The 72089-nt window shown below is 32.3% G+C and overlaps 4 protein-coding genes across 4 annotated transcripts in view; 3 read left to right on the plus strand and 1 right to left on the minus strand.

Annotated features, from left to right (window-relative positions):
* Positions 1–3623, plus strand: part of LOC132746698 (radial spoke head protein 3 homolog B-like) — a 5086-nt gene extending 1463 nt beyond the window's left edge. The window contains exons 2-5 of the mRNA XM_060735914.1: positions 1682–1815; positions 2402–2492; positions 2907–3194; positions 3395–3623. Coding sequence (XP_060591897.1) covers positions 1706–1815; positions 2402–2492; positions 2907–3194; positions 3395–3607 — 702 coding nt within the window. The 5' untranslated portion in view covers positions 1682–1705 and the 3' untranslated portion in view covers positions 3608–3623. The remainder of the gene's footprint in view (positions 1–1681; positions 1816–2401; positions 2493–2906; positions 3195–3394) is intronic.
* Positions 3624–3690: 67 nt separating this feature from the next.
* Positions 3691–7461, plus strand: LOC132746700 (radial spoke head protein 3 homolog B-like). The gene is made up of 3 exons (XM_060735917.1): positions 3691–3721; positions 5586–5848; positions 6454–7461. The coding sequence occupies exons 1-3, from the start codon at positions 3691–3693 to the stop codon at positions 6541–6543; spliced, it is 384 nt and encodes a 127-aa protein (XP_060591900.1). The 3' UTR covers positions 6544–7461.
* An 8260-nt stretch (positions 7462–15721) lies between these two features.
* Positions 15722–27197, plus strand: LOC132746697 (uncharacterized). Its single transcript, XM_060735913.1, has 6 exons — positions 15722–15819; positions 16396–16562; positions 16903–17017; positions 17781–17803; positions 26539–26677; positions 26900–27197. Exons 1-6 carry the CDS (start codon positions 15722–15724, stop codon positions 27000–27002), a joined length of 645 nt encoding a protein of 214 aa, XP_060591896.1. The 3' UTR covers positions 27003–27197.
* A 3866-nt stretch (positions 27198–31063) lies between these two features.
* LOC132746699 (sialate O-acetylesterase-like) lies at positions 31064–40223 on the minus strand. Its single transcript, XM_060735916.1, has 11 exons — positions 39811–40223; positions 38530–38703; positions 38186–38349; positions 37643–37778; positions 37195–37363; positions 36795–36889; positions 34761–34891; positions 33294–33448; positions 32675–32873; positions 32053–32189; positions 31064–31331 (listed from the first exon to the last, which is right to left on the minus strand). The coding sequence occupies exons 1-11, from the start codon at positions 39854–39856 to the stop codon at positions 31193–31195; spliced, it is 1545 nt and encodes a 514-aa protein (XP_060591899.1). The 5' UTR covers positions 39857–40223; the 3' UTR covers positions 31064–31192.
* Positions 40224–72089: the final 31866 nt, after the last annotated feature.

Below are 72089 nucleotides of genomic sequence, written 5' to 3' on the forward strand. Positions count from 1 at the left end.
AAAACAACTGACTTCAAAAATAATATCTGGACAAGATGGCTTGATAATGTCTTTTAATTAATCTGATTAATCTGTGAGTTATATAAAACATCCATTAAACCTCTCCTGTGTAAAATATGCTGTTTTGTTTACATTCTCTCTGCAGGTTAACACTGCATTCTATTTTTTGCTCATGGTTTATAACAGACAGTTTTACATCACTGATTAGTCACACCCACAAATACTCGCTGTTGCCCCTTTAATAAAGCTCTGAGTTTAATTAACATTGCTTTGTAACTCAGTAAAATGCGGGGGGGGGTATATGTCTCAGTTAAAAACTGTTCACTGTAAGCGAAGAAAATATGTAAGCGGCTGGATAGCTCAGTCAGTAGAGCCGCAGAACTGTATTCAGAGGGTCCTAGGTTTGAGTTCTGGTCAAGCTGCACATTTCCCAAACTGTTAAGATCCAATTAAAATCTCATTTTTAAAAGTATATAAAATTAGTTGCTACCTACGTCACCAAAAGCCCTTATGATTTAATAAAAGGCATAAAAATTTTCAATATATAAGCAAAATCTGTCTTTGACTTTATTATGAGTAATTTAGCTGTTGATTAGATACCAATGAATTGATAGTATTCAACCTATAACTGAAGTATTTTGAGTGTTTTCTCATCCGCCATTTTAGTTTATCTGTAATTAGAGTTGTTGTCTTTAAGTTATTTAAATATGATGATTTATCAAAATGGTTATCAGAGATTCACTTTTTATGTGAATCATTGTTACTTCACTTTTTATCAATGATTATTATATTTATTCATCACATTTCTACTGGAAGTGCAATTAAGGACAGCAGACTGTCGCATTTTCTAGCAACAGCAAGTCTGCAATGTGCAGGCACTCTTATTACATATTTTTCATAAGCATCTGGAAATCTATTGATAGCTCAAATATAGAGCCAGTCCTAGATTTTCAAACATGTTACAATTAGACAAGTGTTCTTTTATTGATTTTAATAAGATTTCAATTTAACTTAAACACATACGTTTTATCTAAGAGCGCTACAGCCCTCTCGGACTTTCCACATATTAATATTATCTGCCATTCTAGCTGATTTTATCTTAGGATTTTTAAGTAGAACAGAACATCATTTTACCCATTTCTGCAGAAAGACTAGATAGTCTGTTCAAATTTGTAAGTCTAAATTTTAAAAACAATTATTTTCCAAATGTTCTTGTTTCCTTAAAGCAGCATGCCTCCAGATTCATGTTAAATTTCATGAAGATTTTGATTATGTATTTGACAGTAAAATATTGTGAGGTGAACAAATAAAGTTATTTACATATTGCAATTGGCACTAACAATCCATGCAAATAACCAAGAAGAGGTCAAAATGTGCAAAAAAGCCCTTACTGCGTTAGTAACGAAGTAGAAATATGGTGATGAAATACTGCAAAATCAGTCTTATTAATCCCAAAAAAACATGTAAACTTTAACATTGATCTTAATTGTTTTTACCTTTCTTGAAATATTAGTACATTTTTCTCAATTTTCATTTCCTTGAAATATTTTGGCTCATCTGGAGGCGTGCAGCTTTAAAAAATGCGCTGTAAGTGCATCAAGTATCTATCAATCTATCTATCTATAGATATGGCAGATTAATAATGCTGATAATATTTAAAAAAAATATCTTTTTATTTTAGGCTTGGTAACATCATCAATTAAACATGGCAGCTCTAGCACCACCTAAGCAACCAGGGACATACACATTTGCCAGTCAGCCTCGGGCTGTCCCTCAAAGAAAAAAGTACAGAGACCCTTTAGGACAACAAGATCCGTAAGTCCTTAGATTGAAACATTAAACATGTGTTTATTTATAGATTGAATGCATTAATTGTTGATGAAAATTATGTAATATACATTTGGCACAATGTGTATCGTAACTTTTAGTGTATCACATATGGCTCTTTTAAGAATATCACCTTCTTATGATCTTTAAGTTGAATGCATAGAATAATGAAAATCAAATTAATTATATTTCTTCTAATAAACATAATCATCTTTGTTGTACATGTATATGTTTGTCATTTTTTCTGTCTTCTTTAATTTTATTTTTATGTTATATTTTGTTTTATGTGGATGTAATGTACTACCGGTATTTAGTAAGCAAGTGTGAATCTAATTTGATCTGACTTTATCAAATTGTTTAAAATGAAAAACAAAATTCTAAATTACTAATACATGTAGTTCATAAATGATTCCAGTGGGGTTTTTTTTCCAGTCTTTTGTAAAAGGGTATGAGGGGCCTTATTTTGAAAATTGCACAGTAAAAACACTGGGTTCTACATGTACAATGTTTATGAATTAGGCATAGATATTAAAATGTCATAGTTAAAGCAATGTCTTTATTTATACTATTTCAGTGAAGCCCACAATGCTCCACAATATGGAAACATTATGTATGATAGACGTATAGTCAGAGGTAATACATATGCTCAACATACACTGCCAGCTGTAAGTACCTTTACTTTAATAACATGCCCAGTTTATGTTTGTAACATCTCTTTTCATTGGATACTGAAGTGACTATTTTATCTACTACCTGGAGCAACATGAAATATATCTGTACACGTTTGTTTCTGGCAATAGTAGAAATGTAACAGACTGTGTGTAATTAGACTGATGGGATATAAGTCAACTAGAACAATGTTAAGGCTTTGAACAGTATGAATATTAGATTATGTAGTGTAGCATTAGGGCTATGTCTTTACTTTAATCTGTCACATATAATTTAGTTAGTTTGTAAATTTCAGTAACTGTTATGTAATTAAGGCTTTCCCTGTCACCAAAGTGAAAAGATTTGTCACAGTACAATTGAAAATAATTTCAAACAAAATATATTCATGCAAATATGTTTGTTGGTTACAGCATGCTCAGCCAGATCCCATTGAAATACAAAGACAGCAAGAGAATAGACGACGTGCCATCGCTAGAAAACGTGCGAAGGAACAGCTTCGACCACGATCTCCCGAGCCTGTAGAAGGGCGTAAACATATAGATGTACAAACAGAATTATACCTGGAAGAGTTGAGTGACCGTGTAGAAGAAGCGGATGTAGAAATTCAAACTGATGCATTCCTTGACCGACCTCCATCACCCATGTTTGTTCCTGCTAAGACAGGCAAAGATATTGCAACTCAAATACTGGATGGAGATGTAAGTAAACATGAATTGATAATTCTGATAACCATTATCGATTGATATAAGAAATAAAATTTGATGTGCTTTGTGATAAAAAAATATAAGGTTTATTTTATTTCTAAAATTACATATTTTTAAGATTTTTTTTTATTAGTTCTAAAAATTCCTGTAAATTATACTGCCTTGGTAAAGCATACATTGTTTTCATTCTTCAGCTTTTCGATTTCGATATAGAAGTGAAACCAATTCTCGAGGTTCTTGTTGGTAAAACTGTTGAGCAGTCTTTACTTGAGGTAATGGAGGAGGAAGAACTTGCAAATCTACGATCTCAGCAACGAGCCTTTGAGGAATTGCGCAATGCTGAGTTTGTGGAACAACAGAGATTAGAGGAACAAGAACGTAGACATAGAGAAGAAAAGGTAAATTAAAAAGGAAACCAAATCAGTATTTTGTATATCTCAAGAATTACGGAACATCGGTGGTTCTACTCAGGTGCTCATTCATGCCTGAAATGGAAGGGCGCCCAAGGTCTTCCTCAACAAGTAAATCTGGAACGTTACCATGCAACCTATACTGTTTTAATGTGATGTAAAACCCAATCAAACAAACATCTCAAGAAATTTTCAAATACATCATAGATAGGAGAATTGTTTGAAATCTCCATAGATATGTCTTTGTTGTAGGAAGTATAATGGTTGCAAACAATTCAATTCTTATATACAGAATAACTTTTCTTACAGATTGACTTTAATGAAGGGGGTGCCATTACTTTGTGCATGAATTATAAACTAATTTGATTGTCAGATTGAAGAATGGGAGTTGGAGATTTAAACATTTCAATGAAAAATTAACCATATTGAATCAAATTTCTACAGTTATAATAGATGGAATTATGCCTGAAACGTCTTGTACAAGTACATTATTTCTATTTAAGGAATAACCTAGTAAAACTTACAAGTAAATTGTTTCTAACATAATCTGTGACCTCCCTTTGATAAAAAATTTCATATCCTAAGTATGCCTGTACTTTCTCAGTGAATGTTTGTGAGGAACAGACTTGCCTTTCCTATTTGTACAGTGTGAAACTAGCCTTCACAGTGTTATTGATAACCATAATTTTTCTTCATGCTGTGAGTTTGGACACAAAAAGGAGTGACTTTGTACAAATTACAGAAACAGTCAGTTACAATGTAAATAATGGCTTGATAATTTTTCCAAACTGCCATACATTTGTCTTAAATTGTTCTCCTATTGTGCTCCTATCACATATTTTACTCATATTTCTAACACGACCCCCATTTTTCCCTATTGAACATAGAAGAACCGAAAGTATGTGTTATTATGCAATAAAATCACTGTTGAAGTTCTATATTTAGACATGTAATGTAATCATTATATACATGTGACGTAAGCACTAAAATGTGATGCGCTGAAATAAGTAAGGAAACAAATCAGTCGCAATTTAGCTTAATATCAGGTATGGCAGCATTTATTTGTTAATGTCATGTTAGAATCAAAATAATATATCCAAATCTTAATCAGTGATTTTATGGCTTGATAAAATCATTTTCGTTTGGATGCACATCATTATATCACTCAGGCTACACTCTCGTGATATAATTCCTCGCATCCGAACTCCAAACAGTGATGTTATTGAGAGATAAAATCACAGTTTGGGATATATTATTTCTTAAATAAAGGGTACCTTTTTTCCCCCAAACGTATTAAATATGAATGGGTTTAATTTTTTAAAAAGGAAAAGGAGGATGAGACCAAAAAACAACGTGAGTGTTTTAGGGAAAAAAGGAAAAAAGGGGAAACCCCCAGAGAAGATTGCCGCCAGGGGGTTCGCTCAGAAATTACCCCTTTCAGATTTTTTTACCCACAGTGTTTTGGGAAAACTCTCGGGCAACGGGGGTACTTCATGAAACCTTTTTTGAAAAAAAAGGTTAAATTTCTGGTATTTTATAAACCCAAAAATATTTCTTACCATTTATGAAAAAAAAACCATTCCAAAAAAAAAACCAAATCATTTAGGTGTTTTTCACCAAATAAAAGTTATATACATTATATTAAATATTAAGCTGCAGTTATCAAAAAAGATTGAATGAAAACATATCCAAAAAGAGAAAGAAGCATACAAATTCTTTTAACAAATATAATTTTGTGTCAGTTATAAAACATTTTAGATTTTGTTTTTAGTTATAATATTTTATTATTTAATGAGCCGTCTGTGATATTTATGTCTGACAAACTTCCGAAATATTTTATTACAATTGTGTCATCAGTTTTATATAAAATGCTAAAGTGTTGATTTATGTATACATGTATGTGTGTTTTAACCTGAATAAATATCTATCTATCTATCTAAAATACATTAATATCTGTTATTGATTACGTTTGCAGATATTGAGCAAGGTTTCTTGCCATGGTTAATGGATCGTGTCACAGAACGACTAGAGAAATCAGAACAAGGGCGTATGGTGCTTGACGGTCTGTTGAGAGAAGTGGTCAGCAAACGTAGAGAGTTATACGAGAGATTAGAGCAGTCAAACCAACCAGCTGATGGTGGTGATGATCAAAAACAAGACAGAAAATCTCCACAAGCTGCCCCACAGGTTACCATAGACGCCGCCCCTCCACAACCAGCCCCTGCTTCTACTACAGAGGTAAATTATATTTAGTTATTTACAAGATTTTTTTAAGAACTGAAAATACACATTTAAACTGCTGTAAATTCTAATCTAGCCTTGCTTTCATTTTTAACTGCTTCTAAATTTCCCCATGATTTGGCAAGTGTAATGAAGTATTATTGATGACTGAATTATGAAGAGAAAATGGCCATATGTCAACCTTGTGTGCTATTAACAAATTCAGGCATTTTGCACTAACATTATAAGAGCTGTGTCTTTGTACAAGGTCATTTATCAGTGGTTTTCTTGTTATAAGAGCAGTGTATATCTTAAGTAGTTGAATGTTTGTTGTGGAGAAAATGTAGGTGTGTCGAAATACTTGTATGGGTTAAGAAAAAGAATCAAACACCGGTTGTTGCAGCAGACAATATCTAGTTCTAGGATAACTATTTACTGGAAACTCGTCAGGGCCTTGTTACACCCAGGAACTGTTGCCATGGAGCCAGAAATTCTGGTAGATGTACCGGCAGCAGATACAGGATCCATATTATATGACATCATATACATATATATATATTTCAATGACCTTATTTTCACTGGTAAATAGATTATAATGTATAATAAATGATGACATTTTACAGGCTGAAGAAGAAAAGCCAGCAGAACAAGCCAAAGATGAAGACGATGAACCTCAACAACAAGGAGAGGAAGATGGAGGTGGAGAAGATTAGACCAAATTAATAATTCTTGGACAGTTTAATGAATAATTAGTAAAGATTAAAAAAAACAATATTGAACACATTTAAGATTTACTCAAAGTACGTATGTATCCTTCAATAAACAAGACAAAATTGAACTACCTTCTATTGTGTTTTCTTTTCCTAATGACAAGTGCTATGGTCTTAAAAAAGTTTGTTATGTTGTATTTTGACAATAGTGGTGATATAAGACAAGCTTTAAACATTCTGTACTTACATTGCTGTGGTTACTATTCAAGATTAAGAATGATTTCAAGATCTGGTGCATAATACAAATATACTATAATAGTATTCATTTTCATAAAATTTTGTCTCATTATAAGCTGTAATGTGATATACTTGCAATTTGCTTAAAGGTGCATGTATTTTATAATTATATTTTCCATGCCTGATTTGGTCTATTATTTACCTGCTATAAGGCAACTTTTCTTTTAGAAATTACATGTAGATATTGTCTAGCCAAGTTTCAGCTAATGATAAAAATACATTGAAGTTTTTATTTAAATATATGGCTAATTTTTAAATACATGCTTCTTTAACATGTTGATAGATAATTTTGTACAGACTCCAAGTTTGTTTGGGTTATATAGAATTTACTTCTACTGTAGATATATATATCTTCTTGTTTATCTTGTTATGTTTTTCTCTATGACCTACATTTATCATTATTTATATAGCATAAGGCTTTAAATGTAAAACATATAGTAAATCTGCCATACTCGATGCACATAGTGTGTTCCTTGAGTTCTTTACATTTTGGTAAAATTTTGATTGCTCTTTTCAATTCTAGCCTAATTGTCAAATTGAATTCAACTAAAAAAGTTTACACAAAATTTGAAAGTTAAGAACGAAAAGTTTAAATTTCAGAATAAAAATAAAATTGGTTTAGAAGTGTTTTTTGTTATTATTTTCTTTCCCCTATCACAGATATTTGATTGCCATGCACTTGGTGAAGATTTATCAGCTGTAAAATTGTTATTAGAATAGCAGATTGAGAATTATGGAAATTGATCTCATAGAGCCCTGTTTATAACAAGAGTAAAATATTTTTGTTCTTACCATGTGAAAGTTTTATAATGGATTTGTTGTGCTCTGCTGATCTGTGTCCATTAGTGGATTCACGATGAAAGTACAAAATTTGAGCTAACTGCCAGCGCAATCAGGTTCATACAGTACCACAGGAAATCAAAGCACTGAATGTACTGATGGGGAGGCTATGAGAGAATGTTTCAGACTTATAGTTTCTTTTCTTTTTGCTTAAAATATGCTACCAAAATAAAAAGATATGCACATTGCGCTATTTATCCTTAATGTTGTGTTCAACCATTCATATATATGGTTAATGTGGTTGACTATTCATTTATTTTGTTAATATTCCAGAACATGTCATTGAGGTCTACATTTGGACTGTTAATCATGCAAATTTTGAAAAACCTAATAATAAATGACTTACCAGCAAGTATGACGACTGTTCATTATCAGATAACAATAACATTTTACAACTGACGGTTCCTTATCAAAATATTCTAGGATTGTTCATCATAAATATACTTTATGTCATTTTAATATTATTGAATGATAATAACAACTGCAAGTGATGCAACATTTTTATTGAACATAAAAATTATACACGTTTAGATGTACCACAATTGAGATCAATAAGATACTGTCTTGTGATGAGTATTAATATTCATGCTCTACGGACAAAAGGTTGTCTTCTCCAGAAGCAAATCTCGAATAAAATCACGTTTCAGAAAATTATTCCAATTTCATTACTGACGGCGTCGGATAATATTAAAGCTAAATATTTCTTGAAAAAATACATATCTGCAAAGCTTATTCAAAACTGAATCAACCTAAGTGAAAAATGATCAGGAAGTTATATTCTTTTTTTACCGCCAACACTCAACCAACTTATGGTAGTTAATTGTATTTTTAAACCTCACTAGCTTGAAATATATACTGCGGAAAATCTGTTGTTAACAGGGTGTGCGGTTATTACGTAGGGTTTTCCCTGTCGACCATTTCCCGCAAATAGATGAGAACATCGAAGCCGTCAGTGCTATGAATGGTGTTATAAATGGCGTGTTTTTGGAAGTTTTTGTTGAAACTTCTCCAAATCCCTCCAGAGGCGTGCACGTCGCGGAGAAGGCACACGGAAGGTCATAGCTAGTCAAGTCATCATAAGTACCAGAGGTGATTGGTTGACCTGTCGTGAAGTACTCTGGAGGTTTGGCGCTAATAGATGCCGTTTTTGTTGTCGTCAGTCAGAAAGTTGATGCCTTGACGGTATTGTCGTCTCCTTTACCACCAAAGAACGAAGCATGGGCTTCCAGGAAGAATCTGCTTGAAAAAGACGTCCCAGATGCTATAATCTCGAACATATGGTTATTCCGGCGCCGAGTATAAATAAACTTAAAACACACACACTTTTGTTGAAAACAAAACAAAAAAAACAACAACACATTTTCTGTAGTAATTTTTCAAGTGTTGTAAAATGAATAAGAAATTCCTCTTAGCCGCCGATTATTTTTAGAACACAAACATAAAAGTTCTTTTTTTTTATTTTTCAAAAAAACATTAGTCACTTCAGCGCGCGCAAATATCGTTTTCAAATTAAAGTTTCGTAAGATATGTTAATGACTTCCCGATGCTCGACTGTAAGTAATTTGTATATGTATGCGGTTTTTTGTTGTTTTTTTGTTGTTTTTTAATTAAAGCTTCTTATTCTATAATATTTTTTATGTATCTCATAATCTGTATTGAAAATTTGAATTTTATTACACGTGGACTATCAAATTATGACAATGTATGCCCTAGAATTGAATAAACTTTCTAATTACACAATACGGGGTCATACTGATCTTTGCGTCTTTCTCTGAAATAATTATTTCCTTGTTAAAACATATTTGACCACATATTTCTGTCAATTAACTGTTCACTTTACTTCCGATTTTTGTTGTACGGAAACACATGTTTCTATTTGTGTTTTCTAATCAATTCGAATCTATAATAAGTTTAATAGGATCACCACCGGGTAAACGACTACTAGGTACTTTGGTCATGTTTTTTACCCCAAATATTTGAATGTTTCTATTGGGATTAAAATGAGCATAGTTAACTAAACAACTGGTTGTATAAATCCCTGACCTGTCTAATTCTAATTATGAGATTAGTGAATATATATGACTTTCACTACAAAATATTCCTAAACAAAAGAGCACATGTTTAAATTTATTCCTATACAAATAAAAGGTCAGAGTAGGGATCTGTCAATTGCCAAAGATACCTTTATGTTAAAAGTTTGATTAATGAATTATGTAACATGAAAATATAAGTATTGCTTTTTTTATTTTGCTAATGTAAAATGTAATATTGTGCTGGAATTTTGTCGGAGGGTCCTTATATATATAGGGGTTTAATTTGTAGTTAAATAGTTTTTTTTTCGGCGATAATGGTTCAAGAATATAATGTTTTCAAACTATATGTTCATCACCATCAGTGAATTTTTAGTTAAATGTCTGCAAAATATTTACTAACAGCTATATGATATAGCGGTTTATGAGCGTTTTCCGCGTACAGCCTCCTGGGGTGTACTAATAAGTTAGTTTTCCTTAGTTATCACGACAGCATGATCCATGTCTCTGATGTAAGCGACAGTTTACAATTATTTGTCGTTAAAAAATATTAAGGACTATTAATGGTTTATAACAACAAAAGAAGATGCATGATATTGAGAATACGGTGTTGCAACGTTCTAGTTAATGACCCGTCATAAACAGTTGGTCGCTGCGTAGTAATTGGAAAATTGTTATCAAAAATAATAAAGAATATTTGCCACTAAATTAAAGCATTTACTTATAAATTTTCATTTATGCTTTTTGTTAAAAAAAATATTGATAAAGTTATTATTTTGAAGGGTTTTCATACCAGAACTATTTATTACAGACGTACGTATGTCTAAACCTGATTACCGCGGCAGTATGACGTTGCAACGTTCTAGTTAATGACCCGTCATAAACAGTTGGTCGCTGCGTAGTAATTGGAAAATTGTTATCAAAAATAATAAAGAATATTTGCCACTAAATTAAAGCATTTACTTATAAATTTTCATTTATGCTTTTTGTTAAAAAAATATTGATAAAGTTATTATTTTGAAGGGTTTTCATACCAGAACTATTTATTACAGACGTACGTATGCCTAAACCTGATTACCGCGGCAGTATGACGTCACGGAGTAGTGATTTAAACAAAAATCAAGAATTTTTCAGAGAATTATTATCTTTACAAATTGCAGATATGAAATTAAAGAATGAAAATATTTTCATATTGTAAATGTCTGTGATGAGTGATGAGTCAGCTTAGAAAAAATCAAGGTACTATTTTTTGACCTGATTACCGCGGCAGTAAGATTTGACGGACAGTTATTAACATTGGGTCGGCATAGCCTCCCCAAAAATTGTTGAATGATGTGCATCAAAGCCAAATTGTTCTTTACTGTTTGCTTCTAATTTATATTAAATGATGTTTTTGGCCCCTTATACCATTTTGGTCATTCCATCATATATTCAAGAAATAGATATCAATTTTGAGTGCACTTTTATAGAATAATGCACAGTTTGTGTTCAAATGCTTGGGAATATAAAGCAGGAGGGCCAAATAAAAGCCCTGGATTGATTAATTACAAATCATTTGAACAAAAAACACATGCTAATATAGAAGAGAATAGATACAATATGCTGAAATACATAGAGTTAAGAAGTAATTTTCCTGGCATCATTGGTTTATTAGCATATAGTCGCCACCTTGTCCGTCTTTCCATCTGTCCTTCCCGTCTGTCTGTTGTCTTGTCCGGAGCATCACTTGAAAACCCTTGGAGATAATTTGTTTAAACCTCATACAGTGGTAGAGGTCATTGAGGGGGAGTGCAGTGTCAAAGAACCATAACTCTATTTTTCCCGGTTTTTGAATTATCTCCCCTTATAGAAAAATCTTGTCCGGGACATAACTCTAAAACTATAAGAGATATCAACATGAAACTTTGTAGGTAAATAGATGTCTATGGGTAGATGTGCAGTGCACAGAACCATAACTCTTTTTTGCCTAATTTTGGAGTTATTGCCCTTTGTTAATTTTAACACTTCCAACTTTATCCGAAACATAACTCTAAAACTTTAAGAGATATCAAGGTGAAACATTGTAGGTAGATAGATCTCATTGAGTAGAAGTGCAGTGCAAAAGAACCATAACTCTGTTAAGCCTCATTTTTGAATTATCTCCCCTTTTAGAAAAATCTTGTCCAGGACATAGCTGTAAAAGTATAAGAGATATCAACATGAAACTTTGTAGGTAGATATATCTCAATAGGTAGATGTGCAGTGCATAAGAGTCATACATCTGCCTTGCCTAATTTTGGAGTTATTGCCCTTTGTTTATTTTTACTTTTTGAACTAGAGCATCCGTGGCCGAGTGGTTAAGGTCGTTGGCTTCAAACCACTTGCCCCTCACCGCTGTTGGTTCGAATCCCGACAGGGACTTTGGATTCTTTCATGTGAGGAAGCTATCCAGCTAGCTTACGAAACATCGATGGTTCTACTCAGGTGCCCGTTCGTGCCTGAAATAATGCACGGAAGGGCACCTGGAGTCTTCCTCCACCAGTTATAAGCTGCAACGTCGCAATATGACCTATACTGTGTCAATGTGACATAAAACCCAAAAACAAACTTTTTGAACTTTGTCTGAGACATTACTCTAAAATTATATGAGATATCAACATGAAACTTTGTTGGTAGATAGATCTCATTGAGTAAAAGTGCGGTACAAAAAAAACATAACTCTGTTTTGCCCAATTTTTGAATTATCTCCCCTTTTAACAGGATCTTGTCCGGGAAATAACTCGATATCAACATGAAACTTTGTAGGTAGATGAATCTCAATGGGTAGATATGCAGTGCACAAGAACTTGAACTCTGCCTTGCCAAATTGTGTAGTTATTGCCCTTTGTTCATTTTTACATTTTGAAATTTGTCCGGGACATAACTCGGAAACCATAAGAGGTATCAACAAGAAACTTTGTAGGTTGATAGAATTCATTGATTAGAAGTGTAGTGCAAAGAACAGTAACTCTGCCTTGCCTAATTTTGGAATTATTGCACTTCCAGGGACATAACTCTGAAACTACAAGAGGTGTACTTTCCTGTGTCCAAAACCTATTCGGGGAGCATCACCCGGCTCAAACCGGGCTCTTGTTGACATCCTAATTTTCTGACATATGATGTGTAAGCATTTCTTTTTTATGCTGTGCATATATTGTGAAATAATGCACTTGGCTTCTTGAATTATCAAATGATACTTGGTAATTGGACAATATTTTCAGTGTTTTGTTGAAGAATTATAGATAACACCGTGCATATCCAGTAACGCAGGAGTGTGTGATTATCGTAAAAATAACACCGAATATGTGCAATGATATTGCCAAAACGAATAACACAGTAAGTAAATGAACCAAAATATTTTATTCTAAATCAAATTTAAAGAAATGATTTAGCGCATACGGTTGCTACTACATTATACTCAGTCATCAGTGACGTTTATTGATTAAATATACAGCATTACAATTTTTTCAGGAATTTGTTTACTTTACTTAGATCATTTGTGAGAAAGACAACCTGATTACCGTTTTGAAGGTGTCTTTTGTGTTTCGTCAAATAAATATGTACATTTAACATTTAAAAAACTTTATTTTTTCATATTCTGTATACCCAAGACATTTGTCAAACTACCAGTGTCATATAACAATAGAAGGAAGCTGGTAAAATAGGATTTAGCTACTTTTAATGGGATAACCTCCATTACTTCAGTGCTTCATTCATGATTTCGGCGTTACCTCGTAAGAATGGTCTCAATTACGTTTACCTGCTAAATTTAATGCAATATGACACTAGTACATTGGGAAATGTCTCCGGTACACTGAATATAAAAATCATAAAGTTATATGTGTACGTTATTGTAATTAAAGATATCCAAGACACTAAAAATTGCCATCAATACGCTAGTCAGGTCGTCATTTTCACAAATGATCTTGAAAAATAAACATTATCATGGAAATATATTTGTTGAGGTTTAAAGTATAATGTCTCAGAAACCGTATGCGGTAACTTATTTCTCTCAATTTGGTGTACAATAAAAAATATTTGTCCATTTACTTATCGAGGTACTCGTTTTAGCTACTATAAATTGCACAATTCTGCGTTACTTTTGCACAATTTCTGCATTATTTGCACATCCCTGCGTTACTGGATATACACAGTGGATAAACTGGGAAAAAATCATTTGCTTTCAAAAAGCTTTCCCAACAATTTAAATGTTGCTGTGTACAAGTTTGGTCTAGAGAATTGTCATTCTTACCTCGAATATTCAAAGTATAGTAGAGCTACCTACTCCTACTACTGAATGAATTCACTTGGAACTTGAAACATCACTTCACAATCATAACTGGAGGTCACTTTCCAAGGCCCATAACTACAGCATGAATTTTGACTGAAGTAACGGCCCGTTTTAAACTTTTTGGTTTAGGCCAATCCTTAAAACTATTAAAGGTATTCACTTGAAACTTAATGTATCACTTTTGGATCATAATTTAAGGTCACCATCAAAGGCCCATAATGATAACTCTAGCTTTGATTTTGACAGAATTATAACCCATTTTAAACTTAGAAAATTTTTTGGTCAAGTTTTTCATGTATCATCAATCTGTTAAAGGTGTGCATATGAAACTTAAGGTAGTACACCCCTAATGCACTATCTCCACTTTGAAGAGTATTCAAATAGGCTAGAATCACTGTAAAGTGTATTGAAACTGAGGGGCGTGGGTTCAATCCCCAGAAGCGGCAACTTTTTTTTTCTTTCTTTTTTTCTTTTTAACATTTTTTATTAATCTCTCAGATCCCTTATGGAAGAAAAAAGTGTTTCATTTTAATTATATAATTTTTGTAGGTATTTATCTACTAAATAATGCCAAATTTAATAGCAAATATGATAACAGATATTTTCAAAGGTTAATTAAATAAAAACTACACGGTAAAAGTATTTTATATTTTGCAAGACTAACCAATATACATTTAAGAAAATTTAGGCAAACTTTGAAAACAGCCCCTCATTGTGGAAAATTTTAGGAATATTTTAAAAAAGGCTTTTTACACATGGAAATGGTCAAATAAGCGTTAAAGTGGGTGGGGTAGGGTTACATTTTTATACATATTAAAAACATTTCGTTTAAAAACAATTATTTTGCTTGTTTAATTTGTTACCTAAATGTCGTTATTTGTTTCTCAACAATGAGCAATAGGAAAACATTTTTCATAATGATGATATTATAGATTATTTACAGTTTCCTCATTTCTGAAAAAAGCCCTTCTAATGGCAAAGTTTTAGTTCAGAAAAATGTCCATAACTCATAAACCACACGGTAAATTTTGTTTAAATTTTGCATACAGGTGACATTTAAGGCATATAACTGTTCTATGTTGTCAATTTTATAGTTCCTTATAGTGCCCATTAGGGGTGTACTACCTTAATACATATCTTTGGGATCATACTTAGATGTAAATTTCAAAGGCCCATAACTCTGACATAGTTTTGACTGAATTATGCCCCTATGTGAATAAAAACAAATTGTTTAAGTTTAGAAAATGCAATCTTTCAAAAACATTACTGATTATAATGACTTGAAGCTTGATACATGCTTTTTGAATTACAATATAAAGTTACTACACAAAACCCATACCTCTAGAGTGGATTTTGAATGAGATATTTAGGCTCTAAATTGTGAATTTTACAAATTCTTTCGTCAATATCCAAGACTTATAACTTAAATTGTCATGTACATTACATGTATTCTAATGTATTTTTGTGAATGAAATATTTTTCCTTGATAACTCTTACATTATCCAGTGAGGTCCTTGTTTTACTAACAAAAGCACTGAAAATAAGCAAGCGTTCTGTCCTGATACTACCTAAAATATATAGAAAGCCCAAACAATATCACTTTTTAAGGAGTCGAGTATTTATTCAGTCATCAGAGATGGCAGGCAATATGAATTAAGATGGATTTTCAGTGTACATATTTCATGACAGTAACACAATAAATGAGATGGTCAATAATGAAAATCTTGTACAGGGTAGATTCCGCCTCAATTGTAGTGTAACGCTTACATTAGCTTTAACGCAAATAACGTTACGTCATGTAGTGTAATATCGTTTTTATTAAATCGCATTATTACACTCATGTGCCACGGTTTATCGGATAAATTTGCTGCAATAAAAATGTTTTAAAAGAGTAATCCCCTTTTTATACATTTTTTCTCTCAAAAGTATTGGTTTCAGTGGAATAACTTTTGAAGAATATCAATGACTATGTTTGGCATGTGTTGTATGCCATGTTATGTTATGATTTTGATTTTCTCTGAAATCAATTCATTATAGGCAATGTTTTTTCCAATTTTTATGCAAACAAGTAACTTAAAATATCTTCTCTTGCTTATATTTCACATTTGACGGAAAAAAATCATCTTTTGTGCTATTAAAAACAATACATTTGTTATCTATTTTAAAGGCACATTTTGGCCGTGAAACCTTTACAAATTGACATCGAGCGTTTATATTGTTCCGCCTTAGCGGAGCTCTTGTTCTTTAAAGAAATATGCTTAAGGAGTTTTCGGATTAACTTTATCCAGAAACACCATGAGATACCTGATATCTGAATAAATAAATTATAGTAGGCCCCTACTTCTGTTTTAGTTTATAAAATTACTGTTTATTTCTCAGTAAAAGAAGTTTGGTGGTTGATTTTGAGTTGATTTATGCCAACGATACATCAGCTGCTTCAACTAAGATAACCGAGATCAATATAGCTCTGCTAAGTGGACGAGAAATCATTAAAGTATTAAATAAAACTGTTTCAGCAACGTCCTTGAAACTAAATGATGTATCAGGTAGGTGTTGTTGGTTTTTTTTAAATAATTTTCATAGTGTGTATCCTTCCTATTTGCTCTTTACCAGTGTCTGTTAATTACCACCTATCTAAGTTTGTTGAAAAGAAAAATAAGTATTTCCTGAAACCTAACTTTCAATTTAGCTTTTCGTACTTTAAACTATATCATTTAACCAAAAAGTTACAAAAAAAACACTTCGGATAGATATTACTTATTCTTTCATGTTACTTTGCTTTTGAAAGTGAAAGTTTGAAACATATTTTGTTGTATGAATATAACATTTTAATTTTATAACCTATACTAGTATAAGTTACTCTATCAATTGCAAATTTTCTTTCAGTAACAAACACTTCATTATCAGATGATAAATATATATGTAAAATGTTTGAAGCCCTTAGTAGAATGTGCCCATCAAATCAACATTGTTCTGTAGTGGACAGACAATCATCTTGTGTGTAAGTATAGATTTCTTGATATACCTTAGGTTACTGTATCTGTTATTTCAGCAATGATAAGATGTGCTAATAGGATTTCCAAGTTAACTCACGGATTTATTATAATCACGACCCATTATGCCTCAGAACTGCTTTTATCATATTTCTCAAAAAACTTTTAATTTTCTGTGTCCTGTTTCCAGTTTCCGGAAAATTGCTACACGTAATTGGTCAATTTTCTGAACCATCTTTTGATTCTGTTGCCTTTTGGCATTTAGTACAATCATAGTGATTTAGTATTTTGTATGAAAGTCAAAATACTTCTTTAGTTTGTACAAATTTATTTTAGTTCGATTGTGTTGGAAGCTATAAGCTTATTAAAACTCTTTCGGATCCGTTCCTGGAACCAACCAGTACTAAGCAATGAATGTAAAGTTTCTTGCTCATGGAAACAACTACTTTGTTTACATTTTGCTACTTTTGTGACAAATAATCTCACATTTAGTACTAATTTCCTCAGGTGAAAAACATGCTCAAAATATTTTTTTAAAAGTAATAAAACTCATATTTGCCGTTTCTTAAAAGGAAAACAATATTTGTATTTGAAGAATAATGTACTAATATGTCATCAATTTGCTTATTATATACGACGTGACTCAACAGTTCGCTGAAAGATTAAAAAAAAATAAGCACAGTATCATTACTTAAAGGAATAGCAAAACTATATTAACATGTATTTGAACGTTGACAACTGGAACTTTACTGGTTGTGTTTTCTATTTCAGGTTTAATGAAGCAGATGAAAGCAGTAAGTTATGAATCATATTATGAATCTTTACAAAAAGGACTGAAATTGTATGTTAAAAAGATAATAACAACATGGAGATAGTTGTATTTATAATGTTGATATAAAAACAAAGGTAACTGTTTGGTTCATAATAGGGAGAATTTAGACAAGTTTTTTGTTCGATAGGTCTAAGGAAATTTAAGTTAAAAAGATTTTGGTTTTCAATAGGTGTAAGAAAGTTTACAAGAATTATCTTATTTAAGAAATAATATATCCCAAACAGAGATTTTATCGCTCAATAAAATCACTGTTTGGTGTTCGGATGCGAAGAGTTATATCACGAGGGCGTAGCCCGAGTGATATAATGATGCGCATCCGAACGACAAACAGTGATATTATCAAATGATAAAATCACCGATTTGGATATATTATTTCGTTTCTTACACGACATCAATAAACAAATGCTGCCGTACCTGATATTAAGCTAAATTGCGCCTTATTTGTTTCCGTACTTATTTTAAGTTTGTGGATAATGATTACGTCACATGTACATGTCTAAATATAGAACAGCAAACAGTGATTTTATTGCATATTCTAACACGACCAGCATTTTTCCCCATTGAACATAGAAGAACCGAAAGTGTGTGTTATTATGTCGTTCGGATGCGCATCATTATATCACTCGGGCTACGCCCTCGTGATACAATTCCTCGCATCCGAACTCCAAACAGTGATGTTATTGAGCGATAAAATCACTGTTTTGGATACATTATTTCTTAAATAACACACACTTTCGGTTATTCTATGTTCAATAGGGAAAAATGCGGGTCGTGTTAGAATATGCAATAAAATTCACTGTTTAATTTGCTGTTCTATATTTAGACTTAGTTTGTTTGTTTGTTATTGTTGTTTTTGTTTTTTGTTTTTTTTATCTTTTTTTTTATTGGTCTTAAAAAGTTCACATGCTTGAGTTTCTATGAAAGCTTACAAAAATGATATTTTGCTCGAAAGTTCTAAGAAAATTTTCAAACAATGTTTTGTTCGATAAGTCTAAGAATAATTTTATTGTTTAATATTATACAAAAATACACCTCTTTTACATCGTACAAAAACATAGACCAACGTAGGTCCTCAAATACAATGAATTTTGAATCATTCCATATGTTTTTTTTTTTTTTTTTTTTTTTTTTTTTTTTTAAATCACGTGATCTTGTGGTCAAGTCGATAAAAATGTAGTGATGAAAATTAATAAATATTGAAATATTAGCGGATAAAAACAGTGTTGAAAGTTATTTTTGAATGGAATTATGATTATTTAGTTATTCAGTAAAAATCTATGGGGAAAGGAAAGCGTACACGGACTGAGAAAAGGAAAAAAAAGCAGTGAAGGTGACAACAATGGACAATTATTGAAGGCGGGAAGGTATAAATCTAGCGAAAATTCAAATTCTAGTACATATTCACAATCAAAGTCAGATTCAAACGATAATTCAGTGATAGTGAGCGAGGTTTTAAATCAAACTAACGGTGTATTATATAACGTAAATAATTTGGATGATAGTGTTTTTGAATACGGAAGTGAACAACCCGTGCAACAATATAAACAAATAACAATGGCGTCCAATTCAAATCGGAGTCAAACTAGCAATGATGATCTAATGGAATATATGAAAAGACTTGATGCAAAAATAACAAAACATGGATATTAAACTTCAGTCGTTGGACACACTTGAAAAGAAAGTGAGTAGTTTTGATACTGAGCTTAAAAAAAATATGGACTCAAATACATGACATAAATAAAAAGAATGATAAATGGGTTACATGTATTGAAGAAAAAACAGCAACAATGGACTTCGTGATATCACAAACAGCTAGTAAATTGTCAATGTTAGAAAAACAGAAGGAGAGCCTGCAGAACGAGGTAACATATTTACAGTCGCAATCCATGCGAAACAATTTATTGTTTACAAATATTCCTGAGGCCCCTTCAGAGAAATATGAAGACACAGAAAATATATTAAGACAATTTATGGTAAAAGAAATGAAAGTAGCTCAGGACCTCGTAGACAAAATATCATTCGAGCGAGTTCATAGAATGGGCAACAAAACCAATGGTTGCTCTCGAAACATTGTTGCCAAATTTACCCTGTTCAAGGAAAGAGAACTTGTGAGGAAACAGTGGAAAGCCCTGTCCGGTACACCATACTTTGTTAACGAACAACTCCCAAGGGAAGTAATCGACAGACGAAGGAAGCTTATACCGAGGATGAAGGAGGCGCGTGAGCAAGGTAAAACTGCATGGTTAACGTACGACACGTTATACATAGACGGCAAACCAGTTAAGGACTAGGAATTTGCGGGGGATGAACTGAAAAATTATTTCTTGGAATATAAATGGTTTAAGTAAATTTAAAAGAGACAACAACGAACTTTTGGATATAATTACTAAACATGACATCATTTTTCTGTATGAAACATTTGCGTGTAAGAACAGTGTAATTGACATTTCTGGATATAAATCCCATAATTTCTATAGACAGTTCCAACACCGAAGAGCAAAAAGATCGAGTGGCGGAGTCGCAATATATTATAAAGAAACAATATCACCAGGTATTTCTGTTGTTGAGAATAGGTTCGATACATTAATTTGGGTTAAACTCGACAAATATTTTTTCCATACCGAAAATGATATTTACTTATGTGGTGTTTATTTGTGGGGTGAGGACTCCCCAGCATATAATACTGTAAATGTGGATTTATTTGAATATATTGAAAATGATATTAACCATTTTGAATCTTTAGGAACTGTATATTTAATGGGAGACTTCAATAGTTGGTAATAAATATGATTTTATAATCTTTGATTGTATGAATAAGTCTTTTGATGACGAGTTATATGTTCCCGATAAATTTATTGACCGGGCCTCCTTAGATAAAACCTGTAATAACTACGGTGTAAAATTAATTGATCTGTGTCGATCAACAAATCTCCGTATTGTTAACGGAAGGTTGCATAATGATTTTTAATATTGGTATGTACACATACGTTTCACAAACTGGAGCATCAGTTATTGATTATGTTTTGACAAATGCAGTTAATTTTTCAAATATTACTTCTTTTGAAATACAATCTGTCAACGAATTTAGTGATCACGCTCCTGTAAGTCTATCGTTGAAAACAAACGTTTGTTTACCTGTCCGTAAAGAAAGTAGCTATGTAAAATATGTATGGGATAGTAATCTGGAAAATTCATTCAGAGCAGGATTAATCGCAAAATTACCGGAATTTAACCAACTTTTGATTGGTATTGATTGTGGTGACCGAGGTTGTGTGAACAATGTTTTAAATAACTTTACCTGCTTACTAAGGGGCGTGGCTGACCCATTTTTTGAGAAAAATTATAAACAAAAACATAACGCTTCATTCACTGATAGTTTTACCTCAAATAATGCAGACTGGTTTGATGATGAATGTAGATTGTTGAAAAACCGTTATCTAGATGCTTTGAATAATTTTAATTATTGTAAAGATGTAGAAAGTAGAGAATATTTTTGTATATGTAAAAAAGAATATAAAGATTTAACCCGTAGGAAAAAGAAATCATATATAAAGAGGAAATATTCTGAAATTGAAAAATTACGATTTAGTAAACCAAAGCAATTTTGGTCTCATTTTAAAAAAAATAAAACATCTGTTTCAGATGACATTTCTGTAGAAGATTTCAAGACATATTTTGAAAATTTATCTAACAATATTTTTGAATCAAAAAATTTAGAGTGTCAAACGTTTTGTAATGAACATGATTTTAATTCAAGTGATTGTAGGTTTGATGAGTTAGATATACCCATTACATGTGAGGAGATCCGTAAAGCTGTAAAATCCTTAAAACAAAATAAAGCTTCCGGATCAGACTGTTTATTAAATGAGTATTTTATATCGTCCATAGATATTTTATGTGGACATATATGTTATTTATTTAATATTATTTTAGAGTCAGGTTTTTTCCCAGATAAATGGACAGAGGGTGTTCAACAACAACAACAACAATCACTTTTATTAGAAGCCACGTCACAATAGTAACAATATGACTGATTAACATAAAATAAAGAGTGGGTAACATGATACATAATACAAATTCTACTTTAAACTTTTTTCATCACATGGGGACAGTAATTATATTGTCAAAACTGCTGAAATGTTGTTTATGTTTCCAAATATACATTTATGATTAACTGATAAATAGTTAGTACATGTACATACATGTATGTAATACAATATATATGTTTACTTCTATAAAAGGTGTAACAAAAGAGTAGTAGAGCATTATGATACTAAAAAAAATTAATAATTAACACATTTTGTTATTATTTCTTCTATAAATTGTATAGTTATTTATCAAATTATCATACATACTAATGAAAACTAATGCAAAGGAATATCAGGTGGCGTGAGAAAATACTAATACGTCACTACAGGTGCACGCTTTTCACGTACATAGACAATACTACGATATTGCAAATATTTACAACCGCTAAGAAAGGCTATAAATATTAAATCGTTCGTTACTAAGATAGTCAGGGAGCAATATATGAAAATGAGGAAGAACTTGAATTCATTTGGATTTAACTTAGAAAATCGTTAGGCCTGTCTTGTTCTAGCTATTAGTCTTAAAGTGTTCAATAATAGAACGTGCTAAAAATACAATATTTTTAAGAAGATCAAAATTTTCTGTTGATAATAATTCCTTAAATTTCAACACGTTTGGTCTACTGAAAAAGTAAGTTGGGATGTATCGCTTTCTTTGCAAACAGAAAAAAGGACACACTAACATATAGTGAAATTCATCACCGACTTCATTTAACATACAAAGATTGCATTTACGCGCTTCATATGGAAGATGTGAGTTGCGCCACCTTCCTATTTCAACAGGTAATTTATGAGTTCCTGTTCTAAAATGGAAAAGAGTGAACCTTAGATTATTTGGTAGTATATTTAGATATGCTTCAAATGATATATCATTTTTAAATAGCCTATAGTTATTGTGCCTGTGTTCAAAAAGGGTGACTCAGGTGACGTAAAAAATTACAGGGGAATTACTCTCCTAAGTTGTTTATCTAAACTTTTTACTACTGTATTAAATACTAGAATTGAAAATTTTTGTTCAAACAATTGCATTATATCAGACTGTCAATTTGGTTTCAGGAAAGGAAAATCAACTATAGATGCCATATTTATTTTACAAAGTGTAATTCAACACTATCTTAATAATAATAAAAGGTTATATGTAGGGTTTATTGATTTAAAATCTTGTTTTGATAGCATATGTAGAAACTCGCTTTGGTTGAAAATGTATAAGTGCGGCATTCAAGGTAAAATATTGCGAATCATTAGAGATATGTATAATAAAGTTAAGTCATGTGTAAGATGTTGTAATTGTTATTACCTACCGGCTCCTTTGTTAAAAGCGGTCTAGTAAATCACTTACCGACCGGTTAACAGGTCTGCAACTAGATACCGACCGGTTATTGTTCTATTGTTCTCTATACAATAGAAAATATGTGAAGCCGAGAAACTGGTACATTACAGTACACAATATTCACCGTAAAAGAACGCTGAATTGTGGGGGAGGCAGGGGCGGAGGGGGGGAGGGATAATGGCCACTTTGAATAGGAAAAGGGTCGATATATATTTTAAAATTTTTAAGATTAATCGAAATAAATTAGCGCATACGGCTGTAAGGACCCTCATAACTTATATTCCAAATTATTTGTGAGAAAAACGAAATGGCTACTGTTCTGGCGTTGAAGTTTTGTGTTTCGCAGATATTAATGAGTATAACAACGCACATTAAGCCTTTCTTTAAAGTTTGCTTTTCGGTATACCTAACACATTTGCCGAACTATATAGTTTCATAAGATACTAGTTTTCGGTATTTATTTCCACAACTATGTCTGAATTTGCACAATCCTGCATTATTTAAACGATTCTGCATTATGGGATATATACGACGATTATATTATTGGTGCATATCGAATCAAAGTCAACTTCTGCATCTTTCTTTCCCAAAATATTACTTTCAGTGAGAGTATAGTTCATATTAAATATAAGACCGTTTTTCTCATTTTCCCAGTTATATTTACATTTCAATTTGGATTTTGTATACTAGTTCAAAGAATACGACTTGCGCTTCCATTCTAGACCGCGTCCTTTCATGCGGTCTTATAACGGATGATGCTAATTAAGAATACACAGAAAGAAAATTCTTCCAAACATCGATGAAATTCTAAGAACAATTAAAATCAGTCATCATAAAAAAACAACAACAACAAAACCCAACTTACATAACGGTGTAACTACATGTATTACTAATATTTATTCATAGAACCCCGTCTTTTACTTTCTTTTGAAAAAATCGTATATTTTAATTATATAAGAAAAAGCCTGATCATCTATTTACCATGAAATTTATTATATATAAAGATAAAGTGTTCCGTTTTTATGATTAGGAAACATTTTTATCTTCCTCAGTATTTGTTTATATTATTAATATGTTATGTATTCATATTTTAAAATAATGATCTTACCTTTCCCTACTCGACAAGTTCTGTTTTCATTTTCTGTGACTCAACTCAACAAGTACATTACCTGACTTTATTGCATAATGAAACCCCACGAAAATCACAAGAATATTCAAATAACACCTGATTTGTGAACGAATGAATACAAGAGCGTAGCGGATGGTATCTTTGATTGGCTTTGGAATGCTTTCTTAAACATGATAAAGTACATAAGTTATATGTTTCTTGTGAGTAATATTAATAAATACTGAGCTAAAAACTGATGTATAGATAGAAAAACAAAAGAGCATTTAGGTAAGATAGTTACCGCACTCGGAATAGGTTTGCATAGTATTTACAGACCCGGTGGTCTTTTAAAAACCTCGATCGCTACGCTCTCTCGGTCTTCAAATCGCCACCCGGGTCTGTAAATACTATGCAGACCTATTCCTCGTACGGTAACTATTACTTCTGATTTCTTTAAGTATGTCGTGGGCTTAAGACAAGGGGAGGTAATTTCACCGATACTTTTCTCCATTTTTGTAGAGGATTTAGAGTTACATTTACAAAGCAACATAAGTTCTGGTTTGTTAATTGACGACATTATATTAATCTTGTTACTTTTTGCAGATGATATGGCTATTATAGGCAAAAGTCATGATGATTTACAAAATAGCCTTGATTTATTGTATACTTATTGTATAGAATGGGGATTAGAAGTCAATATTGAAAAAACCAAGATAATGATATTTAGAAAAAGGGGAAATATTTTTAACAATGAAAAATGGTTTTATAACGGACAAGAAATAGAAATTGTAAACCATTTTAATTATCTTGGCACAGTTTTCAGCTACACTGGTAATTTTTCGTTGCACAGGGAACATTTGATTGGTAAATCTTTAAAAGCTTTAAATATGTTATTGTATAATTGTAAAGATTTTGATTTTAAGCCTACATTATTGTGTCAGCTTTTTGATGCATTTGTTGGATCAATTTTATCATACTCTTCGGAGATTTGGGGCTATAATAAGTCCAAAGACATAGAACGTATACACATGAAATTTTGTAAAAGAATTTTAAATGTTAGACAAAATACATGTAACGCAAGCGTATACGGAGATTTAGGTAGATATCCTCTTTTCATAAATAGATATGTTAGAATTATAAAATTTTGGTGTAAATTGTTAGTTACAGATAATATTATCTTGCAAAAGGTTTATGAACAAAGTTTATACGATTATCATAAAGGTTGTAATAATTGGGTTACTGATGTTAAGAATATGCTTGATATGTATGGGTTTTCCGATTATTTTGTTAATATTAATAAAGTTGATTGTAAAATTTTTCCAAGATTGTTTAAACAAAGACTGTTGGATAATTATAGACAAGAATGGAATACAGCGATTGAAAACAGTTTAGTATTAGATCTTTATAAAAGTTGTAAAACAACGCTATTATATGAAAATTATTTAGATATTTTACCAAAACACTATAGATTTTTTATTACAAGAATGAGAATGTCAGCTCATTCACTGAGAATTCAAACTGGAAGGTATGGTCAAAATAGATTGCCACGTAATGAAAGATATTGCCTTTGCTGTAACAATGTTGATATAGAGGGCGAATACCATTTCATATTGATATGCCCATGTTTCTTAGAAAATAGAAAAAAGTTTATTAAAAAATACTACTATAAAAGGCCTTCCATGATAAAGTTTATTGAACTACTATGTAGCAATCAAAAGAATATATTATTTAATCTGGCAAAATATATAAAAGAGTCATTAAATTACAGAAATACTATTGTTAATTCTGTCAGATAAATTTGATTTATGATTATATATGTCTTTATTAAAGAATATATAAATTTCATTCAACATTTTTATGTATAGATTTTTTCTGAAGATATGTCTGCTATGTAAACATGTATATTTAATTATGTTTAAAACAGTTTATCCTCAACACTATAATATCAATTTTTGTTAATTTGAAATAACATTCTAGAATAATAACTAAAGTAACGTGACATTGTCTTTAAAGTTTGTTTTAATGCATTGGAAATTAGTATTGAAAATGTATTGTAATGTATTGCAATGTATTATCACACTATGTATGATTATGATTATGTACTATGTACAAGTCGAAATAAAATAATGTTCTGTTCTGTTCTGTTCTGTTGTTGTTTTGTTAATTTCCAGCTGACTTGATGCTTGTGATTGTTGTTTGTGCAATAGCTGCCCCAATCATCATTTTACTTGTTATCTGCCTGACAATACGTAAGTTACGGAACAGTAACAAGTTGAAGCATTATAACGGCATAGATAAAAGTCGCCCAGGGTTAGTCATGTTTTCATTATTACATAGCACAATTATAACCGAAACATAAATTAAATTCCAGAAATGTCGGTAAGAGAATCTAAAGTTTGCTAAACGATCTTCTTTGTATGGGCAGACTTGTTTAATTATTAGTTGAATGAACATTTTAATAAATATTGATACAAATTATACACAATTTGTTACATCTTGAAAAATTAAATGTCTGATTAACTTTTGTTTCAGATATAAGTGGTCAGGTCACAATTTCATGGGTTCCTATGGAAACCGTCTGAGTGGCCGATATTTCAAACCTGACAGTTATTTCCCAGAACATGACTACTACTGAAGTGGATCAAGTACATATGCTTGTTATGTTTGGATATATTTAACATATGACAATCTTACCCCATCTGCAATATTTTACATTACTGGTTTCTTACATTCCAATGTATTTATATTTCGAAGAAACTTGTGTGCTGTTAAAAGTGAAATCAACATAAAAGGCACATTATACCTCAGAAATAAACACATGTTTCCTTTTTTAAGAAATGGCAAATATGACTTTAATAACGTTTAAATGATAGGGTTTTTTTAAGTGGCACTGAATTTGAAGTCATTTGTCATAAAAATGTAAACAAAGTAGAATTTTGATTTCCATACAAATACTCAATCACTATATGTGTACTAATTGCAAAAAAAAAAACAGAAGCAAAATATGGTTAATAAGCAACGTTTTGAAAATAACAGGACACTGAAATATAAAAGCCTTTTGGGAAATAAAATGAAAGCATTTCTGGCTTTAATAACTCATGGTACATACTGAAAGAAGTTAAGATCAATAATCAAAAGTTGTTTTATTCTTCTTCAGTTGTTTTAATTGGCTGCTCATTTTTACAAATGTGATCTTTATTCTTTTGTTTCTAATGACAATCTCTTTTGTATCTTTTGCTCGGGTGTCAAGAAGACATATCATACAATTTGTTTGTAGTAAATGTACATTTTGTAAAATAGGGTTAAACTTTTGTGTGTGATTGACATAAGCTTTTGTATTATTTATACAAAGTTGTCTTATAATAGTGTCTTTAAATGAATGTGTGTAAAGTATACAAGAATTCAAATGTATTTCAAACAAAATGACGCAAGCTATGAAAGTTATATAAAACACGAACAGAAAAAAGGAACAAATTATAACAAACAACATACATCGAAACTATTATTATAGCCATTTATATTAACGAATATACAAAAAGTTATCAACACAATTGCATAACTTTAATATCCATATATACACATATAAAGTTTTTGAAAGGGATATTAATTGATGGTAGAAATTATATTTGTATTCTGTATAATTTGTTAAGAGGGGTATGTCTTATTTATATTTGTAATTTCTTGCTTCCCCACATGTTGTTTATTTTGCAGTTTATTTATAAATAAATCAATTCACACAAATAAAATCTTTGTATTCCATAATTCTTTTTCACAAGATCATTTTGACTTTACCATTAATTTTTATTACTTGCCTAAATATTCTTCACATCATTCATTGTATATTGTTTATATCTTATACATGTATAGTGTGTACATTAACTGCACTTTAGTTTTATTTCGTTTGTTTTAATAAGTTTTGTTCTGTACTATTCGAAGAATAATGGGGGTATCCCCTAGCGTCGGCCTCGGCGTTACACTTTGGTTAAAGTTTCACCTATAACTTCTTTATAACTCTAGCATGGATTTTCACATAATTATGACCCTTTGTGAACTAGGAAAATATCGGGTAAAACAATCTTCGAATTCACATAACATAATTATGCCATGTTACTTAGATAACAAATAAAGGTTCCTTTGCAACGTCCATAACTCTGACATGAATTTAGATTGACTTATGGCCCTTTGTAAACAAATTTCGGTCATCTTCGAAATTACTTACGCCCAATACCTGTTTCCGGGATATACATGTATAATTCATACTGATTTTCTTTTCACTAGTGTCAAACGTTCTGTTCCATGTGTGATATTTGTACATCGCATGTTCGATTTTATTTATTTATTTCACAATTTTCTATTATGCATACAATTGTTCATTATTTTTTGTTGTTTTAACTTCTATGTCGGCAGGAAAAAAGGGCTCTAAAAACGAATGTCGCACACCTGAGTGACCTGACAACACCTCTGGTTATCGAAATTATTGTGGATGCGGAGCTATTTGTTTTTACTATTTTTTTGTCCATGGACCCGATTTTGATCGATTTACAGCTTAAACTAAATTCGGGACCAACGATTCCTTCCGATTTCTATTATGCAAAGTTATAAATTGGTTTCCACTTCGGTGATTCGCAGCATTTCATATTAATGAATTAGAGCGGGAACAAATTTCACACCTCAGTCGCAGTTTTAAAGACAAGACAATAAAAAAACTTAATTCGGTAATTATTTTCTTACATTTGTATCTTCTACAGGTAATTACTAATTATTTTGTAGTACGTAGTGGGTTTTGTTTGTATTTTATTGCTTATCAAGACTGGTTACCATTGATTCTTAGTAGCTTTTTCAGTAAACCATCTCTCCAATATTTTTTCTATTTTATGTCTTTACTAATTTCAGTTTTTATTGGTGTAACATACCTTTTTTATTTAATATCTGGCCCCTCTCTCATGGACAGTGCATACGATAAGTGTAATTATGCAAATTTAAATGATTTACAATCCGGAATAAAGAACAATAGTAATGTAAATAGAACATGACTTGTGCGTAGGAATGATTTGGCAATGTCTTTGTAACATGCGCATATTTCTTAGCACGGAGATTCTTAATTGCTGCATTGCAGCAACATTTGTACTTGTATTACAAAGATCTTTCTCATTGGAAAACATAGCAAGTAAATATTGTTGATTTTAAGAAGTATGATAATCATTCCTTCTTCTCGCGTGTATGAGAAAATATTACAAATATAAACAAATATAAAGAACTTATAATATATTATTTACTTTTAAAGAAGTTCAACGAGCAAAGTAAATAGTACAAAACTATTATATTTTGTTTGTTTTTTGTTGTTTTTTGTGGAGGGACATGTGAATAGCCGGACTTAAGAATAAATTTGAATGCAATACACAGACCACTTAGTCGAATGTCAAGGTCACAACGTGGTATATCTCATACTAGTATATCTTAATTGAACTTGTTTGGTCAGTAACTACTGCATGTATTGTTAAATTACAACATGTATACGACAAGTATTAGTAGAATACGTTGCGTAATAACGTCACAGGTAAAGGTCACATCAGGTGTGATCACAGCAAGTGACTGAATTAGTGCATTTCAAATATATTCTAAAAGCAGTTTTAACTTTCAACTTATTTCCGAAACCCTATACATTTCTACATAGTATTGTAGTATTTATATACTTTCCGTATATACTATTTTATATCTGGAGAGGAAAGACATATTTATCTTTAAAGCTGCATGCCTCCAGATGACCTAAAGTATTCCAAGAAAATTAAACTTGGAAAACCATACTAAAACTTTGAGAAAAGTAAACAAATTAAAGATTCAATTGATAATTTATATCTTATGTGCAATTAATGACTGTATTTCATAGTATTTATCACCATATTTCTACTGCGTTACTAACGCAGTAGGGGCTATTTATGCATATTTTGACCTCTTTTTGGTAATTTACGTGGATTTTAAGTGCCGATTGTAATGTGTCAAGTACTTTCTTTGTTCATTTCACAATATTATACCTTTAAATACATTTTCAAAATTTTCATGAAAATTAGGATGAATCTGGAGGCGTGCTGCTTTCAAACTTTTCATCAATTAATATAAATATACATGTAGTTTCTTGCAACATACAAAACTGAAATGAACAAAAAGAACTCCAATAATGCATGTTTGTATTGCTTGTGAGATGGTACGTCTTTAAAACTTAGATATTTATGACTACTAGAAATAATTATGTTCTAAATGTTGCAAGCTGACCTTTCTTCAGATTCAAATATTTAATATTACTTCCTCTCCTCCGAATAATTTATTTTTGGATGCCTGAACATGAGACTTAAATTGTTTTTAAATGTTGAAACACTTGATAATATTAAGTGGTGTCAGTATTGCGCATTGAGGTAGTTTTCAGTAAATCGAAATTTAGAGTTTTTGACAATGTAACAGTCAGTGTGGTCGACCCTGTTCATGAACAACTTAGTGGGTAATGCTAGCCACCCGCTTAAGAAAACCTAAACATTTAAACATGAAAAACGGTGTTTATCTTAGGATCTATATCATGTAGAAGATATATTGGTAGAAATATTTTCAATGTATGAATTGGGAAATATTTTTTTATTGAATTGTTAATGTATATAAACATTTCTTTGATGACATGAAAGAACTATCAGAGTAGGATCGAATATACCGAGATATAGGACCATTTATTATGTTCGTTACTACTTTTCAAGTGTAGGATTTTTACCATATAAGTTTTAGCTTTCTTTGATAAGGGTTTTAGAAGAAGATAAAAACAGAACGGTTTAATTGTATCCTTTATTGAAACAAAGGGATTATATCAATGCCTGGAGTTTGAAACATCTTAATTTCAATAAAAGGTGGCACAGGAAGTTGTGTTCGACTACCGTACAAGGCACATTTCTTCAATGCACAGGGACTCTCCTTCCATAGGTACCTGAAATGGGTATAAAAAATCGTACTATTTCTAACTTTATGTATATCCGAAATCTATAAAAAAAAAAGAAAAGAAAAGAGTCAAATTCGAGACTTAGAATGAAAAGAATTTACTTATTTTATTTTCCATTTAATTAAATATCATCAATCTGAGACATGCATGACATGAAAAATGTGAATGTAAATGTCATTCGAATGATGATTATTACGATAAAAAAAATCTATTCTTTTATGCTTCACATTATTACCATATGAAACAAACAGGTCAGCTAAGTGCATTATCAATGATTATTATACGGTATGTGCAAATATTTTTTTTAAAAAGGGAATGGCTATAAAATTATGACATTTAAGTTAGAATTGACTTCAATAAACCAAATAAAATCAGGAAAATTTCTTCTCTCCTCAATGTAGTTCAACAGTATTATCAATTTTCTTTCTATTAGCACGTGAGCATGAAAATATATTGATTTTTTGCGTTGAAGTATTATTAATTATACGCGGTAAATCGTTCAAATGTTTTGTAATTAATTTGGCTTCCATGATTATATTAATATGCATTTGATCACGAACAGTGCACTCAAAATTGATACCTATTTCCAAAGTAAACGAAATGGTGGAAAAAAACAAGCAATTCATTCTGCGATATTTATTAATCACTTATAAAAAAATTACCTTAAATAAAAAAGTAGGCAATAGTTAAACATAAAAAATAGCTTTACCTTACACCAGTAATATGATTTTTTCCATGGCAACCAGAAGCATCTATTTGAATGGAAGATGTTTCTGACAGTTTGATAGAGGCAACAGACCATGCTGCTGAATTACTGCATTCGCTAGTAGTACTTGCACAGCAAATCTTTCAACAAGAAGTAATTATTGTTGTATATATATGTCATAATCTTATCAAATTTCTATTCTTATTATATATTTAGATAAAATGAAAGAACACGAAACCATAGTGTACATTATGAATGCATTGTTGCTGTCGCGTCGTTGGTATTGATAGATCATTTTTCTGATTTTCTATTTAAATAATAATATTTTTAACCACAAATATTGACATGCGCTCTTCTGATAACAAATGTGTTTTTCTTTTTCTTATTGTATATATTAATCTGATAACTAGAATAAGACATGTAAGAGATCTATGCATTGTTTACTTATTGTAGGAAAATACTTATATGCACTATATCAATTCTATACAAAACACTTAACCGTATGACCTTTTTTGGTTTAAACACTCTGTGTAAAAGTATCTTTTTCCACTGTTATATAAGATTACTAGCTTTACGACTTCTTTCAATGTACAGACCATACCTTAAAAGATATTAAACTAATTACCTCGAAACCGTTGTTATTGTTAACTTGTAAAAGTCCAGTCCCATTATCAAAAGTGATCCTTAGTGTGTGTTGACCATTGTTCATATTATACTCGGTAGGAAATGGACCTTGGAATACAACATTTTTGTCACCATAGGCAACATTCATGGCTCCCAGAACTAGACGAGATGCTACATCTTGTTTATATGTAGGATGAATACTGGATTATAATATGATTTTTAAATATAATACCAATGTTTATTAAAGAAAAAAGCCAAGTACACGATTAAATAAAACACGTGGGATTTTTTTTTTAACACATTTTTATCTTCTATGAAATGATGTGCGCGCGCTAACCTAATAGTACTGCAGTTCTAAATAATTTAGCTGGCTAGTCATACCTTGAAAATTTGATTTTCATAACAAGTTCATTTTGCAAGTTTTAACATTACAATTATGTACTTTTTCTTAGATCAAATTTAAGTTGAAGCTTTGTTTAAATTACAATCATCATTGAGTACCACAATCAATATTCTTAATTTGGTTGGGTTGAAAGAAAAAGTTGAAGGTTAATCACTTTGGATATAAACATCTTAGAATTATTATTGTGATACGTAACGAGGACTAAAGTCCTACTTACGCCCCGGATGGAGAATTAAAGTCTGGCAAATCAATTGCAACAGCCATAAATGTATCCGGCATATTTGAATTTGGCACATAGCCAATGTCTGTCGTCTGCGCCCATCTTGTCGGCGGGAAACCTCCAACTACATTACCAGCTCTGTTCGGTGCCAGCTTTAAGTAAGCAAATTATGATAGCGTTAAGATTCTTAATACTTTTATCACAAAGAAACAAAGATTTACGTTGTTTTGACGTGTAGGATAAATCATTTAGAAGTTGTGTATCTATATTACATTTTAATAAAGGCATGATCGGTAAAAATCAATAAATACTGAAATGTATATCCTATTTATAGCGACTGAGACATATAAAAAGTTGCAGAAAATGTTTATAGGGGTATGCTTTGGTTACATACAAACATATAGCAGAATTTAATTCAAATATAAAATTTATAGCAGATTAAAAACTACATAATATAATTTTTTTAAACTTTGCATCATCTAAAAAATATGAACAGAAACAATTTAAACTTAAGGAAATCAGGGGTTACCGACCTCTTTTTTAAGTTACCTGCCCATTTATTTGAACCTTTTTCTGATTTCAAGGACAAATAATTTTTCCATCAAGGTTAGCAATGACGTACTTTTTCTGCATTTCATGAAGTAAACTTCAATTTGAGTGTTTGTGCTAAATCTCAATAATAGTTATCGAATACTGTAGTCTGTCTGATTTTTCTTCTTTGCAGAAAGTTATGCCAATTATTTTTAAATTACTAATTTTAAAGACTTTTCATAAACAAATCTAAAAACAATAAATAAAAATCTATCTATTGCATAAATTGTATCAACATCCAAAGTTTTTCAATGAGTTTGTTATTTATTTTCTAAATCACATCTACACTTATCGCATTGATGTGATTAAGAAAACAAATAACGAACTCTTTGAAAAAGATGGGTGTAACCCATTTAAACGTTGGACACTTTTAGCAAAATATAGTTATATATAAAGGCTTTTATAGAACTGAATAAAGAAAGAACAAATCAATGCTATAATGTATTTTTTATTCTATTATCTTATATGACTTTATCACACACCCGTGCCGATTTTGCGACTCCGTAAAAATGGTATTGCACGGCCGTGCATATATTTTGACGTGACGTCATTAACGTTATACAAACATAGTGTAAAGACGCGCTAAATGTTAGCGTTATACTATAGGCGCGTCAATAAAAAAATTACTCTTATTTCACTTTAAGCGGTCTTTATTTTGGGTATGTGATAAATAGAATATTAAATTCGTGTAAGTTCATTACTGAATTTATTGCACTCGTTGAATTAAATAATATTATGCTCGCCAGAGGCTCGCATAATAAAATTTTATTCAACTCGTGCAATAACTTCAGTATTGAACTTACACTCATTCAATATCCTCTATTTAAGAAACCGCAACGTACGTCTCCAGAATTTATATTTTTTTAAACTTACCTGAACGAATCCAAACGGGAAATGATCACTTGTTTCACCGTCTGATCCAGCATGGAATTTCTTCCGCCAGTCGTCGATCATGGCGGGAAACTGACATGCATATAGGTCAGGTCGGCCTGCGTTTGATTCACCTAATGAATGATATTTATATAATGTTTTTCTTTGTAACATAAACCTGTGATGATCTACGTTTGTTTGTTTGCAAGCAACATTGAATAAAATGATGTTTATTTGGTTATGTTCAAAAACAGAGTCTCTAAAGAAAACCCAAAAACGACGAAATTGGAAATGTTGCCGAGTCGGTTTAAGTTACCGTCCACACCCCCAAACACCGACTTAATTAAGCAGAATTCAACATTTAAACACAAAAATGGTGAAAATTTGAATTTAGAAACTTCCGCTGTAAGTTTCCGTTGTATATTTCTGATTAAATATAAAAAGTGAACATTACTGAAATCTACCGTCGTATTGAATGTTTATGTGAATCAGTTGTAATTTATATTTGAGAATGTGTTGTCATTTTCATAAATAAACATAAAATCATTATGAAAACGGAATAACGACTAGCTAGTGAGTAAGAAAGCTTTTTGTTCTTAAGGATTTCTTGATGTCAAATTTGCTTTATCACAGTATCAAATAACAACACTTATATACATGTAGGATATTTGTTATATATATTTGCATAACTAAATAACTAATACCATAAGCAAAAGAGTAACGGTTTTTGCATCTACTGTACCTACCTCTCAAATAAGCCATGCAATAAAAAAAAAACAGAACAAATACAAGTGTTGTAAATAGGAGACCAACAAAATCCCTCCCGGACAATATCCTCCCGTCCAAAAATGGCAAAGCGGACAAAAGCCCTCTCGTGAAAATGACAGGGCGGATAAAAGCCCTCCCGTGAAAATGACTGGGCGGACAAAAGCCCTCCCGTGAAAATAACATGGCGGACACAAGCCCTTCCGTAACAAAAATATATATGTTAATACCTTTTATTTTTTTAATGCACTCAACATGTTAATATTGTAACATTTTATATTCTATTGTTGTTTCCAATTGGATGAACTAGAACCACCTTTCATTCAGAATATACCTTTCTGAAATGTTTACGAGGTAACTTTTAACACGAATGTCGTTCAAAACAAAGTCAGTTTTAAAAGTAATTTACTTGTTTCAAGACAAACTATAAATGTTTTGGACTTTAAATTTTAGTTAATTTAGACTTCTTTTCATCATTTATTACTTTTTATTATTTCATATGGGAGTTATCATTTCAAAATTACGTGATTAAATAGGCACTTACAGATTTTAGCATTTATTATTCAGATGCATGTCAGGAATGTGCTCAAGCTCGTGCAATCACGCTTATGTAATGGAAAACAAACATATTCATGATTACAATTTTAATATGTTGAGTGCATTGAAAGGAAAAAAAAAGTATATAACATACATATGTGTCTTTGCTTTGGGAGGGCTTTTGTCCGCCCTGTCATTTTCACGGGAGGGCATTTGTCCGCCCTGTCATTTTCATGGAGTGCTTATGTCCGCCCTGTCGTTTTCACGGGAGGGCTTTTGTCCATCTTGTCATTTTTGGACGGAAGGGCTTTTGTCCGGGAGGGCTTTTGTTCTACACTCGTTGTTAATGCATTGCAAAAGTTACTTTACCCGTGTGTAATATATGAAATGCGCTACAATAATATTATATAAAAAAAATAAAAATGTCAGCTTTATTTACTTGGATGTACATGGAAAGATAAAATCTAGTATATTTTGGTCCCTGACTAGATATTTTGTAATAGAAAGACATATATTTTTTGTCTCGGCATTTTGGTGTATCGTTTCTAATAGCTTTCCTTAAAGAGTAGTAAACAGTAATTATTCACGAGGATTACTCCTTAAGAAGTAGTAAAACAGTAATTATTCGCGTAAATTACTCCTTACGAAGGCGTAAAACCGTAATAATTCAAGTAAATTTCTCCTTAAGAAGTAGTAAAGCAGTAATTATTTAAGTGAATTACGTTGCTTACTTACCTTGGTACCAGATGGCGCCTTTTATTGTCATTGACAGGTAAGGATGTATCATAGAGTTCCAGAGCACACCTTTCTCTGTTGGCCAATGCTTATTCCTACAGATAGATACAAATGTAATGTCAGTGCTCTTTTTTCCAATTCTTCACAGAAATCAATTACTTTTTCAGCTGTACTTATATGTTTTATCTTTTAGAAAATAACCGGGATTACTTTATCAGTTTCAAATTTGGCCACATACTACGAGTATAATATACTTATTAATTTAAATTACTATATAATATTTTAATTTGATGTGGTTTCTTTGCTACAATGTAGTGAAATCATACGAATGAAACGTAATGGTCAAATTGAAACATTAATAGATTGGGCATGTTTTTTCTCTACAAATTTGAATACGCACGGCGTAATGGTTGATGTCGTTGGGCAAGCTTTGACAGCATCCGGGCCACTCCATACTTCTATTGTAGTACCGCCCCAATCTGATTCAATTACTCCGATTGGATACTTCAAATGCTTTTGAAGATCACGTGCAAACATGAAGCATAGGGCCGAAAACTCATTTATTATACCTAAAAATACAGCAACATTTCTATTATTTTCATTTGTTTTACTTCTTAAAGGTATTTACGTTAACGAGCGTCGTATCTTGTTAAGTAAATAAATGTCAGTACAAAAGGGAAGATATTTGAAAAGAATATATATATTTTAATATCAAGGATATTCATAGATAAATTATCACTGTAATATCAAAGGGCATGTATGCAGTCCCCTTCGATTTTAGGCGCTTTTAATCGTAACAGAAATTGTATAAAACATAGAATTCCGTTAATGAAACTTAGAAAAAACACCTTTAATGGGATATATCCACGACCGTTTTAATGAGACATCGTCAAGTGGCACATTAGATTGTTTTAAATCAGAGGATATCATCCGAATATCACCGTATTGTATAGAGTCGTCGATTTCATGTGTACTGTTGAACACCTATAATACAAATTAAACAAATTGTTGCCGTTATCTATTTTAGAATCTTCGGTTCTATTCTTTGTCAATTTTACCGACTCTGTCCTCTTCAAAACAAAAGTAGTGTGATTAATAAGGTATTGTTAAATAATGTATTTATTAAAATTGTAAAACTATCTCATCGAATGTCAGAAACTGATAAATAATTTTATCTAATAGACTAATTTTGATTTGCTAAACGTTCAAGAATGACTCAGCACCAAGAATTCGGACCGGTTCTAACTGTGGTCGTTACAATGTTTCCTCACATACATAAAATACTGTTCAGTTCAGAAAATGATCACGTGATTGTTTTCTTTAATGTGTATGAACATGTATAGTACTTAAACCTAAAACCTAAAAGGAGTCATCGTTAATATGACGTTTACCTTTCGCATTGTAAACTGCATATTACTTTGTCCAGAGCACACCCACACATCCCCGAACATGACGTCAACAAATGAGAGAAACCCCTCACTAGATTTTACTTGAATCTCGTGCGGCCCTGGGTTACTCTCTGCTGGAAGCTTAACTTTCCAAAATCCAACTGTGTCTATAATATATAAGATTTACATCATATCTTTTTTGTATTATTCAACTGCTATTTTGCCGTTGTTTTGTCGTTATCTGCGTCTACTTACAAAATAATTAAATATTATGTAATATCGATCTTAAAATGAAACATGCAATAATAAAATGCCAATATAAATTTCCTAAAAAAATGAATTCTTACTATTTTTGGTACTTTTCTGAACCGTCGCTTCTTGTATTTGAACGCCGTTCATCAAAATGGTTACTGTATCACCTATTACGTCAGCATATCCCCACAAAATTGCTCGAGCAGGTGCACGCTGTAACACCATGTGGTTACTGTAGTAGTTTGGCACCCGCAATGTACCATGAACACCTGATGATGGTCAATGTTATAATATAAAATAAGAACATATTTGTTTACTTGATTTTTAGAAATCAAAATAAAACTAATTAAGACAACATGACATTAACTGCTAATAATAACAGCTCCTATACCATGGACCTACCATACGCCGCTCACCGGTGCCGCCGACAAGATTTTATCTATTAAATACATTTATGATTTTGAGAGATATTATATTTCATAAAACATCATAAGGCCACTGTCAGACAAGCCTTGATTAAGCAATCTGTATTCAGTAGGTGTAGATATGTAGACATATACAGTAGATATAATTCCCCATTTTAAAAGTGTTAATGCGTTCTGCAATTTCTTTTGGATTTTTGATAATTTTCAATATCTTAGTGTTTTTTTTCTTTTCATCATCTAGCTTTGTCAGTGTAGAGAAATCTCTTTTTGACAATGTTTCTCCTTTTTGATTTTCTCTTGTTAATACACCAAACTTGCTTTCGAAATCGACACGTTGGTTGTAGCTAAAAGTCGAGTTTTGCTTTCCTTTTATTTTGGTAAGGAGAACTTGAAAATGCCTAATCAGCTTTCTAAATATAGATCATGTTAATTAACTGTAAAAAAATATGTACGGTACTTTAATCTTAAACAGAATTTTAACACTAAAACAGGAAAACTTGAATTGATGTGTTCATATGGCGGTGGTCGTGAAGCCTTTTATGTGTCACGTTCATGCTATTCAATAGACCCTTCTTAATATAACCTCATACCAATAAAACCCATATGCGATTTTTTCTGATTTGTAGGTATGTGTTATTATTATTATACAAAATACTCTCAACATTTTTTCATTGTATTACAGACCTTCCATTATAGACCAGTTTACATAAAAAAATATTAAGTAAGAAAAAATATTTTCAGAATATTGACAGGGTAAGAAGTTAATAACAACAGTAAGTTGAAGTATTTTGAAAGCATTTTGTAGCCGCCACATCCACAATTGTGAAATTTATCAAATTCTGTTTCCATCAAGAGTGTATAAATATTTTTAAAAAAGTGTACATGTACACAAAGCGTTGAACATTCATTTTGAATGAAATTGACGATAAGTAAAGTGAAGTGTTTTCTTACCTTGGAAATAGAGCGAAATCATAATAAAAACAGCTATATTGACCATCTCTGATTATCTTAGAATGACTGTTAGAAATTAAATGACATAACAGTGAAGAAAAATTGTGCCTTATATACACCGTACTTGTCGTATAACGGAGGAAGAACTCACGGATGTTACATACTTTTAATATACAAATACAAACACACATGTGAACGAGTGGAATACCAAAGTCGAACTCTTCTGCCTGGACATTTGAGAATAGTATATATAAAGACAACCTGTCATAAGGACATTTTATAATGTATATAAATACACGCGTTTTAGAGTTACATATATAAATCATCTTGACATAAGCTAGTCCGCATGCATCCTGAACTATAATACTCATAAATCATGTCATGTTCCATAGTGCACATTATGAAATAAAAACCTTAATATATGTATATACATTTTTGACTTGTCATTCTTTTTGAATATAGCATGTATGACTAATTAGCCTGTGCAACCAGCTATACGACATACTCCCTGCAATCTTGTTGTTGTTTTTTGAGGTTGTGGTTATTCATAAATCATGTATATTAATACACTCAACATGAAAAGTAAGGCAACAAATTCATAACAACTCTCTTTATAAAGACGAATGTATATGTTGAATTTACAACGGCAATACACTGGCAATAATCTTATTACAGTAAAGCAACATAAAAACATTGACCTTGACATTCATTTTTTTCGGGCGAATCTACAATGCTTCACTATTTCATTTTTATTTGTTTGGGTCGTCAAACCAAACAAATAATGGACGCGAAATTTCAGACCCTGATGTTCTTATTTCCGAATACCGAAAGTAGTCCAAACTCCTCGAAGCGGTTACTTCCCTTCATATGTACATTGATGCCGAAAAATTAAGGGGAGATCACTGCGTAGATTTCAAATGACAGGCGCATTAATTTTCGTAACGAAAAAAGTAGTTCCCAATTGGTCGAAGATTTCTAATATTGTATTATTCTTTTCGATATACATGCTTATATTCAGCTCCATGATTAATTACTTCAGAGTTAAACAACAGGTTTATCGTGAAAAAATATATCGAAATTAATAAGGGTTACAAACTCTAATTAAGAAAAACATGGTAGTCTTCAGGCTGTTATCTTATAACAACTCCCCGTGGTCGAGGGGTTTACACGTTCGCTTTAGAAGCGAGAGGTCTGAAGTTCACATCCCAGTTCAGGCAACTCATGTTGTTGTTTTTTTTGTTTTTTTTTTAATTTTTATTATTATTATCATTATTATTATTATTGTTTAAGGCAAATAAACATTGAATTGAATATCTGTGTTGCAATTAATCTTATTGCCAATTTACTACAGAATTTGGTGACACTTTACAAACAAATAGGTTTATAATCTCACAATATTACCTTTCTGACATTCTGAGACCCAAACAAATTCAGCGCCTTCTGTACTTTGATTTCTTGTTGTAGATGAAAAGTGTAGCTTGTGTAGCAATCTTTTTTGATCAGTTAATCAAACAAGATGATTGTCCAAAGAAAAGTAGCTTTACTAATATATATTATTTTGTCGACCAATAAAACGTGATTTCACAAACGTGCTTTATTACACTGACTAATGAAGAGTGTAATAAGACTAATGAAAAGTTATTTTACAATTATATATTTACTGACCTTTTTAACGTGTTTCACCGATATATTTCAACGTATTTCAACGTATTTCTTAGAGCAATTTATTCAGATGTGACAGCACTTTGTTCCCATCCTAGCTGATTGGACGTCAAGCTCGAATACTTAATTGTCATTATGCATTGCCATATTGATTGATTTTCGGACATCTCACATATTATAAAGTCATTCCAGCCATTTAAATAATTCTCATCAGTGCTTCACACTTTCTATTCCGTTTTTATTATATGAGGAGTGGCGTTTTTGGTTTGTTTTGTTGTTGTTCTTTTTTATTCGTTGTTTTTGTTCGTGTTTGTGTGTTGTTGTTTTTTGGACCATTGATTTCAATTTGTTGTCAGTGCAGCTGTATCTTTTATTATATCTTATGAACAGCTTTTACCAAAAAATACTGTATTCACAGGAAAAATAATTTATTCTTTTATAAAAGTTTTTAAAAACCGTCGTAGATAATAGAAAAATAAACACGAATCATACTTGATTTTCAAGCCATAGGCGAAAGATATATATTCAATAAAGCAAAGCAATTCATAAGCTTTCATAAGTAAAACACATTTTAATTCCAGTAAGTATACACAACATATCTATTCAGGTGCAAAAACAAAACACGTTTATTCAAATTTGGTTGTAAAAAACAATAACGTATAAAAGGTCGTTGCTTCCAAGAACAAAACTATGGAAGCACTGGAGGGCCCTTTTGACTTCTGGCTTAATGACTTTTGACTTGAGAGTTATGACTTTTGACTTGGGAGTTTTGACTTTTGACTTGGGAGTTTTGACTTTTAACTCAAGACTTACTACTTCTTAGTTGTGAAATTAATTAATTTAACAACACTTTAAGAGAGCACGTGAGTAATGAGCGGTGATGGCTGTGTTGTGCCAAAATATGAAATTCGTGTTTGCGTGTTGTTTTCTGTGCACTCTGTTGAAGATAACAGCTGGTGTGGTCCCAGCTTACCTGCCTTTGTCGTCTCCGAATGTTGATAAAGCATCACTCATTGAAGAATATTTCAAAGAAGGTTGTAAATACAGTGAAATTCTTGGAATTTTGCTACTTAAGCATGGTATTTTGTTGTCACTGCGTCAGCTGAAAAGAATCTTGAAGAAGTTGAACCTGAAACGTCGAGGTGTACATTTGCAATCGCAGTTGAAAAACGTTGTTCGTGTAATTGGTACGGAAATGCATTATAGTGGACAGTCTTTCGGTTATCGGACTATATGGCGCCGGCTGAAAGTGAATCATAATATGGATGTAATCCATAAAGATGTTATGGACATAATGAAGGTGATAGATCCAAATGGTGTTGGAATGAGAAAAGCACATCGACTTAAAAGACGTTTCTATTGTGCAAAAGGGCCAAACAATATTTGGCATTTAGATGGTTATGATAAGTTGAAACCATTCGGATTTTGTATACACGGAGCGGTAGATGGTTTTAGCAGGAAAGTTATCTGGTTAGAAGTTTTTGACACTAACAACGATCCAAAACTGATTGCGATATATTATTTCGATGCATTGAAGCGCATTGAAAAAACACCTCGCATACTTCGTTGCGATGCTGGAACAGAAAACAGTGTTGTTTGTCTTCTACAGCAGTTCTTTCGGAATGAAGCAACCGACCACTTTGCTGGTAGTCGCAGCGTTATTGTTGGAAGAAGCACTTCTAACCAGCGCATTGAAAGATGGGGTACGCTACGTCAACAAGGAGTACAGTGGTGGATTTACTCTTTTAAGGATTTGCGCGATTCTGGGCGTTTCAATGAACTCGACCAGATACATTGTGGAAATTTGAAATTTTGTTTTACGAACCTAATACAAACACACCTGGATAGAATTGCTCAACAGTGGAATGTACATGAAATTAGACCTCAGCACAATTCCGACGCACATTACGGAAAACCTGACATTATGTATTTTTTACCTGAAACGTTTGGCGCGCTTGATTATGGTACTGTGGTTGACAAACGTGATGTGACCTGTTGTAAAGATATGTATTCAGTTCCAAGGAGAAAGTTTGACGAATTCAGCGAATTGGCTTATCTGTTAAAGCCCGACCTCCAAATGCCAGTAGATGCCGATTCAGCATTGAATTTGTTCCTGGAGTTGAATGATTTAGTGGCAAACTCGTATGAAGACTGAAGTCTTTTTAAGCCATAAAATTGTTTTGTGAGAGAACAAATGATCAACACGACCCATCATTATCATCATCATCTACATCATCATGATTATCATTATAAGTATGTTGACTGCAATGATGATTGTCAGGATGCTGCTCCTCATGATGAAGGTCGACTTTATAATTTAAATAATTATGTTGTTGATGATAAGCAGAAGTTGATTTCGATGATAATGATTATAATCATGACGATGATGATAACTATATTAAGGATGATGATCGTGATGATGTTGTAAACTTTAGTATAATATATTTTATAGTTCATAACGTAAGTGGCATATGTTTATTCTTATGTTTGACAGTCAATTATAACAAACGAATATGTCACGAAAGTCAAATGTTATTTCTACGTTCAAATACATCATGGCTCACAAAGGTCTGTTTGTAACCGTTAACGTTTCAGTCAAGAAAAACTACGGACAAGTGTAGACCGAATTAGTCTGTGCAGGTGTGCAGACTTACTAGGGCCTATATACTTAACTTTCAGTTAATTAGAATCTGGCTTTTAAAATAAATTTACTGCCTCACGTTCATCTTTGTAGATCAAACGCCCTAGTATGAAACATGCACAGGATATCTAGCCAGTTCTACCGTATTCTTCCTAGTAATCGCCCAGAGCGCTTAGAAAATTGTGAAAGGTGGGCGCTTATTAGGAGTCAGGTCTTACAAAAGTATACAATATGTAAGAGTCACAGCTATGCAAATTCTGTTGATTTCTCGTATTTAAAGTGGTCCCGTTTACTGACAAATCACTACAATTGGTTTGAAATGTGAATATTCACAGTCTGTCCTTGTACAGTGAAATTTTCTAGGCCCGCGGACATGCATAAACATTTAAAATGTCGATTGTGGTCAGCTGATTTTTTTTTCTTTTAAGACAATTTATCCTGGGCGCTTAACCATTTACAAATGGAAAAGAAGGGATGGGCGCTTATAGAAGCATTGGCTCTTATTAGGGCGAATAGGTAGTTATCCGTGGTAAGGTCAGCTTCAAGAATTTCCAGGATGACGCATTTGTAAAGCTAAGGACATTTTAAACGATATTGCAATGACACTTCGTGCACAATGGTCCGACTTGTGACTTCGTATTTCTGACTAGAGACTTCCTATTTGTGACTTTTGACTTCTTACTTATGACTTCCTACTTGTGACTTTTGACTTCCTACTTGTTAGTAGTGACTTCAAACATTTGTTGTCTTGACTTTTACGTATCGACCTCTATTACAAATGCATGGTTAATATATGGTTTGGGGATTGGCAAAGGAACAGATATTCAACAGCCATGAAGCGTATCATAAAATGCAACTAAAATATAATAATCGAGGGCTTGGTGCAAAACAGTTGTATCTCCTTCTTTATCTAGTTTAAGTTACAACCGTTTCGCAATAAGCCCTCAAAATGGATTAAACAACTAGACTTTTTCTAGCCCTAGTATAAAGCGCCCGTGTAGGGCAAGGTCATGCACCAACACTATGAAAACTAGCACAACATGACAATATCTTTTTAAAAATGTTAGTATTTATTATAATATTGATTTAAAAAAGAACTTTTATTTAACAATAAACAATTGAAGTATAAACAAATCAGTGTTTATTATAATATTTTGTTCCATTTCATGGAGCAGCGAACTAGTTGGGGGCTGTTTTTTCTTCTTTGCCTTTCTATTTTTAATGTTGTCTTCCTTTATACGTTGCTTCCTATGTATGTCCTGTAAATAACAAAAAGATAAAATTTCAAAAGGTGCTTCATTTTGTGCTTCATTTTATCAACATTGCTTACCTGATGTTTTAATAATATTATTTAATCACTGTTGCACAAGATATAGTATTTTGTTTTTTTGTGTACTTCATTCAAACATTCTCAATTAATTGAAGTTTCAGAATTACAATTTTCTAATACTAACCATTAACGACACAAAGTATAATGAGATAATCAGATTACACATGGTTTAGTTGTTTTAATAAAACATAGCAAATATATTCCGTTACTAATCTTTATTACAAATGGCATATTCTTATTAAGGGGAGGTAATTATGGGAGAACAGGATACATATCGGTAAATAAAACAAAATCAAGTCGATGACATAAATAATTGAAGATGGGAAGGTAGCGGGCACTACAAACCAATATATTTTTTGATTTGGTCTTAGCACAATTAAAAACTGAATCACTTAAGTTTAGAAGGACTAACTTTATCAAAGTTAATTCTTCTTTCAAGTAAGCTTATATGAAGCGAAAAGCACAGTATTACGGAATACCGTTAGGGCCATTGTGGTTGTGCGTTATATTCCAGAGGGCGACAATGTGATAGTGCGACAACACGATGGTGATAGTACGATGACGACAACGCGATAACACGAGGACGACTATCACATTATTGTCATCGTACTATCGCATTATCGCCATCGCATTATCACACTGTCGTATTGTCGTCATCGCATTGTCGCCATTGCATTGTCGCGTTGTCATCATCGCACTATCGTACTATCGTCACTGTACTCTCGTACTATCGCCATCGCGTTGTCGCACTTTCACATTGCCGCCCTCTGGATTATAACGTTCAACCACGATGGCCCTAACGGTATTCTGTACACTATTACTGATAGCAAAGTTTTTTTTTATTTTGATTTATGACCATGTCTAGCTGATCAACTAGCTAGCTGAACCAAAGTGTTTTGAGCCACTTATGGCCTCCTGGGTCTAGTTCTGGCTTTCAAATATAATATGCCGTTTTTTTCATCTGAGGAAGCATTTTGTTCCCGTAATGTACAGTAAACTATAAATATGGGAATGTCGAATGTGTTTGGCCAACTCGAATCCAGTGATAAATCTAATTCTCATATACATGGAGAGAACCAAATGAATAACCCTGATGAATAAAATTGGTGTGTAATTGTATTTTATGCATAATCAGTCATTTAAAGAAGAGTGTTTCTTTGTTTTTTAGTTTTGTGAATGGTATTAATACACTAAACGAAATCGATCATTCCGACAACCTTTTCTATGTGCATGTATATATAGTGGTCAGAATAATTATGTATATATATACTTGTATAGAATAATTACAACGATTCTTGTATAAACACTTATCATAGTATCATCATTTTATATCAGTAAATGCATTTTGTAATATTTCAATCTTAACAAGAAGCCAATAACTGATATTGGCATATATTTTGAAAAACTCGAGCTTATCTGCAAGTTTAAATCTTAGTACTGATAAGTTTCATTAAGTATAGATTGTTTAATTGATGGAAGTTTGACTCGGTTCCCCCGTGAGGCTTGAAAGGAGTCACTTTTCTCACATTGAGGGAGAGTGTTAATTTCTTATGGTAAACGCATCTAGATCTCAGTGAACAAAAATACACAGACCGTCCAAATTGTATTGCCCGATTAGTGATGGATATGTATAACATCGCTATATTACATTATTTAAGAAGAATATTCAAGCAAACTATAACAACTTACATCATCTGACAAATCCCTGTCCGCCATGTTGCACCTCCTGGCTTAAAATGAGCGGCAATGCATCATCACAAATTACAAGTCACAACTTAGAAGACACAAGTCATAACTCCCGAGTCAATAGTCAAAAGTCATTAAGTCAGAAGTCAAAAGGGCCCTCCAGTGCTTCCATACAAAACAGTTTCTTTTGATATATCCTTGAACAATTCCCGTTATTTGCATGACTCGTCAGCTTACTTCGAGGTAAATAACAAAAATTATCATTCTCTGAACAAACACAAAACAACGCAGTTATATTGACGTAATACATAATGAAATAGATGCCCTTTATAGACTTGATTGTTTCATATCTTAAACAACGGACAACTTTTTTCTGTACCGTTCATACTATAGTATAGAAATAGTATAGAAAATGAATTACATGTTATCTTGAATTGTTCTCTTTACAATGATATACTTATAAGGCGGGATTTGTTGGCTAAAGCATGTTCCTTAAGTAACAGCTTTTCGACACTGTCTGATGATGACAAATACCGTTTTCTTTTTTCAAACATAGATATGATTCGTATTTGTGCCAAAACCTGTTTCAATATTAAATTTTACAAAGACGCCGGTTTTTATATATTATGTAAATAGCTTCTTTTTCATGTAAATATTTATATCTTTCTCATTTGTATGAAATACTGCAGCTATTCTTATATTTCAGTTATTTTTATACGATTTCTCAGTTTTAATGTTGTATGCTAAATATCTTTAATTGCTTCTTTCAGGTAGTCACGATGTTCTATATGTATAGCAATGGTTTCTCAGTTTTATCACTTAAACGTGTTGTTCTAATGGTTTATGCATTTATGTATATATTTATATATATATATATATTCTAATTTGTGATATAGATTTTTCATCTCTTATAACTCCTTGCTGGAGTGGCATTGTACTTTTATGCTGTAAATTTTTAACATTGTGTATACATGTATGTCTGTACAATGATGAGATGTAAATAAAGATTACTAATACTATCTTGCGAAAACAACATAATTGCATCCGCATATAAACTATTACTTTTACATATCCGGAGGCAGTAAAGTAGGTTTCGAATAACAAAATTTCTTTGTTCGTATATTTGTATAATTTAGCAATTATTTATGGTGGGGGAAAATCCCGGGATCCGGGATCCGGGACGCCCGGGATCCGGGATCGTATTAGATATATAGGGAAAACGAATAAACTATATTTGTGTTGATTATCGTCGTAATGAAAGGCGATTAAACGATAACTTTTTATTTTTTATTGTATGTAATGAATGGTAAATTAATTTAACTTAAGATTTAAAGCTATTAAGAGCTATTTATTAACAAACTTAAAATGCGGAAATCACAATACTTGTAATTATATGCCTAATTGAAAAAAATCAAAGTTTTTGTTAATACAATAATTGGTTAAATTGTATGTTCATGTATTTAATATTATTTTTAGAAAAGATAATAAGATATACTTAACATAATTGATAACAAAAAAACTGTTGAGTGTATGACAGGTGGTCAATTCTCTGTACTGTTTAATAGATCCCGGCTTTTCCACAGACGCTTGGGGTTTGGAGCTCAAAACGCCTTTAAAATCCAAATAAAATGCATATTTGTCAATCCCAGGACATGTACTGATCATATATATCAAAAAATCTTAATATATGCCGTTTTGAAAAAAAATCATATTTCAACATCTATAATAATACACAAGATAAAAATGTTCGCCGGAAAAAATCCACACCCCTACAGTTTAATCATATTTTATTGCTATATACATGTATATACAATACAGATACAAATCATATGTATTTTAAACAGCAAAAGCAAACGGGTTGGGCCCAAGTTCTTACAACATTAGCGGTCGGCCCTCCCCGGTAGATAATGAAACGAAAAACTATATTCAATACTTAATGGCATATAACATAAACATAGTGTATATCATGTATAATTGTTGATGGAATGAATCGTAAGAAACGATTTTTAACAATATACAATAAAGTAATCGAACAGATAGAAATCAACGTTCGTGTATTTTATAAATTTATAAATATGGATGAGCTAAGGATTCAGTATAACCTACCCCCCACCCCCACCCCTAAGTGTCACGGGTTTCGTTAAGGCTGTTATGTGCATTTACTTTATATTGGGTACAGGGTATTTGTAATTACTTCTTATATAATATTCTAAGTACATGTATAACTGATTACAATAAAGGTTTAATGTTTAGGTATAAGTGAATCGATTTGTATTTTTAATAAATTTATGGACAGCAGTAAATATAACTTCATTATCTTTCGATGCTAGGCTATCACTACCAAGTAACAGTAGATTTGTATTCAGTGGGTGGAACGTCCTAGTTTCTGTAAAGAGTGTTATTCTTTGCGTTTGATAACTCGGGCACTTAAAGAAAAAATGTTCAGCATTCTCAACTGCATTTCCGCAATGACATGTGGGATTTTCACTAAGATGATTTCTAACTAGGTCACTATTTAGGTCACTGCAATTGTTTCTTATACGTGAGTGTAAAACTGATAATAGTCTGTCACCTATTAAAAAATGTTTAGGTACAATAGGAGCTTTGAACATTTCTTTCATTCTAGTTTTAAATATGTTTAGTGATTCCGCATTACGAATACTAGCATCAAGTGAATTCCAAAGTTCAATTGCTGAAGGTAAGAAAGATCTATTATACGTTTCAGTACGACGAGCTAATGTTGCATAATTGTTATTATTTCGAAGTGGATAGTTTGATGTTTCTGAAACAGTACTTGGGAAGAGATCTTCAAGATAATGAGGGACAAGGCCGTTTTTTGCTTTGTAAACAGTGACTAACTTTTGAATTTTACGTCTGTCAGAAAGAGATACCCAGCCTACTTCTTTAATCAATGAATTTATCGATACAGACCTAGTTAACCCAGTAACGACGCGCGCGGCTTCGTATTGCAATTGTTCAAGTGATTGCTTTTCGTTTAATGTACAACCGTCCCACACTACTGAGGCGTATTCCAAAATCGGACGCATATAAGAGATGTATATTTTATTCATAGTAGATCGTTTAAGTTTGAATTTTAATGCACGCATTGTACTTAAAACTTTTGACGCTGATAACATTATTTTTTCGATATGTTCATGCCATTTGAGATCATGAGAAATTGTCAAGCCTAAATGTTTGTGATGATCAACAAAGTCAAGACGATTGTTATTAAAGAATAAAATTGGCTTAGGATTTGTGTTTGAAGAGAAAAACATAACTTCAGTTTTATTGGGATTGAAACTCACAAGCCATTGATTAGACCATTCATTAATGATATTTAGGTCACGATTTAATGTTGTTTCAATGAGGCCGATATTGTTTGAAGAAACAGCTAAAGAGCTGTCGTCTGCAAAAAGACGAGTAATAGAGAGTAAGTTTTCGGCAATATCATTGACGTAAATCAAAAACAATAGAGGCCCAAGGGCTGAGCCTTGAGGGACACCTGCAGATATATTAAGGATGGAAGATAGTTCAGAGCCGATAAAGACCGATTGTTTCCTTTCAGAGAGATAATCAGTAACCCAACTAAGAAGCTGGTCTTTTCGGTAAATACAAGTCCGACTTGCTATGCTTATTTTAAGTAAAAGACGTGTAAAATACTATATAACATGCTGATTTATCTGCATATTAACAAATGTCTCGAACAATCACGTTGTTGTTTTTTTAATGATATATACTATACCAGAAGGTTTCACGTTGCAAAAAAAGGAATACAAATGTAAAACATAAGGTATATAGTACAGATGTATAAACAATTAATCAAGATCCATGGATCGTATAAAAATAACATGTTTCACATATTAACAGATATGAATGTCTAAAATGAATATTTTTATAAGAAGAACAAATTATTTATCAATGCATATTTTGGCGATTTAATTATAAAATGAAAAGGAACTGTAGCGGACCTCATTTTCCTTATAAATATGCCCTGTACAGGACCAAAAACGTGCCGTCCCTGGTGTTAATAAACATTGGTGTATTGAAGGTGTCTAGTGATACTTCCGACTATGGCCAATAGACCGAATGAGAATTGACTCTTTATCTGTACGTCTAATATTCGATCCCGGCTTTTCTGAAAACCATATTATTAAAATGGTCATTTCCCAGGATCCATATATGTTTTAATACGATCCCGGCTTATCTGAGAAATATCTTCTTGGACTGGTCAATTCCCGGGATCCCTATATGTTTTAATACCATCCCGGCTTATCTGAAAACTATCTTCTTGGGCTTGTCAATTCCCTCGATACCTATATATTTTAATACTCAAATATACTCAACTCAACTCAAATATTTTATTTAAGTCTCATCTATGTGCATCTTTACATATATTTAAGAAGTAAAACACAGCATTTTTACACAACACAAAGCCACTCCTACATAAGGAGTTATAAGAGACTGTAAAACTATTAAAATAATCTCTAAAATAATCTCTAAAATATCTACTTTTTAAGAATAAAAAGTCAATATTTAGACACAATCTAACATGAATTACATATGTATATGATCAAAGAGGTTAAGTTTGTGCCTGTCTGTCTATTAATTATATTACTATGACAATAATTGTTGTTTGAGCTAACCCTGTGTATTAATACTTTTTAATTCATAAAATCGTTTAGCTAATACCCTTAAAGGTTAAATATAAAATTCATGATAATAAATTCCTTTATTACAATACTTTGAAGGAGTCTGTACACCTGGGAGTTCCAGGCTGCTTTTTAAAATGGCAAGATCAATATTATACCACATAGGCATTAAAACCATACAATTTCATTCCTGTTTTCTATATCAATAGCAATATTCCTATTTTAACCTATTAATAAAAAATATCTTGATAAAAGAACTTTAAAAGCACCATACTCATACTTGTTGTACTTATATACATGTATTTACAACAATTTGTATTGTTAAAAACATGTAAAAAAACCATATAAAATTCAGTAAAAATACAACTAATGACTAGATTAGTTAAAGTAAAAAATTTATCTCCTATACAGCCTTAAACGTCGAAGTTGCAGTATTTGGTAGCAGGCTTTGGCAGAATATTTAACAATTTCAAAGTTGTTTAGTACATAACATAACTTTTCCATGTCAGACAGAGTATCAAATACAGTATTAATTTGACGTATTTTTACCAACAAATCTTCTCTGATATCATTATATACTGGGCAGTGTAAAATTACATGAATCTCATCCTCAACATTTTTGGTACAATTGAAACATGTTCTATCATTTACATGTAAATTCTCATAACGGCCTGTCTCTAACCGGATAGGCGCAACACCACATCGAAATTTTGTCAAAGAACTTCTATGATGGAAGGGTAAATTGTACTTGAGGTATTTTTCAACAACCGGAGTATCTTTAAACAAACTATATGTTCTAAGTTTATTACCACCAGTATTTCTATTGGTATCATTCCTATTTAGTGACTGTTTCCACTTATCTAATTCAACTGACCGTAACTTGTTCCTCGACCATTTCAACTATTCTCTTAGCACTAAAAACATGTACATCATTAATATTTATCTCAATACTTCTAAACATCTTACATATTCTAAAATACTGGTTCTTACATCTGGAAGAAGCACTCCGTCTTGCCCAATCAAAGATTTTTTGGTTAATTCTACCACTATCCATTTTTGACATTCTGCAGAAGTGCCTGACTACAGAACCCCACTGTTTAACTGATGATGGTTTCCAGCCCATTTCCCCAATAACCGCTGCATTAGGTGTATATTTCCCAACTCCTAAAAAATATCTCATTGCTCGATTTTGGATAGCATTTATGCATGAAAATGAGCGGTCACCCCAGATTGCAGCACCGTAGTTAAGAACAGACCAAACAGTAGTATCATATAACCTGTGAATGTTGTATACTGAAAACCCCCCACCAATTTACTCTTTGCTATGAGAAGACCCAGTGCTCTTCCAGCTGACGATGCAATAGACTTAGCCATTTCAGCATAATCTAAAAAATTCATTGAGAACAACGCCCAAATATCTGTAACTATGAACAACATCAATATGACTGTCCCCAATTTTGAAATTAAAGGATGTTAAAGTTGTGCTTCCCGTTCTAAAATGTATGACATTAGATTTTTCACAATTTACAGTCATATTGTTTGTGTCGCACCACATATTAAGATTATCTAATAGAATCTGTAAATCATTGGCCGATTCCGCTAAGAGAACAACATCATCAGCGTATAATAATATACATAAAACATCATCATTAATCTTTATACCAATATTCAACTCTTTTAAATATGTTACCAGGTCATTGATATACATATTAAATAGAATAGGTGACAATGGACAACCTTGTTTCAAGCCACATTTCACATCGAACCATGATGTATCAAAACCATTTATTCGAACACAACATTTTACATCTTTATAAAGTGATTGTACTGCTAGCAGAAGTTTGCCATTAAGACCTGATCTATGAATTTTTTCCCATAGTTTGCCTCGATTAATAAAATCATAGGCCTTTTTGAAGTCTATGAATGCCAGAAAAGTTGATTGTTTTTTAAGTTTCCTAGTCTCTATGATGTTATTAATTGAGGAAACATGATCTATTGTACTTTTACCCTTAACAAAACCATTTTGTTCATCATTTATAATATCATTTTCTTCACACCATGTATATATTCTTTCATTTAAAACACTTGCATATAACTTGTACATAACTGGGGCCAAGGTAATGCCTCGGTAAGATAGTGGATCGCGAGGATCTGCTGTAAAACCCTTTGGTACTGGAGTTATGATCCCTTTTGACCAATCAGACGGTACCATGCCGTAAGTAAAGCAGTAATTGAAAATGTCAATTAGCATAACAAGAGCAGTTTCATTCTTCAACAGTTAAACAGGAATTTCATCAAAACCTGGTGCTTTACCATGTTTTGCCTTTATTAGGACATACAGCACCTCGTCATGGGTAATAATATTATCAAAAATTTCCTCCGTGGCATTACCTGGCCGCAGTTGTGCTGACTCAGCTACAGATTGTACAACATCAGGTGGGTTTAACAAATTACAAAAATCAGATTTCCATTTAGACAAAACAACCTCAGGTTCTCTACAAGTTATCCCATCTGTGACAACTTCAAAAGGGATGGTTTTACGCCTTTCATTACCTAAACCTATTTTACCTATCTTTTTCCAAAAATTATTACAATTAGATTCTGCAAGATTTTCTATATCATTTTGCACATTTCGGGTATATACCCTTTTCTGACGCTGTACACACCGGTCAAATTCTTTTCTTTGTTGTAAATACACATGTTTCAAATATTTCTTTTGCATAGTTTTACATCTTAGCCAAACCCGCTCAGCAGCACTCATCTCATTCCACATTACAGACAGTTCATCAGTCCACCATGGTTTACCCCTGCGTAATTTTTTATTTGTACATTTGGATGTAGTACACACAACATTCTTAAAAGGAAGTTTATTTTTCATGTCAGGATGAATAGACCCAACAATTTGTTGGTAATTCAAGTCAAGTTTTTTTTTATTTCTAACATTATTTTCTAAATCAACAATTGCAAAGTTAATTTTACGTATAACATCATCTGATCGTTAAAAGTCTGGTGGCACGACTTTTGTATCAAAAATAGTTTTATTACATGTAAGTACATTCACCTGATCTGCTTGTAAGTACACATCTAAACTCATCTTCCATTTTAATACTGAATGGTCCGGCATGCCATTTATAAAATTACCTACGCACTGACTTTGTGTAATCAGGTCCAGTGTTCTAATGACCTCGAAAGCACTGAACCTATCTAGCATCTCATATGGCACTACACAAAAATCGACAACAGAGCAACCCTGGGGTCCTATAAAAGTAAAATCATTTTTAATTGTATTCCTACCATTTAGTATACAAAAATTTGTATTAATTAAAAAGTCAGTAAAAATATTACCGTATGCATTTAGAGAAAAATCTACAACATTTCTGTCTGGCAATTTATCTACACCTTGTATATAATCCAAATTATCAGAACAATGACTATTAAAATCTCCACAAATATGCATAAGATTTGCTGATGACTGAAATTCAGCTATAGAACATAAAAGATGATCAAAGAACTCATTTGCATCAATTTGCCTTGTAGAGTTTTCCGGGGGCAAATAACATACACATGTATATATAATATAGGTAGGATCAAAAAGACTTGTGAGTTTAATCCACAAAATACCTTCAAATTTATCATCAACCTTTTCAATAATAAATTCATCTAAAAGGTTCTCTTTAATCAAAAAACCAATCCCCCCTGATCCCAATTTAGCCCTTTTATGCAAATTTGTTCTATTTTGTCCCAACCAAATGTAATTATCTAAGGAAATGACATCATCCCCTTTTAGATGAGTTTCTACAACTGCAAAAATATCACATTGACAATGATTTAAACAAGATTCACGGATTTGGTAGTTTTCAGAGTCTTTATTACAGTTCCATCCTTTCACATTCCAGAGCCCACAAGTTAATTCCTAACTACGACTGCCACGACCTCTGAAATTTCCACGTACACCTTGACCACGACTGTTGTTTCCGTAACTCTTGGCTCCACGCCCTGAAAATGAATCATGTCTGTCATTATTTCCACGCCCTGAAAAAGAATTAAGTCTGTCATTCTCACTTTCTCTAGACACGGAACCCTCTCTGTGCCCGGTATCACGATTTTCATTCCTACCACTATTTCTGTTCACAAATACACTTGATCCGCGAATTTGTAGTTTATCAGCATTTCCATTTTAATACGATCCCGGCTTTTGTGGCTACAACTTTTCTTATAACATTGAAAATAGTTATTCACGTTACATAACTTGATGAACATTTAGATGTGCAAGATTATTCAATCATGGTAAATATAAAATATAATGATGATACAATTTAAAAAAATCAACACCTTAATTCGATTTAATATTTATGCTAAAACTTGATATTTGAAAATACTGATAATTTCTCTTTCTGAATGTAAAATAAACATATTTAATAAAAACATGTAAGATATATTATCTTTACACACGATATCAGTAAACACGGTATGAAACACTGTCATGAAACGGCAATTTTAAAAGAAAAGACCAAAATAACTTAACCAATTATAGGGAAAACAGCTTCCTAAACAAAGTGTTTGCTTTCATTTCAAAAAGTTTATGCAAAAATGGGGCTTTTTTGGGGGGATATATTTTAAAGCGTCAGGTCAAACAAAACATTACAAATAATCAACATAAAATTAAAAAACAAAAAACAATTTTATATAAATATCAATGAAATTTATGAATATGTGACTTTTTCATCTCGTGGTATAAAAATCGCCATATCACGAGTTATAGCAATTATAAGATGAGAAACAGTTTAAGGAAATGTTTTTATTTTTGCAGGTTTTTTTTCTTATAAATAATGGCGATGGACACTTTAAAATGCTTTTGCCAATAAAAAAATTTTGAGTCTTGCAAAATATATTTTGTGTCACACAGCGGATTAATTGAGTAGAGATAAAAGGCATCGTCATAAAATTATACGTACTTCACTTCACAGTTTAATGCACTGCATATTTTATGAAAGGTACAATGAAATATATTGGATATTTTAAACTTAATATCTTTATATTTTTCATATTTTGCTTATTAGATATTGTAAAGAAAATGTGTTTCTTCATTTAACGTATAAACAAGGTGAAAAACGTACACAGAAATTTCGTTAATAATTGAAAAATAATTATTTCTGTAACAACTGTGTTTATTAATTCCATGCAGTTGGTAGTCATTCTTATGAGACATGGTCAATGTCATAAAGCACCTAGGATGATCATAATTAAAATAACTAGCACAACTGACGTAATCTGATGTAATTAATGTTATGCACCCTGTTGATTTATGATATTATGGCCCTGTGCCTCATTATGGTATATGCAACATATGACCCTGTTAATTGTTAAATCTTTGTATTAATGAAATAAATTCTGTGACAGTAAAGATTATAATTAGTTTACATAAATACGTCTGCAAAATGTCTCTGAGTCAATTATACATATGTAATATTATAAATATATATTAAGCAATTTATTACGAAGCACAGATTAACCACAGGCATTTTTAATAAAAACTGTGAAAATGTATGTACTAGGCAATAATAATTTTACGTTTATAATACTTTTATATACATGTATTTTTTTTATAAGAACAGATTTGTAATATCAACACAAATCTTATTTTCGTCTATTGTGAATCTTAATATTTGAAAAAGGTCATTGCCACATGGTTTTCGATTTTTCAGGAACGTTTATATATAATATACATTCCTGGTTCTTTGTAAGATTTCTATCCCGCATAAAGAAATACAATCAATCTGTATGGTAATAAATACGACAAAATCATGCATTAATCGCATATATCACGTAGATTATTACTTGAATCTTTTCCATTTTTCGCAAGTTTGATTTTCTAGAAATGTTTTCGTTTACCTGGAGGAATGCAGCTTTAAATTGATTTAATATGTTGAAACATGTGTTTATTTATATGTCTGTATATGTGATTTTTTTGTAACGAAAGCTATTTAGATATATTGCCTGAACATTAGAGACGATTTGTAACTAGATTAAAAACTTCTGCACACAACCGAAGAATACAAACTGGCAGATATGCTAGAAATAGAATACGAATACTGCCAATGTTGTTCTTTAAGAGACTTTTAAGTCGAATTTTATTTTAGTTTAAACATATTTATTTCAATATTTTACATATATTACATTTTATATGTGAATAATTGTTACATAAATTGAAAGGGATTAGAACGAAAGAAAACTTATATAGTTCCTCTCCCTAGATAACATGATATTTACACAAACATATATGGCAGGATAGGTATTTCATTTAAATTATTAAGTAAGAATATTGCAAGATTTAGTTTAAACATAAACAATGAAAAAAAAGAAAAAGAAATTAGGAATGCAACTTAATAAGACAATTTTCAGATGAGTACTAGGCAAAAGAAAAACAGACAAAATAAGTATTTTTATTTAGACTGGCACTTAAAGCAAATTTAGCAAATGTCTAGAAATTAACTATTTTAAGCTAACCAGAAAAATATTATGTGTATATTAAATATATATCAAAAGAAGACAAAAAATATTGGAAAGACCAGACTAACGAACAGAGGTCAAATTGGAGATATTGCAGTATATTAAATGTTGGTAGTATAAAATACATCTAGTGGAAACGTCCGCTGCTATTTATAAATTCAAATACTGCATCTAATATCCATGTGTTTGTTTGATAATCATTTGACGGATCTCCATATAGAAGGGTTCGAAGATCAATGGAACATATTGGAGTCAAAGTTTGAAAAAGTGCATTTCTTATTTGTGTGTAATTCTTGCAAGTAAAGAAGAAGTGGTGGTTGTCTTCAATTAGGCCACAACTACATAATGGAGATGATACTATATTTTTTAAGAACAAGTGGTGATTAAGAGAGCTGCATTTCGTTCTAAGTCTTGTATGAAGAATTTGTGACCGTCTATCACCATAATAGAAGTGCCGGGAGTTTTAGTTTTGTCTTCGTTCAAAGAGCTTTTGAAAGAATTCAATGACTGTAGCTGACGGGTTTCAATCTGTAAGGAATTCCATTCACGAAGTGCCGTTGGTAGAAAGGAGTTATAGTATAGAGTTGTTCTTGTACGAATTGTATCGATATTTTGAGAATTACGTAAGTTATATGTAGTATTCAGGCCAACAAGATCTGGTACAATAGACGATAGATAGGATGGAGTGAGACAATTTTTCATTTTGTAAAGTTGAATAAGCTTATGCTTCCTTCTTCTGTCAGAAAGTGATTCCCAATTTACATCATTGTATAAATCAGCTATCGATATCAGCTTTGTTGCACCCGTCACAATACGTGCTGCTTCATTTTGAATTTTGTCTAATTCTTGTTTTTCGTAGGATGTACAATTGTCCCATATTATATCAGCATATTCAATAATAGGGCGAATGAAGGATGTATATATGATTTCTAGAGACTTTCGGTCTAGTTTGAATTTCAGTTTACGCATTATTTTCCATGCCTTTTCTTTTATATAATTGATATGGGAATGCCAAGAGCAATCATCAGAAAAAAACACTCCTAGATGTTTGTGATCAGAAACTTGAGGGATTTGTTGGCCATACATGGAGAAAGGTGTGTGATGTGGTTTATTAATTCTTCTTGATACGATCATTGACTCGGATTTAGATGGATTATAATGAACAGGCCATTTATCTGCCCAAAGAAGTTTTTTATGTATGTCAGTCTGCATTGTATCATGTGTTTCAGTAAGTGTTTTCGACTATCAGATGGATACTTCGTGTCATCTGAAAAAAAGATTGATGTGTTGGAACCAATATCTTGAACAATATCGTTGATATAAACAAGAAATAGAAGAGGCCCAAGTATTGAACCTTGGGGGACTCCAGATGCAATTGTAACACAGTCCGACATGGTACCAGGAAGACAACTTGTTGTCTACGATTTGTTTAGTAATCAGAAAGCCATTGGTGTACATTTCCACGAATTCCAGATTCATGAAGTTTCACTAACAAACCTTGGTGCCAAACTTTATCAAATGCTTTACTAATATAAAAAAAATACGACCCTCACCTCCAGGCCATCATCTAAAGGCTTGCAAAAAATTATTTGTAAAGATACGCAAGTTGGTTTACAGTTGAGTCACCTGGCAAGAATCCCGACTGAGATGGAGTGAAGAATGAAATGTCTCTGTAAAAGTTAAAGATTATGTTTAAAGACTACTCGTTCAAATACTTTTTTTCAATAGTGTTGAGTAAAGATATAGGTCTATAATTGTTTACAACAGCAGGATCGCCTTTCTTATAATACAGCACAGACATTTGACAAACTTCCAGGATGTCGGCATTTTCTTGGATCGTAGTGAGAAGTTAAAAGAGCTGGTGAAAGGGATGAGACAGTTGTTGGTAGGCCTCATATAAAACTCGGTAACTGATAGTGTCAGGTCCAGATGCTTTTATCGGTTTTTAAAGATTTCAGTACATCCTCAATTTCAGAAGGAGATATATAAATCGTTTTCAAGGTCTGTTGATTGTCTATGTCTGAGGGTCTCGGGGGGATCCCTGTTAGAGTCGTCAACCATTGTCTGGTTCTTTGAAAAAAGTGTTTAGTAGATTAGCCTTTTCAGGTTCTTCAGATACAATGGAATTAGTAATTGGATCATAAGAGAAGGAATACCTTTTTTTGTTGAATATGATATAAAGAATTTGAGGATTTTCCACCAATCTTTTGATGACATGGAAGTTGATTTAAGATTGTCAGACAATGAAAGAAAGTAACAAGATTTGCTGTCTTTGACTAGTTGAACTGCTTCTCCGAAATTTTAACCAATGATGTTGACTTTGAGAAAATTTTGCTTCTCTGTAGGTGCGCTTACGTTGCCTTATTTTTGTTTTTATTTGATTGTTCATTCACGGAGGGTCATTAGGCTTGATTTTTACATTTTTGTTTGGAATACAAAGTTTTGATATGTTTATGATAGTGTTTGTAATATTCTCAACAAAGGTGTCAATATCATCATCTTGAAGTTCGTCCCAGTTAACTAGATTCATCTTGCTACGCAGCAAGTCATAGTTGCCTTTCTCATAGAGCCACACAGTTCTATCAAAAGACTTAGCTTTGGGTTTTATGTAGGTAAAAACAGCAAAGATTGGGCAGTGATACCTGACATGTTGCTGCAGAAACGGATCACCAACCCCAGCCTTTATAACATTGTCTATGATGTTAGTAAAGAACAGGTCAATTAGTGACGAAGAATTTTCTGTAAAGTGTGTGTGTTCATCAATGATTTGGGTAAGTCCATATTGTTGACATAGTGCTTGTACTTTTCGGGAAGAAGTCTGAGAGTCCAATGTTCAAATTGAAATCACCTGTTAATATCACATCTGAAATGCCACTATCTATGGCTAGTCCCAATGAATCTTCAATAAGAGAATAATAAATATTATCGGAACTAGGGGGCCGATAGAAAAACGCCAAACAAAACTTTCTTAGCGCTAGACAATCTGAGTTCGAGCCATATGCATTCTAGATGATTTAGCTCAAGGTCGGTTCTACGTACATATGTGATAGATTTCTTTGACATAAATCAGAACCCCACCATGATTATCGTTGGTGCGAATCTTTTTCTAATTGGTTCATGGAATCCAGGAAACAAGAGATCCACTGTAGACACTGAGTCACCTAGCAATGTTTCGGTGAAAAGAAAGAATATCGAGATTACTTAGTTCAGCATAAAAGGATGTCAAGCTTAGGAAATATGCTTTGAACATTATAGTGAACAACTGTAAGATATTTTGAACATTTAAAAAAAATCATGGAGAGTGTTATCAAGAAAAGATTCTGATGAGACTGAGCTCGAGAAAGATTGAGAATGATCTGGTCCCGGATTTGGATGAATATCTCCACACATTGTTAATAAAACATGAAGCCATAAAGTGGTAGTCGTGAAGACGATGACGAGAATACAGCTTAGAGTAAATTCCAAGTTTCTCCGAGTACTTTTTTATTTGGAAAAACCTTAACTTTTTTATTTTGTATGCTATGTGATACATTTATTGACAACATTATATATTTATATATTGAATATAACTGTAGAGAATTGAGATAAATGGATATTAGGAATAATTGCATGAAGGAAACAAAAATATCTTCTGTTACAGTTACAGACATACATGACGGCACTTAGTCTATGTCTTTTCATTCATGTAATTGTCAGGGTAGAAAGCAAAAAAAAGACAAAGCACCGTCATGAGTAGAATGTAGCTGATATCATCAGAACGATCTGACATGCCAAAAACACATATATATCCAAAGAGACGTCTGAAAGTTAGTCTGGTATAACTACAAATGACAATAAAGTTTAAAAAAAGAGAGAAAAGTAGAGAAAATGAAAAATCATGACAACGTTTTAAAAAGTAAGACTGTGTGATCGTTAATGATAGATATTTAATTGAAGTAAATGAAAGATTTCTATTGTCGATACAAATGTTAAGCTATTTCGGTGACAAGTTTTGGTTTTGAGAGCCAATATTGATTTAACTAGATTGTGTTCTACACGAAATTTGACTAAGGATAATTTTGCGAGATATAAATACATGTATCAAGTACTACTAAAATACTACAATTATTGGGAATTAGCGGAATATATTAACATGTTTATTTACTTATATCTAGTACTATTTTCTTCACAATGAACAATAAAAAAAGGTTAGAAACATACGCAATCGCTACAATATGTGTGCCTTTCAAAATATCACATCAATGTTACTTACAAAAAATAAAATGAAGATAATATTTCAAAATTTTGAGTAGCTGTATGATTAACCTAGTGAAAAAAGAAGAAAAATCCAATATTAAATGATTATTGTTCAGATTAAGTTTTCAGCACCAGTTATTTTTATTGTCTAAAGTATCGATATGTTAGCAATCAATTGTATAGTTAAAAACATGGAAAACAGTATACAGTTAATATATGAACAACATTTAACTTTAAAAAAAAAGAAAATCAAGCATTGAAATTGACATCAGATATATACAACCATATAGCCTTATATTCACAATTTTTATATAAATGAATGTAATAACACGCAAGGATTCAGTATAGAGTACTGCATGTTCTACTTGCCACATGGTATACAGCATACCTACACATTTGTACCCATATTTACAAATCTAATATATACATGTGTTAAATTAGTTTATATACAACTAGTCGGAGAGAATAATAATTGCACGAAGTAAACATTCAAGCGTATATTAAATAACTTACAGTGTGTAATTAAATCTAAATAATCACAGAGCCCGCATCAAATATGCATGTGCAACTATATCTGTATGGTATAATATTCCTACAATTATTTAATTTCTCTTTCTGCAGGCTAAACCAAAAACAAAATTATCATCCTTAATTTTCGCGTTCTTTACTCTAGTTTGTCTTATTAATAATAGTATATATTAATCAAAAATCAATTTAATCAATTTTGCAAATGCTTAACAGAATAGACTGTATAAATTAGTCAATATCATACATATCAGTTAGTTAAACAGAGTGCATATGTACTACATAAATTTTATTTTGATCTTATATGTCCATGTTATACAAATATTCGTAACCTTTAAAGATATTATTTTGGTAACCCAAGTATGTACAAATTTATTGCATTGCTGCAAAGTAACAACATATAATAATGATGACGACGACGATGATGATGATGATGATGATAGACACAGCTTGTCTAGTACGATCCCGGCTTTTCGTAATGTGATCCTGCTTGGATCTCTATTTATCTAATACAATCCCGGCTATTCTTCAAATGCGATATGGCAGACGGTCAATTCCCGGTATCTCTCCTTGTGTAATACGATCCCGGCTTTTCTGAATGTGACATGGCATTGGACAAATCCCGGGATCTCTATATATCTAATACGATCCCGGCTTTTCTGAATGTCATATGGCAGACGGTCAAATCCCGGGATCTCTATATATCTAATACTATCCCGGCTTTTCTGAATGTCATTTGGCAGACGGTCAATTCCCGGAATCTCTATATATCTAATACTATCCCGGCTTTTCTGAATATGACATGGCAGTGGTTAATTTCCGGGATCTCTATATATCTAATACTATCCCGGCTTTTCTGAATGTGATTATATGTTAGATCAAAGATATTCTGTTTAAAAAATATTGTACACGTATCGTAATGATTTCATAGGGAAAATGATAATCTGTCCTATTGAAACGTTTGTTTTATATTTTAAAGATACAATATACTCATAATTGATAGGAGTAAAATGATTTGAACATTACAAGTCTGATTCTGTTTGACAAGTGGAAATTACTATAATAATTTATATCAAAGTATGGAAATCAAAATTCAGTGATTTATATAAAAGGTCATCTCTTTCCGTGACAAATCAAACAAAATGTATTTTAATAAAATAAAAAAACCCGCTTAATCTCACTTTACGTAGCAATCACGCTTTGGTTCACCAGACAGGTGTCTCTCATCTCTCATAATATCACGAAATCCGTGATAATATTTATTATAAAAGTGCACGTGTCATTTGTGTCAATATCTCGAAACCAATATACATTGACTTCCACTGCCAGTACATGTACTTACAATATTAAATAAGATTATGGGTGTGTGACATTCTGAGGTCAATTAACGCTCTCATCTGTGAAAAAATACGCTAAAAGATTTTTTCATAACTACTACAAATCAAACTTATTCAAAAAGCTCTACAAAAACATTCAAATAATAATAATAATAATAATAATAATAATAATAATAATAATAATAATAATAATAATAATAATAATAATAATAATAATAATTAAACAACAATTATAATAATAATCTAAACTTTATTTTCGTACAAATTGTAGTATTTTTAGTACGGCTGTTATTAATTAAACGCTTCCATTATCAAACATATGAAATAACCAACCAAGACACATGTATAAGGATTACAGTACATGTATGCGAGACTCGAAAATCATTCAAATATAAATACATATTATAGCCATCAACGATAAAAAAAACATCATTAAAATTGTCAACAAGCATATCACAAGCAAAAGGCATGAAATAATCGATAATTTATCGATGACGGGTGGTCAATTCCCGGGATTACTATATGTTTAATACGATCCCGGATCCCGGCTTTTCTATAGGCGATCCCGGTTCCCCCCCCCCCCCCACCATTATTTATTACGGTTTTTATTTGGAACGAATTATTTAATGGAATATTATAATGTTAAATAAGACATAACAATAATTGGTAATGCTATCTTTTTTATTCGTTTTCAATGTCTATAAGTTAATAGCTAATGTAGAATATATTAAATACAAAAAGTATTTACTGCAGATGTTTATCATAATACCGCAATTGACGTTAAAAAGAAATTTAAATTTCAACTGTTTAATTGTGCATGTCATATAATAAACAAATTTTTGTCATAAAAGCAAGACGCAATTAATTACAATAAAAATTTGTAAACAAATAGATTACGTTAGAAACCATTCAGTCTAGTGTGAACTCGTTAACGGTAAAGTCAGACACTATGAGCAAACAGATTAATGTGATAGAATCCAAAATCCAGAACATTGAAAATAGCCGAGCCTTTGACAGCAGTTTATTAGACAGTATAAACAAAAGACAGGATGAGCTCGAAAAAATGATACAGTCTATGAAAAAGAGTAAACAAAAAAGCTCAGAAGATGACTTGAAAGCTGAAATTATAGACCTAAAATGTAGAAGTATGAGAGATAATTTGATATTCTATAACCTTTGTGAAGAGAAAGATGAAAACTATGAGGACAAGATATTATCCTTCCTAGAAGATAAGCTGAAAATAGATGATGCAAAATCTAATATTAAACTTCATAGAGCTCATAGAATAGGGAAATATAGCCACCAGAAAATAAGACCAATAGTTGCAAAATTTGCATATTTTCCAGACAGGAAGAAGGTCAGAAAATCATCAAAACAATTAAACGGCACACCGTTCGGGATCAGCGAACAATTTCCCGTGAAATCATAGAGACTAGAAAACAGTTAATCCCAATCATGAAAAAAAGCACGGGAAAACGGTGATGAGGCATTTTTTGAAGGTTGACAAGCTGTACATCAATAAGAAATTATACAACGGTAACGGTACGAAATAGGTTACACGTGAGAGTGTTCTGAATTGTGTGTCATGGAATGTTGAAGGATTTAGCGAGGCAAAACGATCTTCGTCCGAGTTTTTAGCTGTATTGAAAACTTTGATATTATATGCTTGTCGGAAACCTGGACTAACAAAAAGTCGGAAATTGACCTTAACGGATACAGTAATCCGATCCATTCATACAGACGCTTTCAGCATAGGAGGGCACGAAGATCTTCTTCTTCCTTCTTCTTCCAATATACTGGCCACCTTCAACTAACTGAAGTTTACTGCCAGGTTAATGCGCAAGACGGAAAGAAAGAGTAAAAATAGTGAGGAATGTATACAGTGCAGGTTAAAAACGGACAAGAGTGTGGTTTAGATATAGAGTTGGGACAGATGAGTACGGAATGACTCAACTGTACCGGCTGACGTAGTGTCTGGAGGTAGGCTGTTCCAGTCTTTGATGGTACGTGGGAAGAAGGATTGTTGACGGTATTGTGTACGGCAGTAGAGTATCTTGTAGGTTAGGTTGTGTGAATTTCTTGTAGATGTGGAGTTGGAGGGTATTAGTTGTGAATTGTCTAGAGCGACCTTGTTGTTGATGACTTTGTAGAGCATGATCAGTCTGGCCTCCTTTCGACGTTCTTGTAATGATTTCCATTTAAGGTCCGCAATGTCTGTGACGCTGGACCTGTTGTGGTACTTGTTTTTAACATACCGTGCAGCACGTCGTTGGACCATGTCTAGACGGTGTATGTCTCCCTTTTCGTGGGGATCCCAGACAGTGCTCGCATACTCTACTGTGGGGCGGACTAGGGCTTTGTAAGCCGTTTCTTTGGTTGAAGTAGAGGCGATGTTGAGGTTTCTTCGCAGGAAGCTGGTGGTACGGTTGGCTTTGTTACAAATGTTATGTATGTGTTGGCCCTAGTCTAGGTTGTTATTCAGGGTGCATCCAAGGTATTTAGCTGATGTGACGTGTTCTAGAGTATGACCATGAAGAGTGTAGTCATGGCAGATGGGGCTTCTTTTCTTGGAGATGGTGAGAACTTGGCATTTGTCTGGATGGAACGACATTTTCCATTTCTTTTCCCAGACAGCTAGTTTGTCGAGGTCAGCTTGTAGGGTGGAACAGTCAGACTTGTTAGAGATGGCAAGATAGGCCAGCGTATCATCTGCAAATAGTCGGACGACTGCGTTGAGACCCTCTGGGATGTCATTTATGTAGAACAGGAACAGACCTGTGGGACGCCGGATTCTACAGATACTGTATCTGAGGTTACCCCTTCCAAGACTACATATTGGGATCAGTTGCTTAAGAAAGCCTGAATCCACAGGTTGGTCTTGCCTCTTATGCCGTAGTGCTCCAGTTTGTGGGATAAAAGGCTGTGACATACTTTGTCGAAGGCCTTGGCGAAGTCCATGATAAGAACATCAGTCTGTTTGCCATTTTCCATGTTCCGGGTTATGTCATCTGTGAATTCAATAAGCTGTGATTCACAGGATCTGCCCTTTCTGAAGCCATGTTGGAGAGGATAGAGAATGTTCTGTTTTTCGGCATGATTCATGATGTGGCTGGTGACAATGTGTTCCAGGAGCTTGCAGCAGATGCACGTTAGGGAGATAGGGCGATAGTTTTCTGGTTTGTATCTGCTGCCTTTCTTGTAGACTGGGGATACATTGGCTTTCTTCCAGTCATTAGGGATGGTGCTATTTTCAAGTGACAGAGTGAAGATGGTGTTGAGTATTGGAGCGATGTCAGTTGCCAATTCCTTGAGGATGCGAGGACTTATGGTGTCGGGTCCTGCAGCTTTAAGTGGGTTCAGTGTGAGAAGGAGTTTGGTGATTCCGTTTGTGGTTATCGATATTTCAGGGGCTACAGGATGTGTTGATTGTGGATTGACGTAGTCCCCCTTTTTGAAGTCTTCAGCAGTGATCTTGATGTTGTCTGTAAATACAGATTTGAACTGTCGATTTAGAATGTCAGCTTTGGACTTAGGATCAGAGTGGAGTTGTACATGTTCTTTTAGTCCAGTAATTGTTTGATTGTCTTTCTTCTTGTGTTTTATGAAGGTCCAGAAACGTTTCTGACTGCTGTGTATGTTTGGATCTGAAGGCTGCGGTGTTACAATATTGTCGACATATGTCCAGTAGGCTTGTCGGAGTTTCTTCTGTACTAAGTGTTTGCAGTTCTTGTAATTTCTTTGATGTTGTTTGTCTTGAGATGTTTTCATTTTCTTATGGAGACGGTCACGTTTTCGTATAAGTCTTTTGATGCTTTTGTCAATCCATGGTGATGTTTCTCTTGGCCTAGCAGTTTTGTGGGGAATATGTTGTTGTATACTTGTTTTCAGTGTAGTTGTAAATTTGTCCCAGATAGTGTTGATGTCGGTGTTGTTTTCCGCCATAGACTTGATTGTTTGGTGGAGTGTCTTCCTTCATGCTATCCCATCTAGCCTTCTTGTACAGTGGGATCTTCCGGGGTGTTTGGGTATGGGTGACAGGGCTGAGGTCAAGCTCAACGAAGACAGTGTCATGGTCAGATATGCCGGGCATTGTAGTTACTTGCTGTACTTTGCTAGGGAGATTTGTTATTACAAGGTCAAGAGTGTTGTTGTTTCTTGTTGTATCTTCAACAATTTGGATAAGTCCATTGTCATCTAGGCAGTCTGAGAACTGATGATGGAGGCGTGCATGGGCTGTGCCTGCTTTCAGTGTTTTTGATTTCCAGTCCCAGTCTGGGAGGTTAAAGTCTCCCGCAATGAGTAGAACAGAGTCTTTAATTGATGTTGCACGGCTAACAGATTCTTGGAATTGAAGTAGGCTGTGTTCATCTGATGTTTTAGGATGGTAGAATGAGCAAATAAGCAATGATTTGGCTCCAACAATGTTGACCTTGGCCCAGACTATCTCACAGTCTGTTTGGAGTTCTGGGATGTCTGTGCTGAGCATTGAATCCTTGACTGCGATAAGTACTCCTCCGCCTGTGCCAGTCTTGCGATCATTTCACCAAAATTTGAAGTTGTCTGGGAAGACTTGGTTGTCGGTGATAGAGGGGTCCAGCCATGTTTCTGTGGCAATGATGATATTTGGTTTAGTGCTCTCTATGAGGTTTACTATTCTGTCTTGCTTTTTCTTAATGGACTGGCAGTTGACATTCAGGATTCTAAGTGGTAGCTTTTTTGGTGGTTTCTTCTTTGGGTTTGCACTTCTTTCTGGAGTTGATGAGTGAAGAGGTTTTAACTGTGTTTTAGGGCTCTGTAGACTTGTGCTTGAAAGAGATAGTAATTCAAATGGATTTGACGTTGATAGCGAGTGTAGGTCAAAACACAGAGTACTGTAGTTTGGGTTGTTGCAGATTAGGCAATCCCAGCGTATAGCGCTATCTTCATTTAAAATACTATAGGTTCTAGAATGAACATCTTGGCAATTTAAGTGGTACCATTGGTCGCAGGTGTCGCAGACAACTGCCCGGTGATCCCATGTTACTGGTTGGTCACAGGTGCCGCATGGGTAGACAGTACTGTCGTTTAGTGGGGGTCCAGGGTTTAGTTGGACATCATTTGAATTAGCAAGAAGTAATAGGGTTATATATACCAGGAAGGTCTTCTTGTTGCAGGGTTTATTGCTGGTACTGGTAGGTTTCTGTTTGCAGATACTCAGTAGAAGGTGTGTTGACTAGCGGGGGACTTATAGTTTATATAAAGGATAATTGCCGTAAGGGGGATAAAGTTGTTCAAAATTACGTTGATTGCTTAATTTGGCTAAAACTGGATAAAACATTTTTTCAAATAGAAAAAGACATATATCTTGCAGTAACCTATATAGCGCCAGAAAATTCTTCTATTCACAATACGTATGACGTTGATATTTTTAGAAAAATTGAAAATGATATAAATAGATATAGCACATTAGGAAAAGTATTTGTTTCGGGCGATCTTAACTCTAGGGTTGGTAAAAAACATGAAAATTTGGAAATTGTACATAGGAAGTTCTGTAAATGGTTGCTTAACGTGAAAATGTCAACAAATACTCTTTCACTGTTTGCAGAAGTAGGCCGATTTCCATTATATATTTCACGTCATGTAAGAATTGTTAAATATTTTATAAAAATATACCAAAATAAAACAAGCAACTGTATATTAAATTATATTGTTAATTGTCAGAGATTGGAGATAGAGTCAAAGTCTAATACTGTTAATTGGTTGTCTAAAGTCAAAACACTTTTGCAAAGTGCTGGATTTAATGATGTGTGGATGTATCCAGAATCAGTTAAGCTAAATATATTAATACCAGTCCTACATGGTCGTTTAAAAGATATTTATATCACAAATTGGCATTCTAGTGTACATATTTGTTCTTCTTTGTATTTGTATAAACATATCAAAACCGATTTTAGCAGGTCCAAATACCTTGATATTGTTGACTCTATGAAATTAAGAAATATATTAGCAAAACTTAGATTATCATCTCACAATTTATTAATAGAAACAGGTAGACACAATTATATTGATAGAAATGACCGGAAATGTACTATTTGCAACAATAATGACATCGAAGATGAATATCACTTTGTATTGATTTGTACTTTGTATGATTCTCTTAGGAAACAGTATATATCAAACTATTTTACAAGAAACCCTAGCATGTTTAAATTTTTAGAATTGCTGAATTCAGATAGGAAGTCAGTGTTAACAAAATTAGCTATATATTGTAACAAAGCTTTTAAATTAAGATTTGATTCATTGAATGCCGGATGATGCTATATAGGACCACCTTGTTGTATTGTTTAAAGTTATATAAGGATTGTAAATATTACATGTGTTGTATTACACTCTCACTAGTTTATTTCATTTATTGATATGCGTTTACCATTTTTCATATTCATGCATGTATATATTTGTTGTATATGAAGATGAGCTGTATATGCTTAATTCAAAAATAAAATATATGTTCTGTTCTGTTCTGTTAATCATATTATGTTTATTTTTGTTCTTCTATAGACCTGTCAAAACCCCAATAACGAAGCAATGCAACATGTTGTCTTAATAATGATTGTAAAAACTTTATATATTAACATAAATCGTGTTTATGTCACTATACACAAATAAGAAAGTAAACCTATAAACAACTGCATACAGCTGTTCGTTTTATGCATCTTCTCCCTCCGGTAATAGGTAAACATAGCCAAACATTTGTTACTATTATATTTCTTTTTCTTAAAGACACGTATGTGGCGAGTTTTCAATTTTATTTTAAAAGTACCTCTTTCAATTTATCTTTATAATAATCTTTATATGCTAATAGTATTCATAACAGAAGAAATTATTTCATTCTTCTGCGCATGCAACTCATTTATAAAATCCGTCAGTATGACGGTTTTTGTATTTTCTGATCGCAAGATCAGTAAATACATAGCTAACATCCACGGTCTAACACAAAATTTCCTCACAGACCTAACAACGCAAAGTAATTCTCACTCAAAACTGCTTAAAAACCATCAAAAGAAAGAATAATTTTTAATGTAAGCATTAAACGAATTACAGTGCATTAAAAGTTTACATTAGTCAATAGAAATATGAGGTTACAATCACAAATTTCGCGGATGAATATCTTTTTCACCCGACTATTTCCGTAAGGCTTAATCACTGAAAATGCTATTTTTAGCTATGTCGATTACCGAATACTCCAGAGCGTAGTACACAAATAAATCTGACTGTCGAGTAATGGAATATATACATGTCGGACTGTTTTGGCTAGAAGATTTTCGCTAAATTATTTTCATCAGTGTTTAAAGATCCTGTAACACAATTTTTTCATGGTTTTATTTCATAAATATGATGCTCAAATTAAGATTTGTCAATATTGTAAGTTCCAATAAGCATTATTTATAAAGATATTACCCAATTTAACATTTCATGTAAATAAAGGGAGGTAATTAGAAATATATTTTCTATAAATTCTAAGTCAAATTTTCCAATAAGAAATGAATGCCTGTAATTTATTGATTAAATATAATGTGCACAAATATTTGCAGTACACATTTTACATATTCTTCGATGTTTGAAAATTGTTTTATTTGCATAAATATGTACATATATAATTTTTTGCTAGTGTGGTATTCATACAGTAAAAATATCAATCACAAAACATACAGGATCTTTAACAA

Source organism: Ruditapes philippinarum, unplaced genomic scaffold, assembly GCF_026571515.1.
Source record: "Ruditapes philippinarum isolate M1 unplaced genomic scaffold, ASM2657151v2 ctg9051_1_1_1_1, whole genome shotgun sequence".
Lineage (NCBI taxonomy): Eukaryota > Metazoa > Mollusca > Bivalvia > Venerida > Veneridae > Ruditapes > Ruditapes philippinarum.

Bases quoted from the DNA above. Each gene is read 5' to 3' on its own strand.
- LOC132746700 (XM_060735917.1), top strand. From the start codon at position 3,691: ATGGAAGGGCGCCCAAGGTCTTCCTCAACAA. The intron at 3,722-5,585 runs GTAAATCTGGAA...TTACGTTTGCAG, and splicing joins CCCAAGGTCTTCCTCAACAA to ATATTGAGCAAGGTTTCTTG. The intron at 5,849-6,453 runs GTAAATTATATT...GACATTTTACAG, and splicing joins CCCCTGCTTCTACTACAGAG to GCTGAAGAAGAAAAGCCAGC.
- LOC132746697 (XM_060735913.1), top strand. From the start codon at position 15,722: ATGGTCAATAATGAAAATCTTGTACAGGGTAGATTCCGCCTCAATTGT. The intron at 15,820-16,395 runs GTAATATCGTTT...TTTATTTCTCAG, and splicing joins ATAACGTTACGTCATGTAGT to TAAAAGAAGTTTGGTGGTTG. The intron at 16,563-16,902 runs GTAGGTGTTGTT...ATTTTCTTTCAG, and splicing joins GAAACTAAATGATGTATCAG to TAACAAACACTTCATTATCA.
- LOC132746699 (XM_060735916.1), bottom strand. From the start codon at position 39,856: ATGGTCAATATAGCTGTTTTTATTATGATTTCGCTCTATTTCCAAG. The intron at 37,364-37,642 runs GTGTTTTTTCTA...CTGTATTTTTAG, and splicing joins GTGGATATATCCCATTAAAG to GTATAATAAATGAGTTTTCG. The intron at 32,190-32,674 runs GTAATTAGTTTA...TCTTGTTGAAAG, and splicing joins ACAATAACAACGGTTTCGAG to ATTTGCTGTGCAAGTACTAC.